Source organism: Haemaphysalis longicornis, unplaced genomic scaffold (genome assembly GCF_048455015.1).
Source record: "Haemaphysalis longicornis isolate Haplotype H1 unplaced genomic scaffold, Haemaphysalis longicornis Haplotype H1 scaffold_4, whole genome shotgun sequence".
NCBI classification, from domain to species: domain Eukaryota; kingdom Metazoa; phylum Arthropoda; class Arachnida; order Ixodida; family Ixodidae; genus Haemaphysalis; species Haemaphysalis longicornis.
Window position 1 is genome coordinate 102,756,801 of NW_027526361.1, and position 72,089 is coordinate 102,828,889.

The 72,089-nt window shown below is 47.8% G+C and overlaps 2 protein-coding genes across 2 annotated transcripts; both read right to left on the reverse strand.

Annotated features, from left to right (window-relative positions):
• Nucleotides 1-6,246: 6,246 nt before the first annotated feature.
• Nucleotides 6,247-6,972, reverse strand: LOC144179202 (uncharacterized). The gene has a single exon (XM_077707464.1). It carries the CDS (start codon nucleotides 6,802-6,804, stop codon nucleotides 6,484-6,486), a length of 321 nt encoding a protein of 106 aa, XP_077563590.1. The 5' UTR covers nucleotides 6,805-6,972; the 3' UTR covers nucleotides 6,247-6,483.
• A 16,037-nt stretch (nucleotides 6,973-23,009) lies between these two features.
• On the reverse strand, nucleotides 23,010-34,357 carry LOC144179901 (uncharacterized). The gene is made up of 3 exons (XM_077708324.1): nucleotides 34,273-34,357; nucleotides 27,828-27,883; nucleotides 23,010-23,462 (listed from the first exon to the last, which is right to left on the reverse strand). Exons 1-3 carry the CDS (start codon nucleotides 34,355-34,357, stop codon nucleotides 23,034-23,036), a joined length of 570 nt encoding a protein of 189 aa, XP_077564450.1. The 3' UTR covers nucleotides 23,010-23,033.
• Between the last annotated feature and the right edge of the window lie 37,732 nt (nucleotides 34,358-72,089).

Genomic DNA, 72,089 nt, shown 5'->3' on the forward strand with positions numbered 1-72,089 from the left:
ACCGGTGAAATCTAGCTCATGAAATTTCACTATCGCGAAGCACAGCTCATTTGCGAAGCCTAAGCAAGACAATGAAATTGAACTTACAGTGGTAATACTCATGTATAATATTTATTATCAAAGACAACGCAGATCCCAATTCGTATTTAATTCACAAAGGTTTTTGTCAAAAACAACTCAGAGCGCTCCAAAATAAAACAGGCGAAGAAAACATATCAGCTTGAAATAACACATTTAACAATGGAATCTCAGCGTAACCGAGAATCAAAATAGAAAAGGTGGCATATTAAATCACATCACGCAGCTAAGCTACAGCTCATAGGCATTCACGTTCAAAAAACGCGATAATTCAGCTTCTTGTATTTGGCGACTTGATCACAATTTGGGCGAATACGCTTGCCCCCCGCATGGACTTGGGACACACGGCTCGACATATGCTCTAACGAAATGCAGCGCGCGACGTCGCGCTGTTTGCGTTTCGCCCTGTGCATAGCTCTCCATGGTGTTAACGTCGTGCGCTATGCACAGCAGTAATATTTACGACTGGCGTAATCTACGAGAAATTAACAAGGAGCTATCGCCCCCTGTCGCAGTCACTGGTGCGATAACGTGGGTAGCACAGACACAGGAGGGGACTAAACGGTACAACGAGAAGCACTTCACGCTCAAGACGAAATGCCCGCACAGGATGACGATGACCGCTTTGTATCACACAGCGTACACAGAATCCAGTACCTGCAGCGGCGGCTATTTCCCGGCAACGCCGGTCGCTCACAAAACAGAAGAAAACACCATAGCGATTGTCGTTACCGAGCATGTTAAGAACACTGCACACAACACGCAAACAAGGAATACGACTGAACGGCACTAAAAATCATTCTCAGAGCCAGACGCCGCCGGTGGATTGACGCGAACGGCGGAGGTGGCCATTTTCGTAGAAGTCAGTAAGCGCGGAAGAACATGCTTTGTGATTTCTTCTGTGAACGCGACGATACCATGACGTCACGTTGATGCGGTGACACCATTGGCTGGAGGGGGGTCCTTTGATGAGGAAAAGCCGCATTTTTCTTGAGTTGTATCCGACTATAGTGAGTTGTACCTTGCTTAAGGTAGGACGAACGTCTCTAGGGTTTCCGAAACAGCACTGTGTTTTTTCATTCCCGCACGAGCTATTACATTGCTTCCGGACTTGGCAGACCATTTATTTTTCCGTGGTTTCAGTAACTCCTTGGTCCATGCTATCAGGCGGGAGTGGGCACATATTTAATGACCCACAGACTGGGAATATACTTAACATGTTCGCGTGGCCTCTATTTCTATAAAAGGCACAAGTTATTGTCAGGTGTTAGGTAATCACCTCCCTGAATGATATTTTTCTACGACGTGTACATTCAGAACAAGGTCGAATTCGTCCGCGCTGCAAAACGAAACCAACCTCTCACTGTGCCAATATCAGGTCTAAACGAGGTGTCAATAGAATTCACTTGTGCCTGAGATATTCGGAGGTGACAGTGGTGATATGCCACTGCCGTCGCCAATGGCCGTAAGAGCGACGAAAAAGCGCGCAGTACCGCGTCCCCGGTTAGCTCTTGTTAGCATTCGAGCACTCTAATCAGGAAGCAGCTGTTTTTTGAAGTGCCTTAAACGTACATCACCATAACAAAATGTTTAGGGCGAGTAAAGGCAAAAGGAAGCGAAAGAGAACCAAAACACTGCATGAGCCGCTATCAGCTGCTTAGTGGACATCCCGTAAGTGCTGCGGAAAAGCGGCGGCAGGCGGCGCAGCGATCACGAAGCTCGAGGCGATAATAATGTGGTTTCTTCATTCCGGCTTGATGACGATGATGATGCTGAGTGGCTTCTCCTTTGTAACGGGGTGGCCAGATATTTGTATTCCGTTCCCCATGGTATTGCTGCTTTTTGAACGAATACCGATTCGTTACGGCCGTTGTCATTAAAAACTAGAACTCCCGACTTTGCTGTGCTAAACTCTAACCCCAGTTCAGTGGCTTCTTCCCTGCAGATATCTGTGAGCTGTTGCAGACACTGTTTGCTATCTGCTAGTAGTACTATGTCATCTGCATATATCAGTCCCAGGATATGTTGTTCCACTTCCTGTCCTTTGCGGCTATAACATAGATTGAAACCTATTTTACTGCCTTCAAGCTTTCTTTCTAGTCTAGCCATTGTCACGTCAATTAGCTGGGCAAACTGGACGCAGAAAAAACGAGACGTTTAATAGGCAACGAAAATAACGCGCGCGACTCCACACATCACAGCGCTCCTCACTGCAGTAGCATAAAACGTTCGGGGCGCAAGCACTATACACAGTTAACTTCCGCTCACTTTCCACTTGATGTCCGTTGCTGGTTGCAGCTGTAGTCACTAGGGTCTGGTAATCGATGAGCACTTGAGAGGCATGCCGGACACGCTGCCAGAGACCAGGGTGCGTAGCCCCGGGTGCCGTGGGGACTTTGTTTCGGGTGCGCAGCCCGAGCGTTCAAGCCAGGTAGCCCCGCTGGTGGTCGTCTCTGAAGCCACCAAGGGTGCGTTGTTGCGCTCAGGATCGTTGCCGCGCTCAGGAGGCCGGCAGGGCGCCTTTCCAGGTTCGGTGCCTAGAGCTTCCGTGCAGGCGTCGCCATTCCTCGCTCTCCTCTGTCCCCGTGCCTCTCTTCTTCCTCTCCTTCCAGTCCCCTCCTTGAGGGGGTTGCCCATGACATTCTCCATGTATCCTTTTTCCTCCTCTTCTTCTACTAGTCTTCTTCGGGAAGTTAGTCTCTTGGGGGGATTGCTCATGACAGCCATGTACAGCATGAAAAGCAATGGCGACAGAGGAAAACCCTGCTTTAAACCTCTATTTGTGACTACCGGTTCCATGCACTTTTGGTACTCCCAGGTAATTTGCACCTCGCTCTCATTGTAAATTTCCTGAAACAGCTGTATAAAGTCTTGGCCTAATCCCTCCCACTCAAGTACGCTCCATAGAAGTTCTCTATCTACGTTGTCATAGGCTATCAAGAAATGCTATCCTGGTCACTCCTGAGCCATTGACACCTCTACGCATTGGGTTAGGACAAATAAATTGTCCTCTAAGTGTCTGTCTCATCTGAAACCATTTTGTAGTTCTCCCAGTATGCTGTTCCCCTCTATGCACGCCTGTAGTTCTGCTTTTAAATGCAGAGCATTTCAGTAACTCACGATGTCACCTGAGTTGACGTCCGCACCGTACCCCTCCCTACTATATAAAAAAAATACTATCCGGCGCCCGGTTTCGATCCCTCGACCCTGCGGGCGGAATGCAATGTACATGGCGCTCTACCCACTGCGCCACAAAGCCGATACAGAATGGGACGCTACGAACGCGCCTTATATCGTTGACTCATTCAAATTACTGCTGATGAGCGCTCTCTCGTCAGCAGTTGCCACAAGTGCAACAACATTAACGTAACGCAAACTACTTAATGTCGTGCGCCCCCGGAAATGCTCTCCATTTGATCGTGCCCCTCGCGAGGGGGATGTTTCACTGCGTCTTCTCTCGGTCGCGGGACCCGTGGCGCCATGTGGCAGAGGCGCGGCACAACTCGTAGCACTTTCTTTGAAAAAGCGCCTCGAATGCGCGGCAAATATGAAATAGGGATGACGCGCTTTCGAGGCAATCCGCCGACGCGGCTGTTCGACGAGCGCTGTCCCGTCACTTCGCTTAGCTTCACAGGGTGATGTCACGCAGATGTCCATTTGCTGAGTGGCGCTCCGCGCGCTGCTCCATCGGTGCGATAAATGAGATCCAATTGAACTATGTTCGTTTTATGGCATGCATTGCCAGCCTGCATGCCACTGAGGTAACTGTAATAGGCCGTTACGAATTGGCATCAGCCCTATCCCTTTTACCTTTATATATCATCTTCATCCTGTTCTTACGCCAATTGTCTGGTACTTGCTTAGTTTTTATCACTTTTTCGATTGCTCCAATCAGTTGTGCCTTGCTTTTTGGACCTAGTAGGTTGACCAGCCGTATAGGAACTTCATCCGTATCTGTTGCCGTATTAGCTGGAACATTTTCTTCGGCTTTTTTCCAGTTTAGATTCTCCAACTTTAGCTCTCTATCTGTACGCACTTGACTTGCCCCACTCCCTGAATGTTGTAGCCTTCTCTCCGTTCTGAACTTCTCTTGTATCATTGAGCATATGTGAAATACCGCTTCTTCTCCTTTTAGTACCTGGCCTTCGCCGTTTATGACGTGACGTTGTACTTCTTCGGTCTTTTTCCTTAGTTCCTTTACATGATTCCAATACTTTCTCGGCGTGCCTTTATCCTTTGCCCATATATTTGAGACCCATCGCTCACTTTCTCGTTTGTTTTTGCTGTACAAGTTTTTGTACTTCCAGCTTCTTAAGGCGGTACCAATTCCACATCAAAGTTATTTCCTCTGTTTGCATTCCCACTCGCTTGGCCTCCCTGTGCTCTCTCGAGGCTTGCTGCCTTTGTGTTAAAGCTTACTTGATTTCCTTGTTCCACCGGTTTCCAGGTTTTCTTTTTCATTTCCAGTAGTTGCGTTCTTTTGCGTTCCTTATCTTTCCTTGAATGAAACCAATCAGTTCGCTGTATTCCCAATCTTTCATAGGTTGTCTCTCGATTTCAGTCTCCAGGCTTTTGGCAATATTAGCCATTTGCTGATCGTTTAATTTCAAGTCGTGTACCGCCGTTTTCTGGTTTTGACCTTCCATTTTTCCAAAAGTCAATGTTATCCGTTTATGGTCACTTCCTAAGCTGTGGGCACCTATTTCATCTATTTCCATTAGAATCAACCTTTCATACTCTCCTTCTGAAAGGAGGCTGTAGTCTATACTGGACTGCTTTTCCCCTCGTTCCCAAGTAACTTGTCCCTCACATGTGGCTTATCATGTCCGTCACATTATAAGCCACACGGGAAACGCACAGAATGCAGGTGTCCAGTGCCATTTAAGACAACCTGTTCCCCAGCAATCCTTAATGTGCCCTTTTTCTGGTGTTGTGTGCACACCCAGGCATGTCAGACATGGGGGCTTGATAGGTACTAAATGTAACAGATCGCACATCCATAAACCAGGATAGTGTGCGACCTCGTGTGAAGTAAGAAAAAAAATTATATAAACTGTTTTAACAGTAGAAGAGGCGGTATCCACCCAGAAACTTATTTTATCAAGAGCACCCCCTTTGGGAGCTGTACTTGATACAACGTAGCAGCTCAGTCTTTTGAAGAAAGTCAGCTGTATTTTGGTAGTTCAATAAAATGACTCTGTGACACAGAGGCTGCAAACATGAAGACATAAAGGTGGAAATTGAATATTTTTGGAGCTTTTACTTGGGAGAGGACAAGTGTCCACAGAAACAATGGCACTGCTTTTGGGAGAAAGCTACCAAGAGCCACTTTGTCTCCCATAAATTTTTTCCGTCAGTAAATCCTGGCAGCTGCCCCCCAAAAACATTGACATCGTTGCTGCAACCATTTGCTCCTCGCCAACACCATTTAAGGAATTTCTCACGTCTTCCGTCCTTAAGAGTAAAATGTGCGTCCACTGATGTTACCGGGTAATAAATTGCACAAAGAATTTTAAGGTTCAAATAAAAGATTCAGTAAATGAAGGAACACACAGATGAACACTGGCGCTAACTGCCCACTGTAGTTTATTCTTGCTATTTAGCAGATATATCAAAGAAATGAACCCAACTATGTCAATAAAGACGCAGCAAAACATGACTATTTTGATATATAATGCCCGTTGTGGGTATCAGCTATCACAAACAAGAAATTACCCTCCTTTCACATTTTCATTGCAGTTTGTGTGCCCTTCTACAGATTTGCCAAATGGTGAGCACAAAGTTGAATGGGTAGCTGGCGAAATTTTGTTTCGTTATCTCACTCTGAGTGTTAGCTACCTGTACAAAAAAACACACGAGACAAGCACTGAATGTGAACTGTTTTTTACCGACGGAACCAAATAGCTCAGAGGGAGATTACATGAGAGACCCACACAGCATGCACATTTGCACACATATCGAGGGCAACACTTAATGACTGCCCTTTCCAATAAAAGTGCACTTTTTCACTTGTGTCAGTCCGCAAAGGTACAGCGCGTGTTCAAATGCACCATCTACGGTGGTCGCTCGACACAAACGCAAAAGGGTACTGTCTGACACTGTTCCCACCCGCAGTTACACTTTCCACACTAGTGTGGAGCAATTGTCACCCAGCTGGTGAGGGCTGGTGAGGCCACATTGCGACGGCAAAATTTTCGCTTGCAGCATGGTCTTGTAGGGAAAATGAGTCCCCCTCTCTTAGCCCCCACCTCTTTCATGCTGCAAAAACCTTCTCTGTAAAAATGTGTTTGCACACACACACACAGCTGGGCCCTTCCCCTCTTGCTGCACTACTGGCGGTCAGTGCACTTCCTCCTCGTGCATCCTCTGTAGGAGACGGTGTGCCAAGACTTGGGGGCAGAAGAGTCAGCGGAGGGAACACCTGGCTGTATGGCTATGCATGTGGCTGACCAGGCTGCTTCTGAAGGCAAAAGTCTTGGGGCACAGGTGGCACTCGTAGGGCCTCTCGCCCGTGTGGATGCGCAGGTGCCTGACCAGGGAGTACCTCTGCACGAAGACCTTGCCACAGTGGCTGCACTGGTGGGGGCGTTCTCCCGTGTGGATGCGCAGGTGCCTGAGAAGGTTGCTTCTCTCAACGAAGGCCTTGCCACAGTGGCTGCACTGGTGGGGGCGCTCGCCCGTGTGTGTGCGTATGTGTTTCTTCAGGTCGCTCGATCTGGGTGCCATGTAGCTGCACTGGTGGCAGTGGAACAGTTGACGACCCGGTGGGGGGTCATGCTGCCTCCTGTGGCCATTAGGGGGAGGGCCTGCAACAGGGAGGACGGGGAAAAAACTAAGATCCCTGTCATCGACAAACAGAGTGACAATGCACCAGCAGCGAGGTTTCAAAAGGGCCATTAAGACAACATTCAAGTTTGTTTTATTCGAATGATCTGATGTTTTACCGTGTTTCCAACAGCAAGCAACACTTTATGACAAATCAAATATTTCAAGCTAAAAGTTTAGCTCTCCAGCTAAGTCATGCATTTTGTCATGTCAGCAATGACACACTAAGGAGAGGTGTCTAAACGAAACCAATTATATTGACGAAAGCTGCTGCAAACGATAAAACATTTTTGTTGCCTTTACCCTCTGCCTTCACAGATTTCATAGCACAGCAATACCTCTCAAGGACTGTTGTCCACACTTGCTTTGTTTCTGACCAGTACCTGGCTTACTTTCGTTACGGTTCTTAACAAGCAGTCGTGAAAAATTGGGTATGCTTGACAAACATAGTTATGCCAGTTGGCCAGCCTCGTGTAAGACAATCCCAACATGCCCGACGGATGTGCAGCGTCAGCAGGCATACTGGGCGCCATAAGCACTGGTGCTTTTATGTTGACATATTCGTCTGCAACTGACATTGTTTACCCCATCATTCTTACTGCGGTACAGAAGATGTGCACTAAATTTAAGCATAAAAAGTTTGTTTGGAAAGCTCATAATCCCTATAATTTCCATGGGATTTTGTCAGCTTCAACCAATCGCAATATACTTCCCATAATATGTCATAAGTGCAGTGCGAAAATAGCTAGGATGTCGCATGCCTATTGTTTTTCTCAGTATATAGCTTACATTAGTGAAGTTCACATTAAAAGTTCAGTCAGTGTTATTTTAACACGGCAACCTTTCGGATGAACCAAACTTCATTTTGTCTTCATGGCCCCTTTAAAGGTGGGAGTCTTTCTTGGACTACTTAAACGGAAATATTTTGGTCTGTCTGTCTGTCGCTTGACTTCTGGCCAGGAGTGGAACCATTCACAAAAGAGAAATAGATGTGAGCAGAAATCTGCTGGCCTAATTTATACATGTTCCCATTATTTATCACAAAGAAGACCTCCGGCACATTTGAGGCAAAATGTAAATACACAACTGGTAGGTCCTATGTTCATTAAGTGAAGCATACGCCTTGGGTTAGTTTTTACGATATCAACGGAAAAAACAGCCCAATAAAAATGATGCAGAAAGACTCCACACAGCCGAGGCAAAAAGCAAGCAGAAAAATAACAGAGCTCATGCTGTTCTAGGCAGAGCAAGAAGCCTGATAAAGAAATGGATGTTCAAGATAAAGAAAGGTAAACAGCAAGATAAAGGAATTTGCACTGTCCGAACAGATGGCCGCGAGCAATATGTAGGGAAGAAATTTAATTCAGTGGACAAACCCCCGTTCAACTCATCCCAAGTGCGGCGAGAGGGCAGTGAATTGCGTGAGGGGTGTAGTGGCAGGTGACAATAGGGGGTCTTTGATGGGGGGAGTAAATAATACAGCAGCAGACAACAATAGTCTTTCGACAACATTCGCAGTGAACCAAGTGGACACTATTTTTTTCGAGACTCTTAAGGAACCTGCCAGAATAAATCCTGCATGATTTGTCTTTACAATAGAACCAGATTATGTTAAATCCATGGCGGTCATGCAAGGAATAAGCGAACACGAAGCTGTTGCCTGCCAAATGAATTTAGACACACTGAAGCAAACTAGTCTAGCTCCTACTTGTAGCTGAATTATGAACTGTGCTCCACTTGAGTAATTGCTTATTGAGCAGACTCCAGACTCACATTATTTTGAGCAGGTGGCAGAACAGAAATTGTTGCACAGTGATTATGGCGACCCTATCAACTATGCCAATCACAGCATACTTGTTTCCATTCTTTGTCAGCCTTCAGAGCCTTAGCTTATTTTGTTGTTTGTTAGTATTAGCAGTAGTCAACTCGGTTGTTCAAAAATCTGGTGTCAGTGTGCTGAACAAATAACACAAAGCATGGCTGATGGATCGTTCCCACATGCACAAAGAAAGACCGGCATCTCAAACAATACAAAATATTTAAGGCAAAAGAATGCCTAAATTGCCGACATGATTCCCAGGAAAGCTCTCATAAACAAAGCACAGCAATTGAATTGAAAAGAAAATTGAGAAAATATGGATTGTATGGGAATCAAACCAAGCCAACCTGAAATGAAAAATAAGCAGGCATCCCCAACACCAGGGTGGCTCAATGGCTCCATCTAAGTAAAGCTACACCCACTGAATGTACAGCGACCTTCAACTTGGAAACAAATGTTAGACACATGTACCAAGGCAAACGTTTGTATTTGGGGCATGCTAATTAGAGAACTACCAATACAGCGAGTAACACTGTGCGTTTCTGCAAAATGCCCACTTTGCTCGGTGTTCAACAGTGCCATCATGCTGCACCTACTAAAACCTGCATCCATACGGTACTGTCCCAACAGATTGTGCATGAAACGTGCGAATATTGGAAAGGAGAAAAGCACACGGTGGAAATGATAATGAGAGGACATGTTTGACAATGGCACATTATTGCATTCGCATTCAAAACATCATAAGGTGTCCTTGTAATTTTGCCCTAGTGCACCTAATGTTACACATGCTGGCAACCTGTCGAATTAAGCCTTCAACCAATTTCAATGGGGTATAGCTACAGATCCAATCAAATCCTACCCCTCCGGGCTTTACCGTGTACCATCATAGCTGACATCAGATGTTTAGCAGGCACGATGGTATGACGAACGCGGCATTTTCGACTGCACTTTGCTCATTAAGAAATGCACGTAAATCCCCCATAAAAGCTATCTTAAACGTTTCAAACAGACAATGTTTGCAACTGGTGTAAGTAATCCTTTAGGCTATTACACATCAACTAGAATAGTAGCCAGATTATGACTAGTTCTGCATTGGCAAGTGCCGGTTGAAACTGCTGCAAGCTTGATGATAAAGTGTCAAATAAATCAAAAAATCATCAAAAAGACACGGCATTCTTCATACGCCTACCAGGCACATCATTAAGCACATCCACTGAGCAGTAGCTGAGCATGTCAGACATCAGTGAGATGACAACAGCAGCAGCCTCGGATGACAACTTGAGGGCACTGAACAAGGATGACCAAATGCGGGAAACAACAGAGCAGTTTGCAATAAATGAGCGACCAGCTCAAGCACTGATGAATGTAGCAGCAATGACACATGCAGCACCTATTGGTGTAACCAAATGTTGCTAGAACCGCAACTCATAACCCAACAGCAATGTTCCAAGCACGGCAATCTCTCAGGGTTGAACAGCTGGCACGTTCCTCTTCAGCAGATGGTACAGCCAGGCTGACGCTTGGTAGGAGTAGGGAAGACCACAGGCATTAGACGATTTGACCGTTCGGTCACACATAATGAACTTGAAAATCATGGCCGCACAGGAAGACTTTCAGTACGAGCTTTTCGTCCCAGCGGGTCAGGAGTTCAAAGGAAAGACCGATGCCTGCAATAATAAAGCACAACATACCAAGCTGCTTCAGTTTTGTGAAGTCACGAAGCTTTTTCTACAAGCTGCTGTGCGAGCCAGGGGTCCTTTCACGATGGCTCGACAATTCAGGTCCTTCAAGTAGTTCGATGTGGATCAGTTTTGTTTTCTACTCTGGTAACTGGACTATCAAATGCATCGAAACACCTAAGGAGACAGTGCACTGTTCTCGAGTGCACAGTAGCTTTTCCTGCTTCTAGCTCAGAAATGACACTGGAGAGACCGCCAGTAATGGGATGCACTGGACTGGCTTCCCTCTTACAAGCAGCTCACTGCAACAATTTAGCTTGCGATGTGGGGTTGAGAAGTGCGTATTTGGCATTGAAGGGGCTAAAATGAAGCACGCTGGAACTTACCTTTTGGTAAATGCTAGCTACAAAGACCGAGTGAGCGAGTCACGGGGTTCGAACGATTATTAGCGGATGTCATCCCTATTGTCTCAGCGCAGCCACCGACATGCAAAATTGACACAGAACACGCGCTCAAGATTTCTCTGAGCTTACCGACACGTTCAGCCGATTTTGCAAGCAGTGCCAAGGGTGTTATGGCTCTGAACGGTTGGCATATACACTGCAAGGAGCAAAATAAGTATACTGGTACGTGCCCAAAACTCGGTTGTATCACTGTGCTAGTTGTCTTGTCGTTCACAGAAAGCCAGTGAAGCTTGAAATAAAACAACCCTGACAGCAGGTAGCCGGGATTGACATCCCGTAATCCTCACTAACTACATGCCTTGCCAGGGCTACGCTGCAGAAAAGCATGGCTTTTTATTTCCTTGGCCATCCAGTCAGCGAACCTAAAACCAGAGTCCTCCAGAATTTTCGAAAGACTGGCGCACGCAAAAAGAAATAGGAATCCACTTGTATCATTGTCAAAACAAGCGGCCATCATTGATGCCATCATGATGCGGCTTTGCAACGCCAGACACCACGGAACAAACCGGGAAGTTGCCGATGCAAATAAGTAACCTCGTTTAAAACATGTCATGCTTTCTACTTAGTCTGCGCTTCTATAAACAGACTCGTTTCCTCAGATTTGTTTCGAATCACTGAAGAGCTCAGGAAATATTCAACAAACTTTCTCGTCACCAGATTCTTACATGGGTGTTATGTCTCTCCACTTATTTGATCAGAAATTCCTTTCCTTAAAGATTCTTTTCAAACATTAAAGAGCTCAGAAAATACCCCTAACCCAACCGTCTCATCCACCAAATTATTATTTATATATCGACCTCCTCTGCCTGAACAGTATAACAGTTTATTTCGACTTAGCACCTGGTAGGACACGAGCAGGTATTTAGTGGGAATTAGCCTGGACACACTGCAGCAAAGGCGAGTTGATATACCACCCATCTACTGGTTCGACATCACGACTGCAGGACTTCTAACACTTCTCTCAGATTCTGGGGATATCTTTGTTAATAAGTGCATGTTTCCAACGCAACTTAAACTCATTAGAATATTCGAATGTGGGAGGAGGAAGAAAAAAAAACTTAATTTAAAGCAATGAGAACACTCCAGGCCAGGTTCACCGTCAGCTGTTCCGTTAGCAGGTCCGAGGTTAGCCAAGTCCACCATGTTGAAACAGGAGGGCGTAGAAAATGTGGCGACTGAATTGGAATGGGGCAGGAGAAAATAGAATGGTCAAAATTAGCGTATGGTTTGGGACGATCTGGGTTGAAATTGGCTCTGCCAGTTACCACAAAGATTCCCAAACCGTCAAATTTCTACCCAAGCTGACACAACTAATTTGTTTACAAGTGCTCAAGTTGCACCCATTATCAAATATCCATCCTTACGAAAGCACAACCAAATCTTCCACGCGTAACTAGTTACTCTTCACGAGGCAAAAACTTCCCACATTTCATGGGCCTTTACTTTATAAGGAGTGGCCTCGCAGGAGCAGCATAATCAAGATGGACGATTATCCCATATCTTATATGGAGAACGAATAGTAAAAAACTTTGTAAAATGTTATTGTCAAACCCACGTCGATCATGCTTTGGAGCAATTTACCAAGGATGAGTGAGGCATCTGCATTCTGCAAGCCTGAGCATTGCCTCAGCTAGTCTTGTTTGGGGAGGAAAAGAGAAGTTTCGTTGAAGGGTAAGCGATGTCTCAGGTGCACAATGAACGTACACCGAGCAAAAGGCTGTTGCCGGAGGATCATGTAAACTATTTGCGCTGGCATACGTGCATCAAGCATGCTCAATCCAATTGAAAGCAATGAATGGGCCTTTTGGTATAAAGGAAGTCCATATCCGTGTACGATGGCATGCGCATAAGGAGACATGCATTCTCCTGCGACCTTTTGGCACCTGGGAAGTTAGCAACAACACAATGTGCTGCTCAAGGGGTACTGACACAAAATTTTGAAGGCGAGATAACTTCGGAGATAGATTGGTGTGAACACACATACATCAGCTGCAAAATATCAGCGGCGAATGCAGCCTAGAACATGTTTAAAATCAATTTTAAAGTGTGCGAAACGCAACCGAGCAGCCAGCAGAGGACCACGTGCAATCGATATCCTGTCGATATTTTGTAAATAACAACATCCAAACATGTCACGAGTTTGCGTTTGCCGCTTCTGCACTGCCGGCGTTTTTCGCTGGCTTGCCTGGCTCGCTGCTCCAATCGGAGGGCGGAGCTTCTGCTCTCGAGAACGAACGACCCGATCGTTGGCGGCGGAGGCGCCGTGATTTCGTTGGCTCATCAGGCAGCTGGCCGCGACCAAAGTTCTACAGAGATTCCAGGCACTGTTTTTATTACTTTTTATTTACATTGGACGTGAAAACGCGCTGGAGACACGAAAAGCCCACTGAGTAAGCCGCACGGTCGCTGTGCAGGCAGCGGCCACGGCTTAGAAGTGGCGCAGGAAAGCGGAGGTAGCTAGTTACCGCTGCACAAACAAAATTGGACCCAAGTCCCAACCACGGCAGCTTATATGAGAAAGGCGAGTTGCATTAAAAATTGTCATCTGCACCGCTTATGAGAGCGGCAATCGAATATCTGCCGCAGTGCTAAGCCGAACACATCTGTAGGCGGACATGTAGGCAGACCGGACGGCTGCTCCCAGCGCGCGCCTTGCCACCCACTGTCTTGAGTGTCGCACGTCGCTCTTCAGCTATGGTAGTATTTGCACTCGCACCGCCTGCATCACGTCCACGGTCACTTTTAATTAAGCGGCTTACGAGATCAGTACGTGGGGGCATTCGCAGAAACTGCCAAAGATGTGGATTGGACAGTACTATGGCAACTCTGCTCTGTGATATCCCTCTGACGGTCACGTGTTCAGCTTTGTTCACTCAAAATCCATCGTTACGCAGCACCCGCTGAAACCGAAACTGTGACTGGCCGCATTGAAAATGCCTCTAATTAAACAACCGTCGCACGGTGAAGCAAATGAGGTTTCTACAGGTGATAAGTAGGTCACTAGCTACTTATAGCAACAAAAAAAATCAAAATGCAAAATTTTTGTGTCAGTGCCCCTTTAAGAGGTATATTTGATGGTGGCAGCAAACAACTGTGACGAAAAAGCATTGCCAGCACTTTCAGGGTAATGAATTGGATTCATTATATTGCTTTCGACACATTCACGTATGCAAATTGTCACTCGACTAAGAGGAATCAGATGCTCTAGCTCCGACTGTGAAGACAATTTCCGGATATAAAAATTGTTCCAAGTGCCACAGAAGTACTGCACATCTGCCAAACAAGACTTATATGATCAGCTGCTTCACCTTCACATCATTCTTGGAGGTAAAACAGTTCATATTGGATTGGCCTAGATATGGACCATAGTGATTGAAAAACTGGAGAGGTCCGACGAAACCGCGCTCTCTTTGCTATGAACTCCCAACTCAATAGTAGCACTGACACAACTACAAAAACTTTTAGCGTACAATTGTCAGCGTTTTGAAGGTCAACAGCAAAATGTGACTAGATCCTTTGATGTTTCCTGGATGTCGAAAACGTAAGATTTTAATATAAAAAACTACTGGAGGACCTCGCAGATGCAAGGTGTTCCACAACACCCAGAAAAACATCATCTTCAGGCTTGCAAGATACGAAGTGGTGCAACCATGGAAATCTAGGATCAAGGGTTCAGACAAGAATGTAAGAATTACAAGCCTTCGGAAGTTCTTTTACCTACTACCGAGCCTGTGAACCATCTGTTTTGACAGTTCACAAAGCATACGGTGCAGAAGTTCGGTTTAATAGAAGGAGGTTCATGCATAAATGAATAAACTTGAATTTGAGGTGTGTAGCAATTCAAAGGCTTCGGAACTTCCTTACGTATTGTCAAAAGAAAAAGAGGCTGTTGATGCTCTTCGCAGTTCAAGCACAGTTGACCTGAACGCTTCCTTGGATGCTGATAGTATCATTCCAGTAGGTGGGTGCTAAGCACAGTGTGAAACTGAGAAAATGCCGACGCGGTCAATAGTATCGACAGAAAATCAATAATTGTCTCTGCTAGTGGCTACAGCCCATGGTAAAGTTCTGCGTCAAGCCGTGAGAGACACGAAGACACAGCTTAAAGAAAAGTACTGGATGTACTGCAACAACTTGGCAGTGAGATAGCTGGTTACCGACTATATCGAAGTGTGTAAGTGCGCTGTTTGACATGATGATGCAAAACAGATGCGAAGAAAAATGGCCACCGATTGCTATGCTCCTTAATACAAAATTTGCGCGCAGCAGAAACTGCCATCTTCTCGGTCACAATGCATAGCTGCTGCATCTCAGGAAGTGATCGCATGATCAGCAAACACGCGGTGGCGCACTCTACTCCGCTGTTATCTCGTAGCGCATCCCCACCGCCAAGCATGCCGTAAATCGTGTTTGAACCTCCCACGCAAATGTGACGTGGTTCGTATGAGCCACGCAATGATGAGGACGCCAAAGGACCACTGCACGTGTATTAAGCAGCACATGATGGATGTCTGTGGCGCGGCCTCAGCATGTTGCCCTCCCGCTTACACTTTCGCCATACTTTCATCGTCCGCTTTCTGCGGGATCATCTTCCGTGGCCTCTTAGTTCACTCGTAGCACGTTGCCGCCAACAACCTCTCGCACGGCCTCTGCATGCCACCCTTACCCTCACATTTTTTTCGCTCTGTCATCAATGTTCCCTTTATTCGCTTGATTACAAGCCCAGCGACGCCGCCAATCCACAGTAACGTTTGCTTAAGTGCTGCACAGCACGACAGAGGAAGTGTAGCTTTTCACTACGTCTATCTCGCAACTTCACGTCAGACTGCACATACACACTTTTATGGAACCACTGATTAGTATCAGTAAGGCGAGTGGTCAATGGCTGCCTCCCACACAAGTGGTTAAGAGTCAGGCACAATGATTCTTTTTCTGATTCCCTTTCAAGCAACTGCCTATCAACAAATACCCTTGCAGTTTTACTGAAGGACGTCTTAGGCCAGCGTATGTCCGTAATTTACAGGTTACAGGCCACAGAATCACTGATAATGTACCTGCAACACACAGATAAGACCATTCTCTTAAATGGCTGATCTCATTTGTACGCATCAACTTCAACATTATACCCATCATATTTTTCGTTGTCACCCCATTCATCTGGCAATGTAATCACGCCATTTTAGTAACATCACCAGAAGTTATTAAAGGTTGTTTTCTCTTTGAGGTTTTTGGAGAGAACTCTGCTAAGCCTCTCTTCATAGTATCACCAAGCGGGGACTGAAAGTGCTACATTGCTCTCTTCAAATGCGCCACATCATCGTTCTCCACTAGGAGCTAGTTTCTTTGATCACATCAGAAGCCTTGCTGACCTTTTGGTGACTTGTTGCCCAGAGAGGTTTACCCCAGGTCTGGCACTCGGACAATGCCAGAACTTTTACAAAAGCCTTGGAAGACTTGAAGCAAGTATGCGAACACCGTCTGACCAAGATATCGCTATGTGTTTGGGCAACAAAGAAGTCAAGTGAAAATTCAGCGTCGCTAATGTTTCGTGGTAGGTGGTTATAGTGAGTGTCTGTTTACAAGTACCATTATACAAGCACTGTAAAAAATATTTGGAAGAGCTTAATCTTGGTTTTAAGACCTGTCTATGATGCCCACGGAGATAAAAACCATAGTGAGCTCCAAGGCTCTTGCTGTCGTCGAATCAGACATTGGCCAGCTGTGCACTCTGACTGCAGCCAATCTCCTCCTTGGTCGCAGGCTCACGCATGTGCCTAGGAAGGGAAGCACTTGGGAAGTGGACCAGCCCCTTTGTGCGCATAGATGCCATACGGCAATATCGATATTGGGAACGTTGGACGGAAAAACCGTGGACAAGCTGGATGAAATGCCTATTGCTGCAGGTTCAGTCTGCACGCTTCCTATGAAGGAAGACAACCACTAAAGCTGGCATATGGGATGCACAAACTTGCTATAGTGAGTCTAGGAGGCCTACAAAAGTGCTGATGGTCTTATCCCTTCTTGTGAGATCAACTTACAGAATGAACTTCGCAACAACCACAGACACACAGCAACATACCCTCTTAAAATGTGGGCCCAACCATCTTGAGACCTGGACGTGACGTGCAGAAATTACCATTGTCATGTTTCTCCGGAGTACATTTCTTACCAATGTGATTCTTACCATCGTCAGAAATGACCAGTGTAATTTTTGTTTGCTTCGTGGCCTGCCCTTCCCGCTGTCGAACACAGAAAAAGCGATCTGGGCAACTTTGAAACAAATGCTTTTCCTCTTTTTGGCGCCTGACCAGCTTCATTTCTCGGTTAGTGTTGGCTGTCGAGCACAGAGAAAGCGATCTGGGCAACATGCAAACAAATGCTTTTCCTCTTTTTGGTGCCTGACCAGCTTCATTTCTCGGTTACTGTTAGGTCTTGGTAAACAGACATAATGTGAACCTAACTACCCACTTGCGCCTTGGAGCAAAAACAAAAAATAGGAAACCACATTGAAAATGGGAGGCATCATTTTGTCTGATACATAAAACAAGTGCTTAGTAGCTGCTACTAAAAAAAATACTGAACCCCCCTCCTTCTCCTTCCTTTTTTGATGACGATTTCCGCTCATCTGTTCACTACATTTGCCAAATGCTGGAAATAAATGTCTGTGGGTAGTTGGCACCTATTTGGCTCCCATGTTTCTCATTTCTTCGAATGTTGGTGGCTGCAACCTAAAATTAACTGAAGAGATATAGAACAAGCACTGCAAATGAACTGTTGTTTACCAACAGAAGCCACAATTGTAGTGGGAAACTACAAGGAAGACAGAGTTTGTTCAAAGCAGGCACTTTGTAAGGTAATGCGCCAGCCTCGTCACAAGCAGCTCGAGACTGCTGCCTGCCACAGGTCCCACCCACAATCACACTTTGCAATCCAGCGAGGGGCAACTGTCACCCAGGTGGTGAGGCCAGGATGTGATCAGGAACGAGGAAATTTTCGCTCGGACCCTGGTTTCATTCATTAATAAAAAGGCCCCTCTTCGTGACCCCCAAACTGCTTGCATGCCCTTGCGTTGTCACAACTACCCCAGAGACTTTGCTCTCCTCCAGTCACACAGAACAAATGTTCACACACACATGACGGCTGTGCTCCTCCTCGTATGCCTTCTTGTGGCAACAGTGTGCGAAGGCCTTGGGGAACAAATAGGTCTCTCATCCGCGTGGGTGCGCACGTGGCTGTCCAAGGTACACTTCTTGACAAAGGCCCCGGGGCATAGGTTGCAGCAATAGGGGCGCTACCATGTGGATGTGCAGGTGGTCAATCAGGTGGACCCTGTGTATGAAGGCCTTACCGCAGTGGCTGCACTGGTAGGGGGCGCTCGCCTGTGTTCTTGCGAATATGGGTGACAAACCTGCCTTTGTGCACAAAGGCCTCGCCGCAGTGGCAAGGGCGGTCGCCCATGCGGATGCACGGTTGAGCGACACGGCTGCCCTTGTGTGCAAAGGCTGTGGTGCAGTGACTGCACTGGCAGGGGCTCTGGCCCTGGTGTGTGTGCACTGGTGGACCTCCAGCTTTCTCGGGGATGGCGCCACATAGCTGCAATGCTGGCAGTGCAGCTGCCGACAACCTAAGGGTGTGCCGCACTCCTTCTGCCACCTGTGGTCACCCACGGAGGGAGGAGAGGGGCAAGGACCTGCATGGGGGAAGGAGAAAACTCAACGCCCGAATTTCTGCACCACACACAGGGCAATCCACCAGCAGAGGCAGAAGGGGGCAAGAATAAGGAACATACAGAACAAACACAACAGAGGAAGGCGCGTCTCTGTTGGTGTGAGGACAGCCACTCAGCACATGCCTGATGTACCTGGCTCTGCCCGCAAAGCAAATGAACAAGGAAACGGTGCAGTTATCAACTTGGAGAAATTCCTGATCGCCCCCACGATACAATCCATAGGAAGTAACATCGAAGTCCAGCACAACACGGCTTTACGTATCGCTGACGACAGTGTCATGCTTTCTGCTCCTACCAGCGTGTTTGTCAAGGTAAAGAATAAATCATTTTATGACTGAGGGAATAGCCAAACGGAACATGAGGTTACTCCTGGATAAGGGTACCTGCATAGCGAAGGGAGTTGTCCAGCTGAAGAATGGGTGCACGTCAGTTTTGCTCACTAGTTTCTGCAATGAGCGTCGACGTTTTGTGAAAAACACCACTAGTGCGTTTATTGAAACCGCCAACGTCATGTGTCTAGCTGCACTGGGAACGGCACCATCTGATGCAGTGACAGCTGAAATTAACCAAAACTTCTCGGCTCCCAAAGGATGATTTAATGAGTCTGGTGCAAGACTTTACTGATCGTTTCCCCAAAACGTCTAAGGTCCACCAGACTTGTATAGCGAAGCACCGCATTATAACCGACGAATCCACCCAGCCTGTTCGTCAGCACCCATACAGGATGCCCCTAAAGAAGCATGAAGCAATTAAAAAACAAATGAAGGAAATGCTGAGCAACATTATTCATCCATCTAAACGTGCATGGGCCTTACCTGACATACTCGTCCGGAAAAAGGACACCACACTCCACATCTGCGTCGATTATACCAGACTGAACACTGTGACAAACCGCAACCATTATCCGCTCCCAAGAATGGATGAAACCTTGGACCGACTGTGCGACGCCAAATTATTTTTCTTGGACTTGAAATCTGGATATTGATGAACGTGACCGTGAGAACGTGACCCATTCGCGACAACAGACGGCCTCTACGAATTCAAGGTAATTCCTTTCGTCCTATGCTCTGCGCCGGCGACGTTCCAGCCCATAATGGATAGCATTCTTGCTGGGCTGAAATGGCAGACGTGTCTGGTATACCTAGGCATGGTTGTCTTCTCTAGCTCGTTTAAAGAACACCTATCACAACTGAGAAGTGTGCCAGAGGCCATCTGCTCTGCAGATTTAACCATCAAGCCCGAGAAGTGTCACCTGGGCTTCAAAGAACTCAAATTTCTTGGCCATGTCGTCAGTAAGACCTGCATTCAACCACACCCCTAGAAGACTACTGCCATCGCTTCATTTTTTCGACCTACCGATAAGAAGGCATAGAAGATGCTTCTTAGGACTTTGTGCCTACTACAGGCGATTTATGGAAGACTTTAGAATTGAAGTACTCCTCATGTGATTTAAAAAGATGACATTTCAGTCCTCTGGAGCAAAGACCAGCAAGGGGCATTTGACAAGCTGTGTAGCCCCATTCAAACTGCGCCAGTTAAGCCCATTTTGATGATGCCACCAATACGGCAATTCATACTAATGCCAGCAATGTTGGAATCGCTGCTATGCTTGAACAGTGGAAAGCTGGCGTGGAAAAAGTTGCAGCTTATGCTAGCCGCCCCTTTCCCAAATGGGAAGAAATTATTCGGCGACCAAGAAGGAATGCATTGCCATAATTTGGGTTAGCAAATTTCTTCCACACTTGCACGACAAGACTCAAAGCAGTAGGCAACCAGCATGTCCTCTGCTGTCTAGCAAAGCTGAAGGACCCATCGGGAAGACTTGGTCATTGCAGTTCAAGACTCCAAGACTACGACGTCACGGTCGTGTACAAGTTCGGAAACAAGCACAGCGATGCTGACTGTCACGGGCATCAGCTCCCACAGGCCCAACTGAGGGGGACGAGGACTTTCTCTTTTTTGGGATAATCCACAACGTTGACATGGCCGACTGCACGCTGCACGACACAGGGCTGCGTCCGCTTATCGATAGAAGGCTAAGAGGTATACCTCATATGCAAGACAGATCAGACTTCGAGTCCCCACATTCGAGAGAACAACAGAGGGACCCACCTGATAAACCTCCTCAAGCAACCGTTGGATCAACTAGGCAGCATGAAAGAGAATTACCACTAGACGTCATGGGATAATGGTAGCAGACACCCTTTGCCCCGTACAAGTCTTGAAGGCTTGTACAAACCAGGGAAGACACAAAGGGGGAATGATGAATATGGCAATGAGAGGATATGTTTGGTCACAGGACACCTGTACTTTCGCATTCATAATGTCAGGTGTCCTCAAAATTTTGTTTCTTCACGCAAACATAGTACATGATCAACACATACTAAATGTTCAAGCAATTTACTAAATTCTGTTGTCATGAACACTGTCAGCATTCGGCGGGCAAGATGATATAAGAATCATGAACAATGTCAGCATTCGGCGGGCAAGATGATATAAGAAAAATGGTACTTTTGAAGATGGTTTTCTTACTGAGAATATCAAAAAGAAAAACTTAAAACATGGCCTAGACATTACAAAACATTACATTTTGGCAGGCTGAGCATTTTGGTTAAATGCTCGCTTATTCTGCATTAGATGTCCACGTCTATTTTCAATATACATCTGTGCATGTTAGACACGGAGGCTTGATGAACTCCAAGCATAACAGATCGCACTGCCATAAACCGGAGCACGGCACCACCTAAGGTTTACTGTTAAAAAATGTAACGAATTGTTTGGATACTAGAAGAAGTAGTATCAACCACAAATTTACAGGAGCTGTACATTTCAGCAACAAGTGATGCAATGTTAGGCATGGATATCTTGTGGCGAAGCAATACCGCTGAATTTTAACGCATTATGGTCTTTGCACACATAACATAGAAGACCTGAAGGCGCAAATAGAAGAGTGGAGGGATCATTTAAATTGGGGGAAGAACTGCTTATACTAACGACAACATTTTGGAAGAAAGCAGCCACTAAGGGCTCCTGTGTCTCCATTGTCTCCTTCACTTTTTTCAGACAACGCATCTCTGAAAAGAGATCAATAAGCAGCCACTTGTTGAATGATTCAGGGAAACCGAATGTTAAGGTTCAATCAACTTTGAACAATAAAAATTGAAGAAGCACATCGACATAGAGCAATGCCATCTGACCATGGAAGTTTACGTAGGACATTTAGCAAATATATCAAAGATATAGAAACACAGCATAGTGGCAAAATATTTTTAGTATCATTATACCAGTGTTCTGTATCTGTCATTGAAATTCACGACACGAACCGTGCTATCGTTTTTTCATTACGATTTGTTCTCATTTGTTACGACAGCGGAAATAAACTTAATCACATAGTTGGCTGCAGTTCATGTTTGTTGTGTTTGCTCCCTCTGAGTATTTTTAGTTGCCCCTTAAAAGTACCTGTACAAGGACAACTGTGGACAAGCACTGGATGCCAACTGCTGTTTACCAACAGAAGGCATCATCACGGTCACATAAGAGACCGTGACGGTGTCTTGCACACCTATACATGGTGATGCATTGTGGCTCCCCCCTTTCACGAGGCGTGCATATTTTTCCTTGCACAAAGCGGCAGTGCTGCTCAAATGAGCACTCAATGGTGGTGGGCCGGCACTCAGCACAAAGCAGATGTGACCACCAGAGGACGCCACTGTCTGCCACAATTCCCACTTGCAATCACACTTCCCGCACTAGAGTAGAGCCATTGCCACCTGGCTGGCGAGGCCAAAGTATAAGGACATAATCTTAGCTTGGAGCCATGTCTCGCCGTAAGACAGAATAAGCTCTTAACGAGTCCTGCATGTGTTGGCGTGCTGCACGACCTTTCTCTGTAACGTCCCGTCATAAGGGCAAGGAGAACTGTGTACAAGCACTGAAGGCCAACTGCTGTTTACCGACAGAAGGCAACATCACGGTTACATAAGAGACCGACACACAGTATATGCACTTGCACACCTATACATGGCGACGCATTGTGGCTCTACCATTTCACAAGTGCATCTTTTCTTGCATCAGTCGGCTAAGCTGCAGTGCCCATTCAAATGAGCACTCCATGGTGGTGGGCCAGCCCTCAGCACAAAGCAGATGTGACCACCAGGGGAGGCCACTGTCTGCCACAAGATTCACCCACATTCTGCCTTCCCACACTAGACTGGAGCAATTGCCACCCGGCTGGTGAGGCCAAAGTGTGAGGACAAAATCTTAGCTTGGAGCCATGTCTCGTCGTAGGACAAAACGGGCTTTCTACCGATCCTGCACCTGTTGGCGTGCTCCTTCACCCTTCTACGTAACATTCCATAATGAGGGGCTCGACCCCCTCCGATTTCGTTGGAGTGAGTGTCTGCACACAAACCTGGCTAGGGCCTTCCCGTCCTGCTGCACTACTGGTGGTGGTTGTGCGCCTTCTGCTCGTGTGCCTTCTTCTGGGGGCGGTGTTTGAAGGCCTCGGGGCAGAAGCGGCAGTGGAAGGGCCTCTCCCCTGTGTGGCTGCGCACGTGGCCGACCAGGGCATTAACCTGAGTGAAGGCGCTGGGGCACAGGTGGCAAAGGAAGGGGCGCTCGCCCGTGTGGACGCGCAGGTGGGTGACGAGGTTGCCCTTCTCGATGAAGGCCTTGCCACAGTGGCTGCACTGGAAGGGGCGCTCGCCTGTGTGTATACGCTGGTGCCTCTTCAGCTTGCTCGGACATTGTGTGGTGTAGCTGCACTGCTGGCAGCACCGCTGCCGACAACCTGGTGGGGAACCTCGCTGCGCCCCGTGGCCGCCTGAGGAGGAGGAAGGGGAGCCTGCAACAGGGATGGTGGGCAAGCACTGAGACCTTCAAGCAGTGGCAGTGCCTCAATGAAATGGAAGGGGAAAGAACGAGCACAAAAGGGGAGGGAATGAGTTCTACAGGTGCCAGGCGAGTTGCTCTCTGCAAGCCCACGGATGAGCCCTCTCCCTTTTTTTCCTGGCTCACCAGTCGTTCGTTCGGGAGGCTTTCAAAATATTTAAATCGTAATCTGTTCGTAACAAGCACATAAAAAATGTGCCCATGTACTATTTCCAGATGGTTAGGCAGCAAAGGTGTGACGCGTTGCTAGTATTTACTTGCGTGAAACTCCTTGTGGTTCACTTGTGGGTACACGCAGGTCGAAAAATCCCCATTTTTGGGAAAATATGTATTTTTTGTTTTTACATAAATCATCTTTGATTATTTCTCTTTCATGGGAAAAACAAAATAACGAGATACAAACGAGAACTAAGCAAAATACGTGTCTGATTGATTCATGGTGACCCAAGAAATCACATAATGAAGCCGAATTTTGGCCATCTTTCAGAGTTTTTGCCACACGGCAGCATGGCAAGCCACCTTTTTGGTCGCTTGAAAGGTAGATCAAGCCTTCTCTCGAGCCACTTGCCAGCTTCGCATCTCCATGTAAAAAATAAAAGAAATACTTCTTCCTGGCCATTTTGAGAGCTCCTACTGGGTATTTAAATCATGTGATGCGAAATGGGGATCGCCACTGCCTGCCGCCACTTGTGAGGCCTGAAATTTTCTCTGTTCTGTGGAGCCGTGCACATCATCTAACTCGCTAGCTTCGCGCATCACATCATATCATTTCTATATCCTTATCGTGAGTGGTAAGAAGCATCACTTTTACCAACGGAAGTCCCACACTTCATGCCCGTATGAGGGAAAGCGCAAGCAGTGCAAGATTGCGACGGCCACGGAGAACGTCGGCACAGCGAGGGCAAACATGACACGCTTCCAAGCACTGCAAGCACACCTCAATAAGGAGGGGCTGATTTTATCAGCGACGTTGTTGTGAACTGGCCAGCTGGGAAGATTACCACTTCAGCTTGGCCAAAATGTCCGCGCTCTTTCCGATTTCGGTTTCAAAATTTTAGATTTTTTTATGTAGGCCTTGCATACGCATATTTCAGCTGTCATTATATGTATCCTGCAGTTTTTTTATGCAGGCTATATAAAAATATGGTTTTCAAGACGTAGAAACTGAGTGGAGTGGGCCTTAAAAGACAGTCTTTCTTAGTTACCTAAGGACCCCATTTTTTTTATCTGTACATCCCTCGACACAGTCTTCCAGCCAAAAGTTGAAACCATTTGTAAAAATAAGATATATATTAGCTGACCCCTTCCACACAACTAAGCCTGCAGGCATAAGTAATATATGCTCTCATTATTTACTGCAAAGGAAACCTCGGGCACCATTTGAGTCACAATGTAAATAAACAGCAGGACCCTTGTTCTTTGAATAAGGAATAGACCCCGGGTTGGTTTTGATATCCAGGAAAAAATCAGACCGTTAGCAATGGGCGAAGGATGACTTTAGCATGTGTGAGATAAAAGCAACCACAAAAAAATAGACCGTGCATTAGTGCTGTTCAAGGCAGGGCAGGAAACAAAAGATAAAGAAAAGGGTGTGCACTGACCCAACAGATAGGGGCAAGCAGTGTGATGGCGGAAAAATTGAATTGCATTGAACAAACTTCTGTTCAACTCTTTGCAACAGGAGCGAGAGGGGACGGAATTGCGTGAGGGGTTGGAGCAAAGAAGGAGCTACGGGGATGGGGTGGCTGACGACAATAGCCTTTAAACCCCCTTTGCAGTGAAGCGACCAGATACAGGGCTATGTTTTTGGCAACTGTTTGGGAGCCTACAAAGAAAAATTGCGTTTAATTCACTTTGAACAAATTAATCAGATTAGTTTCTATCCACGGTAGTCACGTCACGAATTTGCTAACACAAAGTAGTCCGCAAAATGAACTTAGATACAAAAGCAAAATACTGCAGATCCTATTTGTAACACCATTCGATTCAGACGCGATTCCCTCCAATGCCTGAATCGGAGCACGGTGCGCTGCACCAAAGCGCTCGATTCGCTGCTGCAGGAATGGTGCCATGCACCGCATCCCTCGATTGCTCACGGTGCAGCCCCGGTGCAGAGAACTGGTGCACCTGCTACGGAAGGTGCAGCGATTCGGTGCCATGAGCGCGCGCTGTAGTTGGGTGTTGTGGGTTGGCAGGCGGCTACTGGTAGTTGCGGCGACCACATGAAGATGTACGTCAAGCTCAAAGACACGTGGGATGAACTTCGCATTGTACGGTACATCCCAGATGGCCGAAAACATCCACTTGTGGAGGACGACAGGCAAGGATGATTAGCAGACGACAATGCCTGCACCTCGCTCGATTGTAAACCCGCAGGGGCACTGCTGACGGTGCAGCTGTGGTGCACGGCACCGGCACCACAAAAATTTCTCTGCACCGTTGCCATACACTGCTTCTGAATCGAATGGAGCTTGTGGCTACATTATGAAGTGTCTGATGCGCGATTATTTATTTAGTTAGCAAAGTCCAGAGTCTCGGCTTATTTGCAGCACATGGGAGAGCAGAAAACCTCACACACACACCATGGCGACCCCTTATTAGTTTTAAACCTGTTTCCGTGCTGTATCAGCCAAAACTAAGCCTTTTCCTTGTTACAATGGACTGCTTATATAAAGGCACCAGTCAACTTCGTAGGTAAAAAAACCCGGTGTCGCCATGTTGAAAAGATAGCGTGCAACGTGGCTGACAGGTGGTTCACACACACCCCAAAGAAAGGTCGGTATCTCAGGGAATACAAAAAAGTGAATGAATGCTCAAATTGACAGCACACTTTCCAGGATAGCTCCCATAAACAAAGTAGAGCAATTGAGTCGAAAAAAAAATTGAGTAAATGCGAATGTGGGAGGGAGTCAATCCCGGGGCCTCTGAAATTCAAGAGAAGCAGGCATCCCCAACGCCACAGTGGCTCAATAGCTCTAGCTAACCAAAAAGGTGAACCTACTGAATGCATTGTGGCCTTTGACTTGGAAGTGCACATTATAAACATGTACCAAGGCCAAAATTTGTACTTCGGGCATGCTGATTATGAAACTAACAATCAAGCGAGTAACAATGTGCGTTTCTGCGAAATGCCTGCACTCGGTGAACAATAACAGTGCCATCATGCATCATCTACTGAAACCTGAAATCATGTGATACCATCAGATGGTGGCAAGCAGTGCGTATATGGGAAAAGAGAAAGGTGCAAGGGGGAAATGATAATGAATGGGCATATTTGCAATGACACATTAATGCGTTCGCATTCACTACACCATAAGGTGTCCCAGCAGTTTTGCCTTTGTTCGGTGCATGTTAACCATGCTAGCCAGCCTTTAAATTTAGTCCCGAGGTCATGGCATACAGTTGTCATGGACAATACCAGCAATCCAGCAGGCAGGATGGTAGGAGGAAAGAAGCACTTTCAACTGCACTTTGCCCATTAAAAAGGAACGTAAATCACCCATAAAGCCCTAAAAAATGGCTTATAAATTTAAAACGACAATTTTTACAACTGACCGAAGCCTCCCTTAGGGATGGGAAAGAAATTAGACTATCAACCTGATGTCAAATAGGTATGCCGTGGTAAGTACGGGTGTAAAGTGTTAAATCAACTAAAAATTTATCTTTGACACACGGCATTGTTAATACACCACATAAGCACACACTTTGTCAAAATTTTCTAGGCCAATCCTAGGCCTTCTCTACCACAAACAATTCAAAAAAAGCTTTACCTTTAAATGTGACAATAATGTTTTATGTCAGCAAGAAAGAAAGGTGTTTTCTCTAGTTTTCGGGCATAAATCATTTCAGCTTCACTCAGAATGTAAGCTTGAACATTGAATTTTACGCGGCCTGCACGCTTTCAGCTTGATCTAGAAAATTTTAGCAAAAACTGCACATCCACTGAGCAACAGCTGAGCACATCCCATATTCGGAAGATAACAACCACAGCCGCATCAGGTGGCAAATAAGGGGCACTGAACAAGGTCCAAGAATGGGAAATGACACAGCAGTTCATAACAAATGAGCGACAAGCTCAAGCAGTGACGAAGGTGGCAGCAATGATTTGTGCACCATTATCAGTGTAACCAAATGTTGCTAGGACCATCACATGCAACACAAGAAATTTCGAAGCATGGCTCTCTTTCTGGGCTGAACAGCTGGCCTGTTCTTTCTCAACAGAAAATACAGCTAGGCTCAGATGCTTGGTAGGACTAAGGGAGACCGGCAGCAGATGATTTGACTTCTTGGTCACGCAAAATGAACTTGATTATCATGGCCAGGTCAGAATGCAGATGGCGGGCCTTCAGCATGATTTTTTCGTCCCAGTAGCTCCGGTGCTCGCCAAAGGGGTTGATGCCTGCATATGTGGAGCATGAAAAGCATGCTTAAGTTCTGCGAGTCACAAAGCTAAATCTACAAGCCGCTGGACGGACTGAGGTGCTTTCATGCCTGCTCGATAATTCAGAATTCCAACAAGCACTTCCATATGGAAGTGGCGTTTTGTGTACATGAGTCTGTGGGTGCTCGACTGTCGAATGAATTGAGACACCTACTGAGAGAGCATGCTGTTCAGGAGAGCGCAGAGCTTCTTCGTGCTACTAGCTCTGAAATGACACTGGAGAGACCATCGGTAATATGATGCACCAGACACGTTTCGTTATTACCAGCAGTTTGCTGACAGTTTAGTTTGCATTGTGGGTTCTGGAAGTGTGTATTTCGCAAAAAATGCACTAAAATGAATCACGTCCATCGAAACTTACCTTTTGGAACACGCTGGCAACAAATACAGCGCAACTGAGTCATAGCGATTTAAATGATTATGACCGATTTGATGAAGAACCCCAATAGAACCTCGCACAAGACCTTTGGACGGAGTGTGAACAATGGGTACAACACATCACACATGCATATTTCACTCAAGCGAAAATATGGCGAGAATAAAAATAATAAGAGCTGCGAGGGAGAGGGTGCCCTGGAGACAGCAATGGATTGACAAAAACCCACGAGACTTAATTAGCTCTCGTAGACAAGTCTCGTTTTACGGAAAAGTCAAGGCACTGGTCTCAGAGCATTCAATGCAGATCAGCCACCGCGGAGAGATCTTTAGTGCCTGCTGTGGCACCTCGAGTACGCCGCAAGGGCCCACCGCTGACCAATTGAGGATGCATTGTGGTCGCTTAGGGAAGTGCTTCTTTGGTGCGCTGGTATCGTTGGAGACGCCCCACGTCAGGCCTTGGGACCACGGCGAGGTTCTGTGCCTCGACTTGGGCCTGAACCGCGAGCCACCCTGAGGTGACGAACGGAATGGCCACGGCTTCCCGGAATGCGGGAGGTTCGACAAGACACTCGGGAGTCGGCAAGGGTATACATCTGGCATTCAGGACTCTGGAGCCTGGAACACCCCACCGACCTTGACAACATTCCAAAAAGCCCAAGCTCGATTGTGTGGCACATACCCAATCAGGGGATCGACCAAGCATTAGAAGTTGGAGAAGAAAAAAGTTCTTTCTCTAATTACGGGGCACTGTATAAAGATAAATTTACAAGGCTACAAATGATTTTCGATTGATCAATTAGGAAAGAAAGAATGAACAATTCAAAGTGAGAGTAAATTATATAAGTGACAGTAAATTATATAACTGCAAATTGTACAAACAATCGATTACAATTCCCAATAAAGCTCAGGAGGGAAGAGCAAACATCCCGGTGGCTCAGCCCCATCTCAGAAGCCCCCAATGAAAGTAATGCCACCGCTGACATGGCAAACCCAAGGCAGCGCAGCAGCACTTCAAGCTTAGACCAGAAGCTGGTAAATGTTGACACGATCAGGGGTGAGACAGCTGAATCAGATTTGGGAGCAGTTTTTGGAGCAGCGAAATCTCAATTTTGGAGCAGAAGAACCTGGATTTGGAGCAGAAGAATGCCATTTATTATGTCACTAAGGAGCCTAAAAAATCAAACTTTTGGCAACTCGGGGGAGAAAATGCACATTTCAATCGGTTTTGAACGTACATAACACTGGAACAGCCTTTCAATAAAGTATTTTATGCCAGAGTATACGAAGGTACGAACTGCACTATATTTTTAGAAGCCATTTTTAAATTCTTGTGTAGATTTACTAAAGGTTCTATGCATAGATAGCGTGGAGTGCCGTTGTTAATATTGAATTGATAAAGTAAGCAATCATAAGGCATTTTTAGTATCATGTGAATGCCGAAATTATTGTTTTCGTAATCCCAGACTCCGCTTTACGCACGAGTGCAGAGCCACAGCAAAAGCTGCGCAGAGATGTGACAGTTGTCGCACACCACTAGCCCTCCCATTTCAATCCCCAAGGTGCGCGTTGACTACGATAGTTATTTTAATAACGTTGGTATGTCTAGCCACCTCCCTTTTGGCATTAAATTTCACTTCAGATAAATGGCCCATTATTACTAGCTTGCAATAATAGCCCATCCCTCTATCAGACACTGCTTGTATATTTTGCGGCCACGTAGCCAGCGCTGCCACTTCTGAAGTGTCGATCATCCCATTCCGGCCGTTCGCAAGCTCGCTGTCAAAGGCACCAATAACTCAGCGTTTTATAACGCCGCAATAAGTCCGAAATTTCACTTCAAGCACACACCGCTCCTCACACTCAAGGTCGAAACACGACGAATTCGCGAGCACCACATTCTTTTTAATGAACTCCCGTCTTTTAAGTCATGCAACTTCCCGCAACAGATCAAAACGACTAAAAGTAAACCAAGCCAGCTCCATAACCACGGTAAAACTCTGTGAAGAGCACTCTGCCTGAACCTTGAGCAACTGCTTCGCCCGACAACCATGTTTTCCAATCTTCACAACACCAAGATGGCGACGCCCAGTAATGTCGTTCCGGTGATACGGCGCTCCAAACATTGCTGTTTTTCAACTTACACAAGTAGTTTGTCGCCTCAGCGCACAAGTACTTTTTCTACTGGACTTTGCTATGGTTTTCAATGAGAAAATTTTAAAAACGCACAGAATATAACATGTGCAACCCGACATTGCGACTTTCGAAAAAACTATATCGGGAACAATTTTATGCGGGTTTTTTTATTGAATGATCAATCAATTAAACCTTTACAAACAGCATCACCTTGGGGGTGCTGGAAAATTATGCTGTCAGTACGTATTTTTCCCTATTGAAACTGACGGGAGCGTTAAAATCCTTGGTTCTCAGACTGTTTTGGAGTAGTTTGGCACATTTTTTGCAATTTTCAAGCTTTTGGAGCAGCCTGGCGCAGGAAAACAAATTTGTATCAAGTCTGCGGAATATGCGCAGCTGTCTCCCCCTGCACGATAGTACGAAATGGTCTATGGACTCCTCTTCATAGGGACCGGGCAGCTGGACAGGTGGCGCCACCACTCGGCACTCCCCTCGTTACTGGAATGAGCCGGTGCATTGAACTACGCAGCCTCCCATTGTTTTTGCCATGTTTGCTTCGGTGCTTTGAACGTTTTGGTGGTGTTGTGAGCGGATATGTGAGAAGAAACGAAGTCTAGACAGATGTGTTGGGTTCTTAGATGCAATAAAGGCTATGTAAAATTGTCAGACGCTTCTAAAGTTGGGTGTGGGCTAGAATGACCCCAGTGCTTTTTGCAGCAATCTACACTTGGCTCCACCTGTTCTGAGTACTAATAAAACTACTATTGTTAGTATTCGTTTCTGATTAAATATGTAGCAGCATTATCATCATCACCACAGCAGCGCCCATCATCATCACCTATGCTCCGTCATCATCATCATCTACCACGGGTGCTTGCGTGAGCAGTCCGAGCCACGTGCAGAGAATAAAAATCAGGTTCCTGTTGCGGCAAGACGTCTGGTGCCGTCTCTCTCGCCTGATCGGCGCTCAACAATTGGTGACCTGGACGTGATTCGATTACCGTTGCCTGTCACCGGGCAGAAAGTGGAGCCATGGCTGACGGCGACCAGAAAATCGCCACATCTACCGCCACGCCCCTGCTGCCCCCATATTGGGATCAAAATCCTACTACCTGGTTCCTGCAGGTCGAGTGCTGTTTTGAGCTGGCCAAGATTACGTCGCAGTTGAAGTCTGCCACGTCATCACGTCTCTTCCGGCCACTGTGGTGGATGAGGTTGCGGACATTGTAGCTGCGTTTACTGCCGCTCTACTGGCAAGGCCACACGACCAGCTTAAAGCGGCCTAGCTCAAACGGACTGCCCTGTCTGAGCACTCGCGGCAAGTGTTGTCCATGGAAGAGCTCGACGACCGGCGCCCGTGCCAGTTGTTACGACACATACGGCAACTTCTTGGCCCTAGTGCACACACCATGGACGACGCTTTGGTGCACGAGCTGTTTCTTCAGCGCCTTCCAGCTATCGTGCAGATGGTTTTGGCCGCTTCCTCCACAACAGATTTGAATGCGCTTGCTGCCTTGGCTTACAAGATGATGTGGACATTGTGGCGCCACCCCATCAAGTTGCCTCCACTGCCGCGCTCTCATTTGTCAAGTTACGCTACAAACCCACGATACGCTCCATCCGATGTGGACCGGCTGTGCTACCGCCTCGACCAGCTCGTTGTGGCCCGTACGAGCAGGGGTATCTCTACACCGGGCAGGCGCTGACGCCAATCACCTTCGGCCGAGCGTTTCCACCGTAGCTCTCCAGGAACAGGCCTTTGCTATTACCACCCTAACTTTGGCGACTAGGCTCGCCACTGTCGGCTTTCATGCTCCTGGTCGGGGAAACCGCATGGCCGACCACTAACGGCCACCAGTGGAAGGCCTCAGTGAGTGCCGCCTTTTCTATGTAGTTGACCGTACAACTGGACAAAGGTTCCTGGTTGATACGGGAGCCCAGGTCAGTATCCTGCGCGCTACACGGGTGGAGCGCTCGTCCACCTCGGCGATCATGTACCTCCAAGCTGTAAATAGTACCAGGATCCCCGTGTACAAGCAGCGCTCAGTCCCGCTGAACCTGGGACTCCGCAGAGCGTTTCGATGGATTTTCATGGTGGCTAACGTCGGTTGTGCGATCACCGGAGCCGATATTCTCACGCATCATGGCCTCCTTGTCGATGTCAAGCGGCGACATCTCCTCGATACCACCACATTTCTTTCCATACAAGGCATTGCTGCGCCAGCGACTACAGATGTGGCACGTTCTTTCGCCATTGTCGCCGAAGGGCCATTCGCGGCCTTGCTGCAGGAGTTTCCAGAGTTGACATCGCCACCCGACTGGAATAAGCCCGTCAAACATGACGTTCGTCACCACATGCCCACGAAAGGCCCCCCTGTCTTCTCTCGGCCCTGACGGCTTGCCCCCAACAAAGACAAGGTCACCCGTGAAGAGTTTGATCACATGTTGGAGCTCAGTATCATAGGCCCAACCTCAAGCAGCTGGGCCTCGTCATTAATGTGTCATCGTCATCAATGTGGCGAAAAGTGAGTTCGGAGTGTCATCGCTCGAATTCCTTGGCCATCACCTCGACTCCACTGGCATCAGACCTCTTTCTACAAAAGTCGAGGCCATAAGAAATTTCCAAAACTTCGTCAGTTCCTCAGCATGGTGAATTTTCACCGCCATTTTATACCACGCTAACTGTGCCACGCTACACGCGCCATTAGACAACCTCCTTGGTACTAAATCTGGTGATTCTGCACTGCCTTGGGACCAAGCTGCTGAAGAAGCGTTCTTGACCATCAAGAGTGCCTTAGTGGTTGCCGCTCTCTTGCTCCATCCAAAAGCAGATGCCCCGCTCGCGCTGATGACCGACGCATCCAGTATCGCGGTTGGTGCCGTACTTCAGAAATGGCTCAATGACAGCTGGCAACCTCTTGCCTTTTTCTCTAGGTGTCTCACTGCTACACAGACATGCTACAGCGTGTTTGGCCGAAAGCTACTCGCTATCTATCTCGCTGTGCGCCACTTCCGCCATCTCGTCGAAGGCAGGCCCTTTACTATCTTCACGGATCACAAGCCCGACTTATGCCTTGGAGCATAGTCACTCTCTTTATATGCCTCGCGAGGTACAGCAACTTGCGTTTGTGTCTGAGTTCACAACGGACATTCGGCACATCAGCGGCAGCGCCAACATCCCCGCAGACACTCTTAGTCGCATCGACACGGTCGTGTCACCGTCGCCTCATCAGCCACTTGACCTTTCAAGGTTCTCCAGGCTTCAGGCCTAGGACCCAGAGCTGGCCCACTTCCGGGCATCTCCAACAACCCTGAAGCTCAAAGAGGTCACCCTTAAGGGGGGTGACTGTCGTGTACGACCTGTCCACTTCTGTTCCTCGTCCTTTTGTCCTCTTGGATATGCGGAGGCCAATTTTCCACACGCTGCACAACATGGCGCATGCTGGTGTTCGTGCCACTCAACGCATCGTCTCGTCGCGCTTCATATGGCCTCGCAAGAGCGCCAACATTAAGGACTGGGTCCGTGCCTGTGCCTCTCGTCAACGAGCCAATGTCATGCGCTATCCAGTTCCTCCGGGTCAACGCTTCCTCCAACCCAGTGAACATTTTGCGGTGGTCCACATCGACATCATCAGACCGCTGCCAACCTGTCAAGGTTTCTGCTACCTGTTAAAACACGTTGACAGGTACACGCGATGGCCCGAAGCGATGCCAATCCCTGACATCACGGCTACCACAGTTGCCGTAGCGTTCGTCTCCACTTGGGCCTCACGGTTAGGTTGTCCTACAACCACCATCACGGATCATGGCCGGCAATTTGAATCATCCCTCTTTACCGAGCTTCTCCACCTGCTTGGGACGACTCGACTCCACACGGCCGCATATCACCCCCAGAACAACAGGCTGGTGGAATGCTTTCATCGCCACCTCAAGGTAGCTCTTACTGCTCACGAGACGCCATCCGAGTGGGTCCAGCACCTTCCGCTGACTCTTCTGGCTATTCGATGTGCCCTGAAGACAGACTTCTCCTGTTCCAGTGCAGAACTCGTTATTGGTTCGACACTCCGGCTCCCTGGTCATTTCTTCGACTTGCCAGCACAGTCATTGCCTACCAGCGACTATTTGCAAATACGCATGCTATTTCGGCAACTTCAACCTCAGCCTACACTACCTTCCCCGCTGAGAGATGTTTACATCATGTCGGACCTTCGCAATGCCACCCACGTTTATGTGCGCAATGATGCTGTTCGCAGGCCACTCCAACCTCACTACGCCGGCCCTTTCCCGGTACTACAGCGACACTTGTAAACGTACCTCGTGGACATGAACGGCCGCCCTGACACCATTCACCTCGAGAGGCTCAAGCCTGCCTATATGGCTAACGCTGCTCTGGATCCTCCTCAAGAGCCTCTACATACAGGCGTGCCTCAAGCGTCCGAAGTGCATTCCGCAGCCCGCCACGTTCATTGGCATGTGCCGCCCGTCAAAGACCACCACAGACAATTGCGCCGGACATTCCCACGTATTCAACGACCTTCAGCCGCTCCCCTTTGCTATGTTCCGACTTCCTTACCGCGCTTTGCGCTCGGGGGGGACCCTTGTGGCGGCATCATCATCACCACACCAGTACATATCATCGCCTACGCTCCATCATCATCATCTACGTGCTTGCGTGAGCAGTCCGAGCCACGCACCGAGAATAAAAATCAGGTTCCTGTTGCGGCAAGATGTCTGGTGACGTCTCGCTCGCCTGATCAGCGCTCTACAAATACACTAACGGCTATGTAAACTATTTCACGCTCCCAAGTTTCGGAATGGGCTACATTGACATGAGAACTTTTTGCAGCTCTCTGTGCCTGGCTTTGCACGATCTGAGTAGGAATAAAACTATAAATATTAGTATTAATATCTACCACTTCAAATTATCTTCATTGGTTTCAATGGCTACGGTTTCCACGCCAGCCTTAACGGTGGGATACCCCGACACGTGTGCTTTGAAAAGAAAGGTACTTACATACGAGACTGATTACAGTGTGGCCGTGGAAACGACGTGGCAGTTTGCACTTTGTTTCTGTAACCGTGAGCTTTGTGCCTTCAGTTTTGGCGACCGACACTGTGACAGCATGGGAGCCTGAGAGCCGAAGCAGAACTCCCACGTTTGTAGTGGTCATATTATCAAGAGCCAAAGTTATTCAACAACCCAAGAGCCCGAGCTACGAACCATTCCCCCTCCTCTTCCCATTTTACTACCTCCGTGTGGAATAAAGGCTGGCACCGATAGTTAAAAAACGTTACAGTGTTAACGTCAGCCTATTTTTTGCTTAACTGTTATTTTCCGAGTACCTAAATAATCATGTAATACCTTGGGAAGAAACCAAAAATGCGCTAGTAGTTGCCTGCAATAGGGGTGCACCAGTGCAAGTCCTCCAGCACTCTAGACGCATTTCCAACACGCTAGAAGCAGTCAAGATTTGGATAGGGGCACGAGTGTGCAAAATTAAACAGCAAAATCATCCAGCTTTCCTTTCAACGACAACGATGATTGAACACGAAGCTTCTATTGTGCGAAATCAAATGGGAAATAGTCAATGACACTGGGATCAAAAGACCAACCTGAGATCTGGTCAAATTCAAAGGTAAACTAGTCAAAGTTTAAATCCAGAAGGCAACTAAGGAAACCCACCCGACAAAGCTTTACGATGAATCATCATCATTAGACGGAGTACATGATTTTTAAAGCGTAGGTGGCAGCTTGTAAAATGACCACAGCATTCAGTTGTGAAACTGAGGACAGGTTCTTGGCACCCTCCTGTCTCTTGTCCTTCAGCCACGCAGAAATTGTTTTTTAAAAAACCATTAACCAACTTGCCAGCAACCATTGCAATTCTTGTAAACCAATGCTTTTCCACGACAAACAATATTGTTCTACTATCATGCAGCATTTATTCTGTAAACGATTGCAGATAATTGTAGTAAGCCTATTTCTGTAAAATTAAACACATTTCTACCGTAGTTAATCAAGTTATGGAAGCGTCATTCATAGAATTGTTGTTTTGAGGTAAATCTTAGAAGGCACCCCCAACATTTGTCTTTTGCTAGTGCACGACGCCGTATCATCATCAACTGCCAAAGGCCAGCACCGCAGCATTCTTGGATCGGGTGCACTACCGGCTTTCTAGGCGAATTTAGCCATAATAGATTCCTCGATACACCAAACTGCATGCACGCATAAACAATTTGCACGAAGTAAGGGATTTGCACTTCCAGTTTGGTGCAGTCAGCGTCATCTACTATAGTAGAATCTCGATAAACGGAAATCGCTTAAACGAAATTGCCTCTTAAACGGAACAGTAGCCTGTAAGTTGGTTGGTTTTGTATTCAGATAACGTAAAAAAACTCCCGGCAATCGGAACTAAATTTTCGGCGTCACCACATAAACGGAACTAGAAATGGAACTTCTTGTGAAACCCATCGGGACAAGAATCAGCTTTTTACCGTTCCGGCTGTTTCGTTTTTGTTTTTTTTCTTCCTCCATGTTTTTTTGACCTCGTTGACCTCGTAAGCCTCGTCTCGTTAGTGATCAGCCGTGTTAGCGCAACGAATGCAACATCGCAGTTCTCGTTCCAGTCATTTGGTCTCGATTCAAGACGCTGAGGTTATAGGGCTCAGCTCCTTATGCCTTGTTAGTGCCATCGTCGTGCTATTCGCCCTTCATTACCGTGTTGCCGTATTCTACATTCGGTGGCTCGTAATACTCGCGAAGTTGACGCCTCTAACCTCCGTGAAGACGCAGTTACAAGAACTCAAAGATAATTTATGCATTTTGTAGTGCACAGCGAGTAATTGTTGCCAAATCAACTTTGTCAATGCTGTGCCTAAACCTTTTTTTAGTTTTCTTGCTTCCTAAAAACCTATCAGCTACATTCATCTCAGTTCCATGAAATGGTATGAAGAGTGCGTATGCACACAAATGTGCACTTTTACACATCTATCTCAGTAAACGGAACTTCTGTTAAACGGAACTAATTTTTCCAGTCTCTTGAAGTTCCATTTATCGAGAGTCTACTGTATTTGGAATTACTGAGTATGGGCATAAATCACATATGTGGCATGCCTCGTGAAGGTCACCTCCATGCTAAAGATTTACCGATCTAAAAAAAGTTCTTGTGGTTATCTACGCTTTGCAAGCCGCACCGCAGTAGAGCGACAAAAAGCCATGGAAACAACGCTGCGATTACCGCCAACTGAATTCCACTGATGAGAAGCATGCGACGGGCGGTGCTGTTCGCTGCGGCGACGCTGGGGCCATAGAATGGTCGCCCGGTCCCTACTGCAGTAACGACGCTGAGATATTACAACCATAGTTTCATACAATATTAGCTAGAAGGGAAACTGTCGCTAGTGTCAACGCAAACACCGAGGCGGCGCTTGCGCTTTGATGGGAATGGCGGGTAGTTCTGGAACGGGATTGCGTTGGATCAAAACAGGCCTATGGCTGCGCAAATAGTATTTTTTGACAAAAAAAACTCTTATTGCCCTGTTTGCCGTTTACAACTTACATGGCAAACAAGAGTCAGTGACAAAAAACTGGTTTTGTATGCAATAAAACGGCGCGTTTAAATAAAAAGCAGACACACAGTCAAGGAGGCTTGTGGAGTAGGTTTGCCATTTGCGGCTAACTACAGCGAGATGTGAACTTCTTTGAAAACTATTTCTAGAAGTTTAGGCGCTTGTAGTTTTATATCTAAAAAAAATTTTGTGCTCCTAAGAAAAAGAAACCGATTACCTTTGGAAAAGTTATTCTAGCCTGAATTTGCGACATTCAGCAAGCTGCGTTCACAGCTTGCTGAAGCACAGGTCAGCAGAATGCCTCTCGGCAGGTCGGCAGAATGACTCTCACCGCATGCACGACCCCGGGAAGACTATTTGCATGCCTTGACCAAAACGCCAACAGCTGTGCCCCTGAAGAGGCCAGGGAGGGAGAGGCTCTACCTGATAAATGAGTGGCCATACTTTAATCTCAGTTGGGCATGTGATCCCAACAAATGTAGCTGTGACAGACTCTGCTGGTACCCTCTTTTTCTCTACAGCACACCTGCAGCGATACACTGAGGTCACTCCTGCAGCCAAAAACTGCTCAAGTACCTCCCGAGGTGTAATAAGGATGTCAACACCTCGAATGATGCCCTTCACGTAAGCAAGGTGAGAACGGATAAATGCACTCATCTGACGAGAGGCAAAACTTGTGCATTTCAGGAGGTCAGCGACACAGGTCTCATCTGACGATCGACACCAGACGTCACATTTGCCAAACGGTTGAACCTATGTAATCTGCTCAAACCTCACAGTAGTTCTGCCTGCACAGCCCGCGGGTCCTTCAGCGGAATGAAGCCACCACCCACTGGCACCAGGGCTACGGGGATGCTGCCTAATCCACCAAGCCTAGGGCTTCCAGTGGAACATCCTGTGAACGAATGGAGGCCGCCCAGAGGGAACCCAGGCATCCAGGCGTAATTAACAGCAGCCTGGAACAAAAAAAAAGTCACGAGAACGGCCACAAATAACCGCTAATTCGTCTGAAGGTTGGCCAATCACCTGAAACCACTAAAACCGAAAATCAAGCCGCTTGAAGCAAGCGATCACGCTGGCACACATCTTGTACGCATTCGCGTGGTCAATCCTATAACGCCACACAGGATCACAGCTAAAGTGACCAGACGTCCCGATTTAGGCGGGACAAGTTTTGTGGCTGTGGTCCCGCTGTCCTGCAGCCTGCCTGTGGGACAGTGTTTTGTCCAGCTTTAGGCCAGAAAATTTCAAAAACTGTATCAAGGACAGTGTCACTAATGAAAATCTGGAGGAACGAAATAGCCAAAATAAACTGTTTGAGGAACTTCATGAAAAGAGCGCACACGACAGGACTAAGCAAGAAACTGTTGTCTTTCTTGCTTATAGTCCGTATGTCTGAATTGTTTTCTTGAGATTACAGTGTAGTCATGGACAATTCAAATATGAACCACGGAGCGCACGGCCGACGATACCGGTGCCGTCATCTGGCAGCGGCCGTGGAAAACGTACAGACAGGCGCAGTTGAGATGTCGGGAGTGAGGCTGTGTGTCCCACTGCGATATGTCGCCCTCTCCTCTTTCGCATGCTTGCCATGCGCTCCGCGGTTCGTATTTGAATTGTCCGTGACTGCACCAACAAACCGTTCAGTACACCCTCCTGCGTTTGACGCACGGTGGGTGGACGTGCTTCTGTACTTATTTACTTATTCAGCAAATAACGCATCGTTGCTCGTCGAAGAAAGGCCGAGAGAACTACGAAACGAATGATCATTCTTTCAGTTAAAACAACATTGCATTGAGCCCTAGTGTCCCTTCAGGCTATGTGCCACGTTCTTCCTTACCTCCCCCCCCCGTCCGTCCCGCTTTGGGGCCAGAGGAATGCGGTCACTTTATTCACAGCACACCACCAGAAGAGTATATAGGCGCTATTTTCCTAGCGTAACCACCAACATGCAGAATAAATAACACGGAACGTGCAGTAGTAAATTGTCCGAGATTAAGGACACCTCGAGCCAGAACTGCGCGGATCAGAGCGTTACGGCTGTCACTTGCGTGTTACCGAACACACCGGACTGTCGTTACATACACTGCCGGGAGCGGAAACAACTGGTACGCGTCAGGAACTCGACTATAATACTGTCCGCAATGTTCATTGTCTCCTTGTTTACAGTAAGTCAGTGAAAGCTGGAATAAAACAAGCGTTTGGGCAGGCGGCCAGCACTGACATAACTTCGAACTGCACGCCCCACCAGAGGTAGGCTGCGCAAGCACGCCACTTACCATTTCCGTCGGTGTCCGGCCAGCGAACGTGACACCTGGGGCAGTCAATAATTTTGAAGACTTTGCCGCACGCAAAAAACAAAAGGAAATCTGGGGCTCGCTTCTCTAAAGCGACGAACGTCCTTATGATTCCACGCGCCGTTGGGTTGGGTTGGAGCGGCGGGAAACTACAGAACACACGGCGTGCTACCCCAACACAAGGATACATGCATTCGCACGCTAACACAGCGTCACTTCAAAGCGATGCCCGTCGCATTAGAGAAGTGAGCCGCTGAAATAAGTTGTCAAACACAAAACCACGGAGAAAAACATGGTCAAAACTGGTCAAAACAAAGGGTTGGGCGCCGCCTTCATTGATGCCATCTCGATACGACTGCTCGCCTATGAGGAGCATCAGCTAGCAGACGACCAGAGCAGGGGCCCTAGGGCCCTATTCTCGACTGCACAAATTGCCGGCATTTCGCCCATGTTTTTTTGCGTAAGCACGACGTAAGCAATCAGTGACGCGCTGCACCTATAGCTATGACGACATGCAGTGTAATTTGACGAGTCACTCATAACGATCGCTACCAAGGTATCAAATATTGTGCAAGAAAGATATAAAAACACTTGGCATGTACTATAAAAATTAAGACGGTAGCTGAGGCTGACAAGAAAAACACATTTCTGGAGGTCAGACTTGGCGCCAACACCACAAGGCGATCGAGTAACGTTGATCCAAAAGCGAGCGAAAGGCGGATGTCGAGCTAAAGAACATCACACAATTTTTTTACCGTATCTATTTATTTCTTTCAATCGCTTTTATTAACATAGCTGGGCTCTCTGCTTCAATGCAAGCTTTGTTGCGTTATCACCTTCCCTGCCGCCACCGCCGCCACGCCATCGTCTGCTGCTATGTTACAAGTTTATGGCGTGATCACAGAAAAAGACGGCCGCGACTATCGCTTCTATGACACATAAGAGCAGCGAAGCGCTACGCCTGATAACCGCGGAGCACACCGATGTCACCGATTCACTCATTCGTCAAGCTCGACTGCAATCAGCGCTGTAATGAACTAAATAGTCACTTTTCATTGTTATTTTTCTCTTGAGTTCGATCATGTGACCCAACAGCTTACTAGGACAAGTATGGACAAATGCCATGCATTGGGTTCTCTTTGTCATGGAGAGGCTTGTACTGCCCTCTTATGTTGCGGTTACGCCAAACAAATATTTTTTATTTCATTGCCAAACATAAAAGCAAAATACTGCATGTTATTTGTATGTCGCATGATCGCTGACTTGGAAGCAGTTGAAACTATAATTTGTTTCGGTAGGAAACATGCTTTAAACAGCGCGCATGCGAAACTGCGCCTGCTGCAAATTGCCGCACATTTCGCGGCGCCGTAAGCCGGGGCAATATTGTGCCCTATTTTGCTTGTATTTTGCGACAAAAACAACCGCCATTTTCATGCTGTTACGCAGCATTACGTCACTTTTACGCAGGCTGAAGTTGCCAATGCATGACGTAATCGTTCCCGCCAACTGTTTAAATTACGTCACGCCTTCTCAGCCAATCACAGAGGGGGTGTGTATTACAAGCAGTATTGTTGTTGAATAGCAAAGACAGGCTTACGTTGTCATGTCCGCCGCATTTTGTCTGGTTTTTCATTGCCGGCCAAGAATTATGCGCCTTTAGTAACGAGAAATAAGGCAAACTTTAGAACTGGTGTCCGTTGACGACATGAAACGTCAAAATGACGACACCACACACAACCGCTTTGTCAGCCGGAAGCACGTGACCAAAATTGAAAGCCAATCAGAAAAGACTTCCGGAAAATTGCCTAAATTGCCGGCAATTTGTGCAGTTGAGAATAGGGCCCCCATTCTCGACTGCACAAATTGCCGGCATTTCGCCCATGTTGTTTTGCGTAAGCACGACGTAAGCAATCAGTGACGTGCTGCACCTATAGCTATGACGACATGCTGTGTAATTTGACGAGTCACTCATAAAGATCGCTACCAAGGTATCAAACACTGTGCAAGAAAGATATAAAAACACTTGGCATGTACTATAAAAATTAACACGGTAGCTGAGGCTGACAAGAAAAACACATTTCTGTAGGTCAAATTTGGCGTCAACACCACAAGGCGATGGAGTAACGTTGATCCAAAAGCGAGCGAAAGGCGGATGTCGAGCTAAAGAACATCACACAAGTTTTTTTACCGTATCTATTTATCACTTTCAATCGCTTTTAGTAACATAGCTGGGCTCTCTGCTTCAATGCAAGCTTTGTTGCGTTATCACCTTCCCTGCCGCCACCGCCGCCACGCCATCGTCTGCTGCTATGTTACAAGTTCATGGCGTGATCACAGAAAAAGACGGCCGCGACCAGCGCTTCTATGACACATAAGAGCAGCGAAGCGCTACGCCTGATAACCGCGGAGCGCACCGATGTCGCCGATTCACTCATTCGTCAAGCTCAACTGCAATCAGCGCTGTAATGAACTAAATAGTCACTTTTCATTGTTATTTTTCTCTTGAGTTCGATCATGTGACCCAACAGCTTACTAGGACAAGCCCAGTGGACCACAGACGTCCATCGAACATCCGTTGGACATCCGGTGTCGGACATTTGGACGTCCGTCAGACATCCGCAGAAAGCCAGCGGACGTTTTACAGACGTCCGTGGGATGGTCCGATGCAAAGGAATTGGTCATCCTACGAACGTCCGACAGACGTCCCAGCCGGATTTTCCGACATCCGGCGGATGTTCAAAATTGGACATTTCCAAACCGAAATGTACAGGGGACGTCCAGGGGATAACAAAATGCGGATATTGGATGTCCACCGGACGTCCGCTTCTAGTCCTAAATTTTTCGAATCAGAGAGAACCTGTACTCGCTGTAAACCTCAGTGCTTTGTTGATAACATGCCTTGAAGCACTACTCCAGCTTTACGAATACTTGATACAAAAGCCTCTTCTGTAGCTTGTTTTGGCACAGCCCTAATTATAAATGCTTGCCCCATGCACTCTGTGGTCAGACAACTCCACAACCTATTCATATTTCTCTTGCCAAGAGTGCAAACAGTGATGTTACAGAAGCATAATACAATGGAACGTTGCAAGCTTATCGTCATGACTTTTCAATAGTGATGTTACAGAAGCATAATACAGTGGAACGTTGCAAGCTTATCGTCATGACTTTTCAATAAGGACTATGCATACACTGCGGGCTGTTGTGTCAACACATAAATATAAATAAGTTGTAGTAGGCAGTTACCACCTCGGTGAACAGGATGCTTCAACATGACAGCCCGCAGTGTACACATGGTTCCGTATTGAAAAGCGGTTACGATAATAAGCTCGCAACTTTCCACGGTATTATGCTCCTGCAAGCATCACTGCTCCCACTCTTGCCAAGAAAAATATGAATAGGGTGTGGAGTTGTGAGTCCACACATTGTGTGGTACAAGCATTTATAATAAGGGTTTTGCCAAAACAAGCTACAGAAGGGGCTTTTGAATTGGGTATTCTTAAAGCTGGAGTAGTACTTCAAGGCATTTTATCAATAAAGCACTGAAATTTACAGCAAGTACAGGTTCTCAAGTTTACTAGAAAACTGAAACCTACACTATTAAGCTTTATGAATCTATACCGAGTATGTTTGGGATATTTCCATTAAACTGCTAAAGACAACTTCCAGCAATGCACGCTAAAGAACAAGTTAGCTTGAAAAGGTGAAGTATTGAACACTTAAGAAGGCTGCTGAAAACTAATATACTGAATGAAATAGATTACATGTTGCAAAATATGGCATGCAAAACAGATGAGACATTGTCGCAAAGCTTGAAAATTTTTTATTTAACGCTTTATAACCTCTAATGTAAGTACAACCTTTCATGTGCCCATCACGCTTCATGCCAGGAACATCTCGGCTCAAACTTTCCCCAACTCTTCGGTCAGCACCTGCAAAACCAAAAGCAACAATTACAGGTTTCTTTTTGGAGCCACCCGACAGAAGAAGTCAAATACATGTAAATTCAAACTTCATGGTTTATTTAGTCCTATATATGGCTACATAATTAGACACACAAAAAGAATTTTAGCCTGCTTTTGAACTATTTTGGTTGGCGCGAATCTACAGCTAATGCAGATTCGAGCAATTTTCGTCAAACCAACAAGAAAAGAAATCAGCACCACTTTTGTTGCTCCTGTCGCAAGTGTGAATGGCCCTTATACACAATACATTCACACGGTGACTGGCAGCTGCGGAGGGACGTAACTTTGCGCACCGAAAGCCTGATTGGCCAGGCTAAATGCCTCCCCCTCCCCCCACCCCTCATATTTCAATATTTTTAATCACCAAGTAGCCCAACTCCAAGCTTCGCAGAGTCAGTGAGGTGCGTTTCGATACGATGCATGCTTTTCACCTACGCGCTTTGACGGCGTCTATCAATATGAGGTGTGCGCGCCGTAGTGGAAGGCGCCGGATGAATTTTGACCACCTGATTATCTTTAACGTGCGGCTAAATGTCGTACATACGGGCGTTTTCTCTTTTCGCCTCCATCAGAAAAGCGGCCGCCGCGGCCGAAAATTGAACCCCCGTGTCCTTGGGCGCGGCAGCACTACGGCTTAGCCACTGAGACACCGCGGCGGGTATTGATACGTGCGTCTACAAGTGCATAAGCAAGCACGGCATATATATTAGTACACGCTCCATGCTCGCGTCGGCAAAATGCGTTTACTTCACCGCGTTCGCCGGCATGAGCCACACTAAAGGGCACCTCGGCGTAAACACTATACGGCCGCGTCCCCTCTGGGGTCGTGAAATCACCCCCATACCTAAAACTCACCGTACGGCTTCGCACACGTTTCGTGACGCGTGCCTACATTTCACCTCAAGGCCAATGCATAACGCATCTCCGCAACGAGCTCACACAGTAAAAATTGTTACAACCCTTTCCGTAGACCTGAGTGAACGTAAAATCCCACTGCGCACACCCCATCGTAGGTAGCGCCGGGCTGTATGCGAACGCGGGCATGCTCAACGACTTTCTTTCAACGAGAGTACGTGCACGTACTGTTGATAGCTTTAAGGGCCTATGTTTGCGAAGAAAAGGTGATTCCCTGGGCGCGTTTTTACACTGTCATTCAAAACGCTCTAATCCAGTCATGCCTAACTTCAACGTACGGCTGGTACGGCGTTTGCAGTACACGGAAAGCTAAACGCGATTTCCTCGCCCTCTCCCCACTCACCGGCACTTATAAAAATGTCTTACCTTTCGTTGAGGACGCAAAAAGATGTCTAGAAGAAAGCAGCAGGGTTTCTTTCTGTAAGATAATCGAAGTTCGTTGGCGCTTCCCGACTCGCACACGACGGATTGTCGCCGCACGAAAGCGAATGGCTATGGCTGTACGGCTTGACGTGTCTTGACCAGTGTTGGCTTTGCATCGCAAAAGAGGAAAAAAAACTAGTCGCACAAAAAATACTTTTTTAGCCTAATTAGCAGCAAATCAAACAATACAACATTGTATATCAACCCAACCGTTTTTATAAAACTTACGAGATCTGCTGTCGTTCTTTTTTTGAATTCGTTCAGCCCGCAACGAGTTACTTGTGCGCGAGCCAGAAAGGCGCGAGGGTTACCGCTTTGCAATTGTTTCTGAGCTTACGAATTGTTTGCCCCTCGCTGCAGGCAGCAAGAATATAGATAACATAATTAACGCGATGCTAATTACGATAAGTCACAAACATGATCGAGGAATATTGCTTCAACCATACAGACGTACGATGGGCGTCCAGTGGACGGTATTGATGGGACCATAGTAAACGTCCATGCACAAACGTAGCTCGGACGTCTGTCGCACCAAATTGAACGGACGTTCACGTTTCCCAGAAAAATACATCCGAAGTACGTCCACCAGACGTCGAGCGTGGGACTTGGACGTTCGGCTGTAAAACGGACGTCCTACGGATATCTGTGGTCCAATGGGAGTATGGACAAATGCGATGCATTGGGTTCTCTTTGGCATGGGGAGGCTTGTACTGCCCTCTTATGTTGCGGTTACGCCAAACAAATCATTTTTATTTCATTGCCAAACATAAAAGCAAAATACTGCATGTTATTTGTATGTTCCATGATCGCTGACTTGGAAGCAGTTGAAGCTATAATTTGTTTCGGTAGGAAACATGCCTTAAACAGCGCGCATGCGAAACTGCGCCTGCTGCAAATTGCCGCACATTTCGCGGCGCCGTAAGCCGGGGCAATATTGTGCCCTATTTTGCTTGTATTTTGCGACAAAAACAGCCGCCATTTTTAAGCTGTTACGTAACATTACGTCACTTTTACGCAGGCTGAAGTTGCCAATACATGACGTAATCGTTCCCGCCAACTGTTTAAATTGCGTCACGCCTTCTCAGCCAATCACAGAGGGGGTGTTTTACAAGCAGTATTGTTGTTGAATAGCAAAGACAGGCTTACGTTGTCATGTCCGCCGCATTTTGTCTGGTTTTTCATTGCGGGCCAAGAATTATGCGCCTTTAGTAACGAGAAATAAGGCAAACTTTAGAACTAGTGTCCGTTGACGACATGAAACGTCAAAATGACGACACCACACACAACCGCTTTGTCAGCCGGAAGCACGTGACCAAAATTGAAAGCCAATCAGAAAAGACTTCCGGAAAATTGCCTAAATTGCCGGCAATTTGTGCAGTCGAGAATAGGGCCCCAAGTGCGAAAAACCGCTCCCCCCGGCCGTATTGTCCAACGTTTATAGAACCAAGACCTTTATAGGCATGATGATGATGATGATGATTAAAGGCCTCCCCTTTGAATCGGGGTGATGGCGTGCGCCATCTAGCCTGTCTTAGTAGTTTGAATTTAAATTTAGTCCCTCAACTCGGATTTCTTTTTACTTCTGCCCTGCCGCTACCCCTGGCTGCGATGTTATTTTATCGACTTCCCTGCTTTTTTTCCACCAATACTCTAGCCGCTGCTTAGTAATACCTACTGCTGACCAGTTAATGTTTCCATCTATTGCGAAGCCCAGTGCCTCAGGAAGTAGGACTTTTCCCCCAATTCTATCCGGCTGAATCTTTTGGCATCCTATTACTATGTGGTCGATTGTTTCTTTATCCCTGCCACATACAACACATGTCTCATCCTGGGACGAATATTTGCTCATGTAAGTTCGAGTTCTCAAGCAGCCAGCCCGCGCCTCAAAGAGCAACGCACTACCTTTATTGTTGTCATAAAAGTTCTTTCCGGATCTCTTTTTTGCTTGCTTTGTAGATTCCCAGCGATCCCTTCTTTTCCATCCTCTCTTTCCACATGAGCGTCTCTGTTTCCTTCACTCGCTTTTTAACTGCCCCCCCTTGTTTATTTGCCGCGGTCAAGGTATATTTAGTCGCCAGCTTTCGCGTCCTCTTCCGCCATTGGGTGTCCACACTTTTAAGGTACACGTACCTGTGCACTCTGGCTGCCCAGTTCTTCTCATCTAAATGTCTAAGCCGCTCCTCAAAACGTATCTTACTTTGCGCTTCCCTCGCCTCAAATGAAGCCCAACCCATATCGCCTTGTACCGCCTCATTTGTAGTCTTACTGTGAGCTCCCAGTGCTAATCTGCCGACTGCCTTTTGGTTAACCTCCAGTCCCGACAGGATATCGGACTTTAGGCATAATACGGCATTAGAGAACGTGAGCGCCGGCACCATTACCCCTTTTGAGATGCCTCACACTACCTCGTACTTATTGTAACCCCAAAGTGCTCTATGTTTCATTACTGCTGCATTTCGTCTCCCTTTCAGTTTGAGGTGTTATTCATGGGCATTCAGGTAGCTTTTTCCGTCATTAAGCCAGATCCAAGCCAAGTATTTGTACTTATTTACTAATGGTATGGCCTCCTGTTGAATTCTTATTGGTGCTGTATGATCTTCCTCGTTGAACACCATGACTGCAGATTTCTGTGGGTTAAAATGTAGGTCTAGGTACGTTGCCTCATCACCACAAATGTCGGCCAGTTTTTGAAGGTCTTCCGCATTATCTGCCAGCAACACTATATCGTCCGCGTACATCAATCCCGGAATCCGTTGCTCCACCAACTCTCCATTGCTTCGGTATGACAAGTCAAAGCCTAATCCACTCTCCTCTAATCGTCTTTCCATTCCTCTAATGTACAGTGTGAACAGCAATGGCGAAAGGGGGCACCCCTGCTTTAAACTTCTTCTAATGTATACGGGCTCTGTGCCTGTACGCCCTTCCCATGTAATATGCGCCTTGTTATCCTCATATATTGCCCTTAGCAGCCCCACAAAATCTGACCCAATCCCCTCTTCTTCCAGTATATGCCACAGCAATCCCCTATCTACGTTGTCATAGGCTCCCTTTATGTCCAGAAACAGTAGCCATGTTGGTCTGCCCTGTGCTGCCGAAATTTCGATGGTCTGGGTTATTATGAAAATATTGTCTTCTAAGCGTCGACCCGGCCTAAATCCATTTTGCAGTTCCCCTAAAATACCGTTACTTTCTACCCACTTCAACAACTCGACTTTGATGGCTTGTATAGCTAATCTATAGAGCACTGACGTCACTGTAATCGGCCTGTAAGAGCTCGCCTTGTCCTTCTCTCCCTTGCCTTTATAAATCAAACTCATTCTGCTTTCGCGCCATTGCGTGGGAATCCTCTCGGATTTTATAGCGCGCTCGATGGCTCTATACAAGTGCGTCTTTCCCGCTGGTCCCAAATGGTTGATAATCTCTATTGGGATACCATCCGGTCCTGTTGCCGTACTTTTGGGAACACTGTGTTCTGCCTTTTTCCAGTCCAAAAATTCGATATTAAATTCTTTATCTGTCGCTCTTCTATTGGCCACATGTGTCCGGGTAGCCGATATCTCGCGTGTTTGGCCGAAAGTATTTGCTATGACTCCATGTAGGTATTTTAAAGCGCTGTCCCCCAAAAGAACGTTACCGTCCCCGTCCTGTATCTGAGTCTGCACCTCTTTAGTCGTTGTTCCCAATGCTTTTAAATGATTCCAGAATTTTTGGGGGGCGCTCTTATCCTTCTTACGTATACCTGATACCCATTTCTCACTCGCAGTTTTAATCTTTGCTTGTACTAGTTTTTGCACCTCAAATTTCTTTTCTCGGTACCGGCTCCACCGTAACTGCACCTCTTCATCCTGATATCCCATTTGTTTTGCCTTTCTGTGCAATCTAGAAGCCCGTTGTCGCTCTTCAATAGCCAGTTTAATTTCCTTGTCCCACCAGCTTTGTGGTTTCCTTTTACCCCTCCAGCGGTTTTGTTTCCTTACGTTATATATTTCCTTCTGTATACAACTCACAACCTCGTCATATTCCCACACCTTCGTGGGCTCGGCCTCTAATTCTCTTTCGATGCTATTGACAATGTCTGCTACCTGCTTTTCGCTCAATTTCGGGAGCCCAACCTCCGGTGTTTCCTGCCTAGCCCCTCCACTGTCAAATTTCAGGATTATACGCCTGTGGTCGCTGCCCAGGCTGTTTTCTCCATCTTCATCTATCGTCATTTGGTTTAACCGCTCGTACGTGTGCTCCGAGACCAGGCCGTAGTCTATGCAAGACCGTCTATTGCCGCTTTGCCACGTTATCTGCCCGTCGCATTTATGCTCCCGGTTAACTATTACTAGTTGCTGTTCTTCACACATATCTAGAACCATCGAGCCGTTATAGTCCGTATATCCATCTAGATCCTCAATGTGGGCATTTAAGTCGCCTACTAATATCACCTCGCCGGATTCTTTAAATTTCTTTATGTCCTTCCTGAGGCAGTCCACCAACTCTTTATTTTGTTCTCTGGCGTCATTCCCTGTCCACAGATAGGCCACTCCCAACCGTGTCTTTCTTCCACCCACCGTTCCACAAACCCATAAGTGCTCCTTACAGCACTGATTCTCCCTTTGCCAATTCCCTCCTCGCCTAATCAACATGCCCACGCCCCCACCTTTCCTCTCTCCCGCTGCCCTGTTGCACCCCACCCATACGTAGTCATCCATCACTGGTGGCTCCTCCATATCTCTCAGGTGGGTTTCAGTCAGGGCGTACACGTCAATTTCTTCTTTCTCGAGTTGGGTTTGTATCTCAATCCATTTTTCCCGCTTGCGGCCGCCTTGCATGTTTATATAACTAATTTTAGTCCCACGGTTTCTTTTCCTTTTCTTTGCTTTACGTTTCCGCCGCCATGCATCAGTGCCCCCTCCCTCCTGTCCTTCGCTACCGCCTCCACTCAGTCCGCCTTCTTCTTGAACGTTCGGGGCCCCCCTAAAAAAGCCACTGCGCGGGCTGCCAGTCGGTGCCCTACAGGCTCAGCTAGACGGCCACTGAAGTGTATGCCGTCGAACACAAACGCCCCGTTGCGGCCCGCACGGACCAGGTCCAGGTTCAGGTTGACCACCTCAAACTTCATCCTTTTACCCAGGGTCCAAAGCTCCCTGTTTGCCGCAACCACCGCCCTTTCTACGTGGACCCCTCGTTTCTGCACCTCCGGCACCGTGCAAACCGCAATCTGCACATCCTCTGAGACCGCCCTCAGCTCGGTGACCCCCTTCGCAATCTGCTTTGCGAACCCTCCCCCGCGTCCCTGCAACACATCGTTCACACCCCCCATTATCACTACCAAGCTGCGGTCCTCCATTCTATCCCACAGTTGCCCCTTTGCCTGTTGTATTACTTCCCCGACTCTTTTTCCGGGAAGCTTACTCACCTTCACGCGTTCGTCGTCTCCCACCCTCCCCTTAATCACCTCTCCCACCCTGGCCATGTTGGAGTCGCCGACAACTATGACTTGGCGCCTCCTCTCGCCTTTAACCGGCCCCTTTGCAGGTGTTCGGGGGCTACTGTGGTTGACCACGGCAGCAAACGACCTGGCTGGCGATCCACCACTTTCCGGCGAAGCCTCGGTGCTTTCTTTGCGACCCGAGTCCGCTCGGCGTTGACGGACACCGCTCTTGCGAGCAGCATCAGTCGCTCCCTGTGGCTCTGCTTTCTTGCCGGCGTGCCGCTCATCGTGCTGATGCCGCGCACTCACGTCATCTCCTACCGCCGGAGTGACGAGCTCTTCCACCCGCTTTTCCAACTGGGCCTGCCTTTCTCGCGCTTCGCCCAGCTCGGCCATCGTGCGCACCAACTGGGCGGTCTTCGCCTGCCCCGCCTTGTCAAGCTCGGTCACTCGCGCCTCGAGAGCCCCCCGCGCTTCCCTTTCTTCCCTGAGGTACCCCTCCAGCTCCTTCACCCTCGCATTCAGCTGCTTCTCGAGGCGTTCGAAGCAGTGTCTTGCCCGCTCGCAAGGCCTACATTCGAAGGGCGCCTTCTTAGCGTCGGCCACACGCTCAAACTCGGTCTCTCCCAAGTAGCACCAGCGAAGGCACTCTTGGCACTGCACCTGGTCCTCGTCCCCAGTGCCCTTTCTCGTCCTCGGGGCCATCGTTCGGCCAACCCCTAGGCCTAAGTCGCCTCGTCACTCAAACAAAGCCCGCTTAGAATTGTTTTTTTTTTCACTCGAACACCAAAAAGCCTGTCGCGTCGCCCCTGTGTTGTCACCCACGTTGCTCCTAATACTCAAAACATCCCTCTCGCTGCGCCAAAACACAACCAGAAAAAAAGCACTAACTGCTACCACGTGGCTTTACTACTCGTTACATTTATATTCCTGTTAACTCACGCTAACAGCTCTTTTACCTGCTAACCTCTATTACTTAAGTCGCGTCCTACTTCTGCAACATTATCACAAACAAATAAACGAAAAAAAATCAAAAACTTAGCGTTTTCGTCTTCCGCGCCGTCACCTCCGCTGCCGCTGCCGATCCGCTGCCGAACTAGGGGCGACAGGCAGCGCCCCTAGCGGCCAACGGCTCTGGGTAGTACAAAAGCAGACGACCCTCGCCGCCCTCCATGTGTTTTCAATTACAAGCCAGAGTGAAAGTTGGTTGTGGCGCTTTGTGGCGAGTTTAAATGACTGCATATTGTATGAAATAGCCCTTAAAGTAGTTGCAGAGGCTAAACAAAATAATATCCGCTAAAAGAAGCCGATTTGTCGGCTTTCTTTTTGCAAGCTTTCGCGATGGTCGCGGCGTGGGACAGTATCGCCAGGTCGGGTGGTTTAGCTGTTTGACGACAGTTAGTTTTTTCTTATTGCGTGCGGTCGACAAAGGAAAGTTCACGAGTAGCATAAACACGGAACGCTGCTCATCCTATATCCTGAGGTAACTGCAAAATGTTGCTTCAGCGGGAGCATGCAAGCGAACGCAAGAATTGCGCAGCCGACTCAGCTGACACTGCTGGCCTGGCACCTCCTTTGAAACGAGTGGAAATTTTGTTTCGTATTTTCGCAAACTAAATGATTCTTGCGTAACGTTTTACGCCGCACGATTCACGAACGGGAGGGTACATGTATACTAGCGAGTAGGTGGGGCAATAGCGCCAAATAAACAAATTAAGCGCTACTAAAGGACGCAAAACATGCACCTAATCACACGCCCGCTGCCTGCAGAGATGTGTACTTCTATAACACCACATAACACAGCCGCATACACGGCGCGGGGCCCCGAATATTTACATACGATCACCACTGACTGTGCCCAGTAAACGCAAAACGTCCTGAGGACGTCCTCAAATGGTCTAAATGTCCTGGATTCTTTACTGGGCGTCCAGGGGACATCCACAGGGTTAGATATTGAAAATGATCCCTCAATGGTCCATCCTAGAGCTTATTTTGGACCACATGGGATTGCGAATGATCCCTAAATGATCCGTTGTATTACTTCTTTTGGATCACAATCCGTATGGACGTCTGACGCTGCCGTTACCATGGAGGAAAGGCTATTACACTCGTGTCCCTAGTAAAAATTCTGATGGAAACTTGTATTAGTCTTATACATTTTGTATTGGGTGTATAAGACGTGTATTAGTCTTATACAAACTTGTATCAGTTTAAATCTCCGGAAATCTCTAAAGAAATTGTTATGCAAAATCGCTCAACATTTTTTTTTTCACTTTCGCTCCTAAAAAATGCGCTGCTATCAGACATATGAAGAGAGCTGATGGGAGCTAAGAGCGAGGCCTGTGAGGCCGCAAGATGCGGCAAGAAGAGCAAGAAATCTAACCCGGAAAGACTGCAACGAAGTCAAGCCAAGCCATGCCACGGTCTTCGTTGGGTAGCCAATATGGCGACAAACATCAAAGTGCGGTTGGCGTGTGTGAACGTTCAGGAAGAAGACAGCTAGAAGCAAACAGCTTGTAGCATTATTTCACATCAGACGCGTGTGCATCGCGTCATCGAGAAGTGTTGGAGATGTGTCTAACGCTCGCATAACTTTGGCAAGTATGAACCAGGCCGCCGCGCAACCCATCTTGGACACGTCACCTCGCCGCTTCGAACATCTTTGCTCCTTCTGCTATGCTGTGTAACGAATGCCTGACATGGAAGAAAGCGTGCGCATCACGTCATCGAGAAGTGTTGGAGATGTGTAGCGCCCGCCTAACAATTACAAATACAATCCCGGCCGCCACCCGACCCATCTTTCACCCATCACCTCGCCGCTGCGGACATTTTTGTTGATTCTCAAGGGAATGCCTCACGACGAAGAGATTCCATTCTAATCACGTGTTGCGGAAGGGTGAATGCCGTTTTGAAGTTGCATCACAATGGGAATGGTGTTCAATCGGCCATTAATGCACTCGATGCGTGCCTATGGCTAGACCGTGCAGGTTTGACTTGTGCTTTTTTGATTGCATGCTGCAGCTATTTTGTGGATTCCCATTGCAATTTATTCGTTCGTTCTTAATGCATCGTTCGTTCTTAAAGTATGCATCGTTAAATTATTCAGCCAGATTTCTGTCAGCCAGAGGAATTTGCCTGTGTACAGGGGGGATTAAAAGAAATACGAACGGAGCACACAGCCTCCGACGCATGCCACACCGTCTGGCTGCGCTGTCAGTAAACGGCGCGCATGCGTAATTCTTTCAGAGTGTTTGAGAGTGTGGCCTACTGTTAGTGGAAATGCTTGATGAAGAAGGGACGCCGGCCATTTATTTTGGGGCGTCGTCTTATGCTCTGTCGCCACTGAGCATATTCTTATCTACTACATTCGGGAGCCAAGCTCGCAGCAGGCTGATTGCAGCTAGCATGATGCCCTTGAACGATCACCCTACTCAGTGGCGACGCAGCGTGAAAAGACGCCTCTCAATAAACGATTGGGGTCGCGTCTTGATCAAGCATTTCCCATAAATATAGGCCACACTCTCAAATTCTCTCAAAGAAATGCGCATGCGCGCAGTTTACTGACTTTTCAGCCAGACGGTGCAGCATGCATCGGAAGCTGTGTGCTCCGCTGTTCGCATTTCTTTTAATCCCCCCTGTACCCTGATAATAAAACGTGTTGCCATGTTTCATTGCTTTGTTTGAACTTGCCACTGGTTCTGATAGAACTAGTACACTCTGGTAGACCTACCAGACTAATACACACTGATAGATCTAATAGACGAATACAGACTGATGGACCTAATAGACTAATACAGACTTATAGGTATATTAGCGGCAATAAGTATGTACGTGTATTAGAATTTGTATCAGAATTTCGCCAATAAAAGAAAAACAGTTAAAAAGTTTATCAGAAGTTTTTTTTTTTTTTTTTTCAAAATTAGCCAAGTCCACTTTGGGTGGAATCGAGAAAAACGTCGTTTTTTGCTCCCAAAATAACGGTGGCAACTGCTGAAATAATTTTTCGCTATGATGTAGAAGCAAGGAAAGGATGAAGTTGAACAGCGCAGGGACGGGACTAAGGGCAGAGGCGACAAACACGGGCGCCTCTGCTCTTAGTCCCATCGCTGCGCTGTTCAACTTCATGCAATGAACCAACTAGCCCAGTTAGAAACCCTCCTAAAGGAAATGATCTTATTTGAGCACTGAAATAGAAATGTGGCTGCATTACTTCCCTCAGTGGTAAGTACTTGTAAAGTTCGGATCTGGCACACATTGATGTGACATGCAGGATTTGACCCATTTTGGATGAAAAGTTGTTAATTGCACAGGTCTTTGTGAGTGAATAATGGCTGGAAACATATCACTTAAGGGCTTTTTAAAGTAACCTGCACAAAAGTAGTAATATGACTCATTTTTCAGTGGCAATGCCTTGCTGCTCTGGAACTGCGGTCACTGGGTGTCGAGAGCACGATTGATGCGGACAGAAGAAGTGTCTTCTTTGCAACATCCGCACTCTTCCTGTTCAACAGCTGCCATTTCTTTGTCTTGGAATATCCTCAAAAAGTCGGAAAAGTACTTCAACTCTTCATGCAGCTGCCATGATTCTTTAAAGCTAGAGAAGTCCCGTGACGCCTTCCACCTTCAGGGGACTTACGTTGTGCTCGTACAAGCCACGCCTCTCTGGGGCACCTGAAAGATTCTTCCCTTTGCCTGAAACTGAAACAAAATTTGACACCGAGAACTTGTAATGTGGTTCTGCTTGAACTTCCAGGGTTCGTCTGTTGGGGTTCAGCTAGCCTATATACTCCGCTTTAGTTTTCTTGGGTTACCCGTGCTGTCTTTTCGGATGCAGTGTTTTTGCCTCCCTGCCAGGCACGGCTTCCCCAGGTTCTACTGTAATCATTTAGGACGTGCCCGATATCTGTAGTGAGGCCTGTTGCATTAGCTTGTGAAAAAAAGACCGAGAAAAAAGAACATTAGTTTGTATCCTGGAAGTGTACGAAAATTGTCCAGCGGCATCATTTTGACGACGTTCTGAGGATGTACGCTGGACGGACAAACGGACCCCGATTGGACTGGCTGAGGATAAGATATGGACAACCTGAGGATGCTGAAATGTCCAGACCCGGACATCCTGAGGATTTACCCAGGTTTATTTTGCGTTATCTGGGTGTTGGTTTTCTAGTGCAGGGGTCATCGAATCTGAACGCCGACACGCCAGTTTTGACTTCAAATGGAGTTAGACAGCGAGGCAAGAACAGAGAATTGGCGTCCTCCAGTTGAATTGCACCCCCATCTTCACACTTCGCCAGATTATTGTCAAATATTAGAAATTCGCTGAATTTTTTCTCTTTGCATTCAAAGCCCCCCTCCTCACCCCCCCCCCCTCTTTCCGATTTGCCGTCCAGCCCTCCGCCGCGTCGGCTGCATGGAACTCGGCCGTTGCTGACCCTCATTCTAGGCTATTAAGTGCGAACTGGGAATGTATACTGCAGGAGCGTAATTAAGTAAAGCGAGAGCAAACAATTAAGGAAAGCGAGCGGCCTATAGTTCACCCGACCACTTTGTTTTACGGCCACTAATTTCGGAATCGCAAAACAGATTTCACGCTTCTGACGGTCGCGGCAATTTGTCACTGAGACACGCAACAAAACGGCAAGCTAACGCTGCACCGTGTATTCGTAACGGCGACGCAAACGAGCACTGTTTAATGAAAGTGCACGCATAGTGTGCAGGTACGCAAAAGAGCGGCGCACCGCAACAGGCGAGCCTGCGGTCTGCCGGACTCGCTGGCTTTTTAAAGCGCGATCATCACCAATTGCGTCACTTTTCTTGGCTGTTTTTGAGAAGTCTCTGTCACCTAGAGTATAAGTTTAAACTAGAAATTTCACTTAAAATTTCACTTCGTACGACCATCGATCGGTGAACCTGCGAGTAGCAGACGCCGTCACGGTCCCGGCACTTTCGTCGGCGCTGTAAACGTGTTAAGCGCTGCAAAGCTTTTTCCCCTAATGCTAAGTTGATCGCTGAAATAGATCGGACGCGTCGGGGATGAACTGGTGACCACGTCGCAAAATAATCGGGAGCGTCGAGCTCATTTTGCTTCTGTCAACACGGGATCCTATGGGACCCGCGCAGCTTTGTACTACCCGGAAGTACTGCCCGAAAGCCGCTTGCGCAGCGCCCCCTGGGCAGCGCAGGAGGCCTATTAACGTTGGTATTGTCGGCGGCCAGGAAACGCTGCTGCTGTACGCGTGGAGCGCTTGAAGCTTGTTCCGAGGGACGTCCGACTGTTTAAATATACTGTAGATGCAGTGGAGTGTGGGTAGCGAAATCAGAAATAAAGGCTGCGGCGCATTTTTCGTTAATTTTGCCCTTTCCGATCGACAACAACAACAACAAAAAAATTGGGCCCATCTCCCCACGAGGGGGGACTCGAGTAAATGCGTCGCGTAGGGGGTGGGTGTATTGCGTTAACGTTAGTGTTTGGGGGGTGGTGGTGGGGTGGTAGTGAATGTGTTAACTAATATTGCTTATTACTATTAATTATTATTATTTATTTCATATATTAATTATTACTTTCGTGATTTTGCGACTCGAATCCCCCTCGTGGAGAGATGGGTTTTTCTCTTTTTTGTGACGCAAGAAGTGAAGGCAAGGAGTAGGTTGTTGTAAGTCGTTATTTATTTATTTGTTGCTGTTGTCGTTGTATTGGACGCTGAGAACGACGGCTTCGTGGTCGCTAAAGTGTACTGTTAAGGGGTCTTTAAAGGGACACTAAAGTGATATGTAAACATTGCGGGATTACTTGCGCAAATTGTAGTCCGGAGTCCCCAGGCCATGTTTCGACCACCCTGGGCGCGTTTACGCGATTTTATTTAGTAGAAAAATTAATTCGAAAATGCTGTCCTCCTCTCTTTACGCTCGCCCATTTTCTGCGGTGTTTTCGTGTGACGTCGCGAGGAGCCGAGCTCGCAATTGGCTGCGCTACTGCAGGGCTCCCCGGCCTTCAGACAGAGTCAGTCGGCCCAGCGTTTCGTCCGCCGGCCGCCGACGGGTCGTCGCAGTTCGTTCGCTCAGTTGAAACGAAGCCAGGACACGTTTGTGAATGGAAGAATCTGCCTTTCTTTACTTGGTTAGTTTGTACACTGTATCTAGCTCCAAGTCAAGGTCGCTTCGCACAAGCGCTGCACAAGCGCACATGCGACGCTTCGCTGACTGGCACGCCAGTAGGAAAATATAAGCCCTCTTGAAGGAGAAGAGTCAGCGAAGTCAATATAGGTACTAAGGAAATAAAATCAACTGATATTTTTACCGTACAGTGTAAACCTAGGGTGCGGGAAGCACGTTTTTGCGCTGGGCGAACAAGCACAGCGGTCAGCAGCACGACTACGCATCTGCGAACGCTTTTCCGTCTACGAAATGCAATTGCTAGACGTGAGCTATTGTGAAAACTCGGGGTACGCTTACTGTACGAGCGCAATACAACAAATAGTCACCTAAGCTGCTTAAAATACTAAAACTAAATAAACGTGTAAACTGGTGATACAATATATACCTTATATTTGAACCGTCAGTGAGGCCCCCGCGCGCGGCCTAGCCGTCTAGAGTGCTAGGTATGTCAGCGCAAGTGTTTTGCCAGTCGCAAGTTCGAATCCTCGCGGGCACGTGCTTTTTTTTTTATATAAGTTAACTTTTTCGTTTTCCGCCGATGTTTTCTATATTGAGTTCACCTTTTTTTGGGCCGCAACGTTCATGGCTCCACGAACTAGTTCACAAAACGCGCGCAGGCTGGCACTGGCGCGCTAGCGAGTTCTCGTTGGCGTGCTGTTGCCATAAGCACCGACTGCTTGCAGGCAGTGGGCACAGGCCAGAATGAACAGACCCTTGGCCTGGTGCGAACACGTTTTTTACAATACAGGCATGAGGGAGGCAAGCTCCGAATATGGGGGAAAAGCCCATGACATTTGGGCGTCTGCGGGTACGCGGAGGGCGTTCATGCACTGCGTAGGTCTCGGTTAGTGAATGCTACGATTCCAAGCCGTCCTGGGAGGCTTATCTTTATGCATTTTTACAGCTGACAAGGTGGCAGAAGCGCGGTATACGATGATTACTGAGTTATTGGGAATGCCCATCCAACAACGAGACCGGTTGTGTTTTATAGAACCGAAACCGAAACCGAAACTTGTTTGGTTGCTCACCTTGGGTATCGTCCAATCACGGTGCCCGCTCCTCCCAACGTCACAGCTTTAGTTGGTGCGGCCGCCGCAAACCGCGCATGGTAGTTTTTCTTCTTTCGCGCTTTGTAAAATAATTACCGATTTGTCAACCGGATAAACGATGAAAAGTGTACTAATTTGAGCAAGTCTACGCAGTGCAAGCAAAAACGGGAGCTTGACAAATTCACTTCAGTGTCCCTTTAAGCAGTGGTCGTGCGTTGCAGCAACTGGTGAAGACGAGATCGATGCAACTGCTGCCGTGTATCAGCAGCTTCTTTACGTAGTTTGAATGAGTGAAGGATATAAGGCGCGTTCGTACCCTTTCCTTCTTTGTCGCTTTTGTGGCCCAGTGGGAAGAGCACCATGTACTTCGCGTTCCGCCCACAGGGTCGTGGGATCGAAACCAGGCGCCGAAAACTATTTTTTTATATATATAGTGTAGGGGGAGGGGTGCGGACCTGTTGTTGAGAGCGAGTAGGGTAGCGTGATGCGGGAGAGGAGGAGTGGGGGAGAGGGCGCACTTGCGCGCTGAGCTGTTGCGGACGGACGGCGGACACTACATGTGAGTTAAAGAAATGCTCTGCATTTAAAAATTACGGTTTTATCGATCCTTTGGTGCAGTATTCGTAGCGGATTGTAAATTAAGTAATTTCAGCGACATTTTCGCTATTACAAATTCCCCAATAAAAATTTTTGCGTGGAACGGCCTAATATGAACGAGTTCATGATTACTTTACGATCCTGTCCTTGTTATGCTGCTGGATGGACATAATTCGTTCGCACAAAAAAAAAAAGAAAAAAATATGAGGCCTGGAATGATGGCTTTTCAGAAGATTTTTTTATTGCGGTATAATTTACGTGAGCGGTTTTTATAGCCGTGAGCAGTGGTCCACTTGTAATAATTAAGGATCAGCGTGGTGTTAATGCACGCTGTCGCCTGACCCAGCAGAAAATGACACACGCAAGCGAAAAATTGTTTTAACTTAAGGATTATCTTAGCTGTTAGCCCAGTTGTCCCCGAAACCTTGTTTTTTTGCAACTATTCTCCCAACATTCAGCGATTTATTGATTGATTGATTGATTGATTGATTGGGGGGTTAACGCGCCGAAGCTGCACAGAAGATGAGCCGGGCTGTAGTGGAGAGCTCCAGGTTAATTTTTTCGACCACCTGAAGATCTTTAACTTGCTCCGAAATATCGAGCAAAAGGGGGTTCTGCTTTTCTCCTCCATCAGAAAAGCGGCTGCTGCAGCCCGGAATCGAAGCCGCGTCCTTGAGCTCAACAGCGTAATTCAGCTAATAAAAGTCGAATCAAAGAAACAGAAATTTTATTCACAAGTATACTGAGAGAACAACTACACGCACATAAATCCAAAGCAAGACATAGATAAGATCATTAACAAATACATTCATCGCGACAAAAATAAAATATAACGCGGGAAACTATACACAGTCTATTATAAAAGAAAGTTAAAAGTTCAAATAAACGGAACTGGTAAGAAATACACATTTCTATTGCATTTTCGATGGCAACGAAAATGAAATGTAACGCAAATAATCATACACAAAATCTATTCAACAAAGTACAGTACAGCAAAAGTACAGGAACGCTAGCATAGAGATTTACCTGGGACAAAAATAGTTTGCTTACATTTTGGGGCAAATGCATTTTCAGAACTTCGCATGTAATCACAGGACTTGTTTAGACATTTTATATAGAAAGGCATCCGTGTCACGACGTAGAACCCAACCAAGTTTGCAGTCAAGGTCTCACTGTGCTGTCTGCAACCAATACCGGTGAAGGGGAAAACTTTCCCGATACCGAACATGAAAGATTAACTCGTTTTTGGAATCTCGAAATACCTGTCAAATCAAAACTTTTTTCTCTCCGTGCATAATTACCTCCCATAGGCGGTACGCAATTGCCCCCATTTCTCTCGAAACGTTTTTTTCCCTAGGACCACGGATGTCTTGAAAAATCTTGACAGAGAGGACACAAGGCAAAGTTAGCACAGGCAGCTGATAATTTCCCTGTTTGAACGCTTAGCTCCCACTACTACGCGCCACACGCGGTCGTGAATGGCAAATTTACGCGAAGTACGCGCTGTGGAAAACCGACCTCCCCGTTACCGGAATGCTGTCTGTCGCTTACATCGTTTTGAGATAGCTACATGTGGACAACGCAGCTGATCATGCGGACGACGAGGAGCCTCCAGAAGTGCCTACAACAGAAGAAACACCAAACATGCAACGTCTGCTTCACAACAAGATAGAAAGTAGCGTTGGCGACCAACATCCGGTGTGATGCATTGAGCAGCTTGAGAACGCTTTTTTGGGATGCAGATGCGAACGCAAAAAAGGCAGGGATCATATAAGTTCTTTCTTTTGCAATATTAAAAATTATTTTCCCCGCGATTATTTTCCTTTTATTGGGAAAGCACGGATTTGCAGTGGAGCTATAAGGAGCACCAGCTGTTATTTCAGCGACCTGGCCACAAATTTTTGGCATTCCACGTATCCTAAAATTTTCAGACAATTTTATGACTTTGAGTTAACGGGAGCTGTATATCAAGAGCGTTTTCAGAATACGCATCAGGAAATGTGAAAGTATCGTTAGTGGTAAGGCGTCGATAATTTGATGTTGGGTCGTACTAGTTTAAAATTTTCACAAGCGGAATTACAACGTACGGCGTTTACTCTCTAAATTAGCTGCCCAAAGGCGTGGATTCGATTTCCTGCCACGGCGGCCGCTTGTCTTATGGAAAAGAAAAGCTAGAAACGGCGGTGTGTTCAAGCTTTCGGCGCAGGCTAGAGATTCCCAGGTGGTCAGAATTAATCCTTAACCCTCCACAACGGCGCCCCTCATCGCCTGTGTAGCGTCGGCGCGTTAAACTTCATAATCAATCAATGAATCAGCTGCCCAGGCGCCAAACACCGTAGCGAGCAGCGTAAATCTTGCAGCGCGCAGGCTAGGAGCTGGGGCCGGGAAGCGGCGGCTTTCAGTGGTTGAGGACAGCAGCGCTGCCGCTATATCGGTTTATTTTCGGCGCGAAAGTCGACCCGGCGGAGCAATTGGAGAGGCCACCGCTCGGGCCACTCTAAAACTTCTAGAATGGGTACCGCGGCTGCCGCGGCGGAGCACGTTTTGCCAACGTTGCCGTTGCCGCTTTCCACCTCGCGTCGCGCCGGGATCACGGTGGCCGGGATGTACAGGTCACGTGACTAAAGCGCTGGGAAGGCTACAGATTGGGGGAGAGTGGCTGGAGTAGAAGGAGAGGGCTTGGTTGGCCGGTACGGGCTGATGCGTTTGGCATCGTAAACATACAGGAGGCGATAGTTCAGTGGACCGTTCTCAGGTGGCGCACTGCTTGGCGGCCGAGGGGGCCACCACCGCCATCTCTTCAGCAGGCCATAGCCACCACCGTGAAGCCCCCAACCAAACAGACCAGATACATCCCGCAGAGGGAGAGAGCACCTCCTACTGACCCCCGGAAAAGTGCCCAACAAAAAAGGAAGCGTTCCTGTCGACACCGCACAAAGTGGGCAGGAACGGTAAACATCGGCTTCCTAAACCTGCACGGGGCAAGGAAAGCTTCAAAGTGGGAAGAGCTGTATGCAACTCTTGACCGGGAGGCCATTGCAATCTATGCAGTAACTGAGACGCACCTTCGGGGCTCTGAGGAACCTCCGATACATGGAAATTGGCATTGGGTGGGTTGCAACGGGGAAGCTGGCTGCAGAGGTGGTGGGGTTGGCGTGCTGTGGCGACACGGTGATGCATGGGCGAGATTGGAAGGATCGTGCCGGGAACATCTATGGATCACCGGAAACATCTTTGGTAAGCCCACGATCATCGGTGTTGTGTACCTAGCTGTCACCCAAGGGCCACACGACGGCAACTGCAGCATACTGCAATGCATAGAACAGGATGTGTCACGGTGGGGAACCAACAAACAAGTGCTCCTGATGGGAGACTTCAATGGGCACATTCAGGCCATCGATGGGTTCCAGGACTATAATGGTAACCTTATGGTTGGCCTGACTGAGAAGCTCTCTCTCGAGATAGCCAACCTGCGAGGAGACTGTGAAGGTGACTTTACGTGGTGTGCTCGCAACAGTCGTAGCTGCATTGACCACGCACTGATATCGTCCTCACTGGCAGCACACATCAGACAGGTCCACATCGACGAAGGTGGCCTTTTCAGCCTGGGGAGTGACCACAATCGCATCAAGCTGTCGCTCTCATCGCCCCACCAAACACATGTGCGACAGCCTCGAAAACCTACAAAGCGCTATCTGCCGGCACCTGCATACAAAACAGTTGCCAGCGAATTCGAGTGCAGCCCCATCCACGCAAGGAAGGCAACGTACTCGGAGTTTGTCGATGAGCTCAAGAGAATCATGCGCAAGCATGAGGTTCGCACAGGCTCTCGTGGAGGCCCTCGGCGAAAGCGGTGGTGGGACAGGGAAATCAAAGAGGCCCTTGAAAAGCGGCGTGCGGCGAACCGGGCACACAGGCATGCAGTGAAAAATCTCACAGCCAGTGAATGCCTCCTAGCCTGGGAAGAGTATCTGCGCTGCAAACGAGCAGTGCAACAGCTGGTCCAATGCAAAATCGCAGAAAACGACCAAAGGCAACTGGAGGAGATCACTGCAGCAGGCCGCAGCAGCACCCGGAAGTTTTGGACCTATGTTTCCTCACTCGACCGCAAATCGCCACTGCCAAAGCTCCGAGATGAAATGACGGGTGACACAGTGCTGGATATACGTCGGCACCTCACATCGTATCTTGAGAGAATCTTTCAACATACACCCAACCAAGATGACGTCCAGCACAAAGCCAGCCCGGTAGGAGAGCCGCCAGTGAACAGGACTCGTACATGGCTGACTGCCAACGGGAAGTGACACCGCTGGCTCTCAAACGTGCTCTTGCTCGCGTTGGGGCTCACACGGCAAGCGGACTCGATGGCATCCCTGCGGAACTGGTCAAGTGTCTGGGGGAAGTGGCGCAAGCACACCTTGCAGCAATCCTCACCGGCATTATCCACGGCGACCCCATCCCAGAGGCATGGCTATTGGGAAAAGTGTCATTAATACCAAAGAAAGGCGGTGACAGCAGCCTTCTCAGGGATCACAGGCCACTCACAGTCACCAGCGTACTGTATAGGCTTTTTGCCCAAGTGCTTAAGGCCTGGATGAGCGCATGGGCGGAGCAAAGTGGTCACCTGACGGAGCTGCAAAATGGATTTAGACGGGGTCGTCGGGTGGAGGACAACCTGTTTGTGCTCTCCCAGTGCATAGGAATTGCACGGAAAGAATCCCGCGGCCTGGTGACATGCTTTCTCGACGTCACTAAGGCATATGACAATGTCCCACACGGCCGTATGCTGCAGCACATGAGCGAGCTGGCTATGCCATCCAAATGGATTGACCTTCTGCGGCGCTTATACACCAGCAACAAGGCAGTGGCATGCTTCGGAGAGGTCCACACGGAGCCAGTGGCAATACACCGGGGACTGAAGCAGGGGTGCCCGCTCTCCCCGCTGCTATACATGCTGTATGTAGCGGGGCTAGAGAAAGCCCTTATTGCGTCGGGACTTGGTTTCACGCTGCCCTATTCTGAAGATGGACTCCCGCAAATGTGGACACTACCGGGGCTGGTCTTCGCCGATGACCTTGTCCTGCTCGCTGGAAGTGTGGCTGAGCTACAGGGACTTGTCACCGCCTCGGCTGAGCATCTGTCAACACTGGGACTGGCCTTCAACACGCGCAAGTCAGCGGTCCTGTGCTTCTCCGACCCAGAGGACAAAGCTCGCATTGTGCTGCTGCCTGGCGGTGAAGAGGTTCCACCGATGGACGACTATTGTTACCTTGGCATCACTTTCAACACCACTGGCGACAAGTATGCTACACACGAGGCTTTACTGAAAGAAAAGTCGAGACGCGCCAGCTGTATCCTGCGCAGACGGTGCTTATGGGGGTGCAACCGATACCTGTTGGTCCGTGACCTGTGGAAGTCGGTGCACGTCCCATGTCTCACCTTTGCGAACGCTGTGGTGTGTGTGTCGGCGCCAACACGGGGGTGGCTCGAGCGTGGTCAGCGAGAGGTGGGCCGCCTTGCCTTGGGCTGACATGGCCGAGTGGCTGTGGAGGCCATACAGGGTGACTTGGGATGGTCAACGTTTGAGGCTCGCGAGGCCACCAGCAAAATTGCATTCGAAGAGCGACTCCGAGTCATGAACGACGAACGCTGGGCGCGGCGATTGTTCCGCTACATGGCATTCAAGGGTGTACGCACACAGTGGTGCAACCGCCTGTACAACCTCCGTCGAAAATTCGGCTTCACTGCCTACCCGATCGAGGTTGGCCCGCCGCACAAGATCACGGAGAAGGTGCGCGCTCCAGGGTGAAAGAAGAGGAACGCGCTCACTGGCAGACCGCAATGCACCAAAAGTCTACCTTGGAACTGTACCGCAACCACAGGCAAGATATAGGCCGGATGCGTGTCTACGACAACAGCAGCGGCAGCACACTCCTCTTCGAGGTCCGTGCGGGGGCACTGCGCACGCTGCTGTACTGCCGGCACTACGACATCACACCAGAGGTTCAGCAGCAAAGTGCAGGGCATGCGGGGACCACGAGGAAAGCATGGAGCACCTGGTGCTGCACTGCCACAAGCTGCGCCCACCCGCCAGAGTCAACGCCACTATACGCCTCGAGATTCGCGATCGCTGCGCCGCCTGCCGGCGCTTCTCCGCGGCGTTTGCGGGATTAGCGCTGCGTGGCTGATAGGTGGTCATGCAGTGTTTTGGTTCCTTTCGATTCCCTTTGCCTTTCTGCGCTCTAAACAACTTGTTTTGGTGACGTCTGTAAGCTAAGTCAACGTTTAGGGCACTTAAAAAAAAACAGCTGCGTCTTGGAAGAGCGCTCCAGCGCCAACAAGAGCTACCCGGGGAGGCGTTTCTGCGCGCTTCTTGGCCGCTCTTGCGGGCGTCGGCGATGGCAGCAGCATATCACCGCTGTCACCTTCGAACCCGTCAGCACAAGTGAATTCTATTTATTGTCGCCTCGTTTAGACCTGATATTCTCACTGTAAGAGGTTGGTTCGTTTTGCAGGGCAGACAACAAATGCGGCTTTGCTTCGAATATGTACGTCGTAGAAAAATATGTTTCGGGGACGTGATAACCCAATAGCTGACAAAAACTTGTGCCTTTTATGGGAATATAAGCCACGCGAAAATGTTAAGTACACTCAAAGGCTGTGCATTGTCAGATATGTGCCCACTCATGCCTTATAATAAGAACCAAGGTATATGTTAATGAAACCACGGGAAAATGAATGGTCTGCAAGTAAGGAATAAATAGAATAGTCGTACGGGAATGAAAAAAAAAACCGAGTGCAGCTTCTGAAATGCTAAAGACGTTTGTTTGAGCAAGGTAGTATTCACCAGACCAACTAGATGCGAAAGGCACTGGTATTTCGCAAGATATGGGGGGGGGGGGGGATGAGGAGGAGGACGCTCAACTATCGTTGTTTACTAATGCGGAGCGAAATCAACGCATGAACGTTTTAGTAATCACACACACAAGCTGCGTGTTCACTTTTCTTTTGTTTTTCGCCTTGAAAAACGGCTGATCACTCGGCGGACTCATTTTTTGAAGAATACAGGCTAGGCAGTTCACAAGCGATACGAGGTGTCGTTGGAAGAGTTGATTAATTTAATTGATTGCAGGGTTTAACGCGCCGACGCAACGGAGACGATGAGGCACGCCGTAGTGGAGGGCTCCGGATTAATTTTGACCACCTGGAGATCCTTAACGTGCGCCGAAATCTCGTACACACGGGCTCGTTGGAAGAGTGTCGTATCTGATAAGGGTCTCTGATTTCGATTTATGCTAGATTCTGCAGTCTCCCTGTGTCATGACTCATATGACGATGTTTCGAAGAAGAGTTTGGTCACGGACGCGGATTACTCTATAAGCCCATCTTCGCGCTTCTCGTGGAGGATAAATGTAACACGTGAATCTTTGCGAGCGCTCACCTCGGGACAAGACGACCCAGCATTAAATTTGTCATCGCGTGCTGACTCCGAAGTGTAATTTTGCATTATCCATCGTACTTCTTTGGTACGATGTTTGTGAAATTTATGCCGCATTGGCTTGTCATGGTACTGATCAATATCTGATATGCGATATTGGCAGGCGTAACTTGCGTGCTGTCAGGTATGAGTGCTCCGCTGGATTTTGTAAGTGCACAAAGTCGATTTACATCATAGTGTGTGTGGCCGCAACATGACCATCGGAGGAAACACTGCTTACGGAGACACTGCCACTAAATTACAGGGCAGCGGAATTACAATCAGCTGCATGCAAATGCTGGCTTCAGGACGCCGGCCTGGGACGCACGCCCGGCGCTCATATAGATCTCACTAAGATCGCGTCATAAACGTTTATACTCTCGTGAACATGCCACGCTTGCAAACAGAGTGCCTGCTCCACGTTATTCGGTATTTCGAACGCCGACAAACGGTAAATCGCTGTCTTGAACGAGCCCCAAAAGCAACGGCGACAGGCGGGAGCGGGCCGGGGACTCCCGCGCCTGCTTTCGAAACGGGCCGCTAGGGGGATTTCAGTGGCGCCCCTACAGGCCGCGCTCGAGGCGTATACAACAGGCGCTAGGGTTCGAGGACGGCGTCGACAGTGCCATGGACGTACACACGACGAAAGAGCGACTGTAACTCTGGCAGCGATCGGTTCGGCTGGGTGCGGCTGTGGTGACGGTGCAGTGAACGCACGAGTGAACTGCAGTGAATGGTGACAGTGCAGTGGACGTACATACGCATGCAGTGTACCATATGCACAGAACTGCAGGAAAACTGCTACCTTTAGTTTTCTCGCTGGTGGGGACGGTGCAATGACCTTAGGCATTCAGCCGGTTTTTTTTTTCCTTTTTATATGTGTTTTGTTAACTTTTTCACCTGGCTTGGACATTTCGGTGTCCGCCCGATACAAAGGGTTTCTGGCCACAACGATCATCATCATCATCGAGGCTTTTCACTTCGTCTGCGTCGGTGGTAGCATCCTCCCTGTTCTGTGGTGGTAGGTTGGCTCCTGAGCGCACTGGTCAAAAGCAGCTCAAAGTTGCTTTGATCAGCCACGAAGCAGCTCTTGAACCGGAAGGTACGTGGTGGGTCCCATGAAGAAGCAGCTCAAAGCTGCTGTGAGCTGCCAGCGATCCGCCGCGGCAGGTGCACTGTGGAGCTAGGTGAAGACTTGCTGTTTGTTCGTGTCGGCACCTCGCGCAGGCAGGCGCTCCACAACGCGACGTTCGAGCCCGGGTAATTATTATTTGGTGAGAAATCATTACAAGAAATAGTTTTTGAAAATGGCTGTCAAAGTAACTACAAAATTTCTCTGTTGCGTCAAGAGCCGTTGTCGGCGCAACCAAACGTGCCGTTTCGGCGTGTACGGGACGCTGTTTTCATGCATGTTCCGTTTGCGGCTGAGCACATTTCGTGAGGTGAGCACTGGCGGGTCGAAATTAACTCTTTACCTCACACAGCCGGAGCACTACCTGCGATTTTGGGTATAGGCTCCGGACAGCGAAGTTTGCCGCGCGAGCGCACCGCCAGCCGCGACATACGCGCACAACTCTGGGTCGGTCCCGCCGCGCCGACCGCCTTCAGCGCCAGTGAACGCAACTTAGCAAAAAACGTTTGTTACAACGTTATTTGCGCGTATATGTACTACATAGTGCAACAAAGTCATGCAAAGTGTTATACAGTCGGGGGAAGCTTCCAAATAAAACGGGGCACTGATAAAATGTTGTCGCCTCGCTGCCGAGCCGTGGGCTAGCACAACTGGGAAGCATGTGTTCAAGCCTTTGCATTCTCCCGCGGATTTTTCTTCTCTGTTTTTTTTCCCGCAGATACCGAGCATGCATGGTTACTGAATCTTGAAAGGCCCACATTAAGCGAGAGGATTACATGCTGCCGTGGTGTACAATCAGCTTGTTAGTAGGCTGGTTATAGGCGGCCAATACACATAACTGCGCTCTGAATTTGGTAACAAAGAGGGCCCCAAGCACAGTTATAGCATTGTAGCTTGATCCCCCAGCGGTTCTACTCTGCTTCATCTAATATTCCACGTGCTTATACCGCCGAATTAAATACATATAACCACATATGGGGCGCGGACACTTATAGGCGTTAATGTTCCCAAATGTTTTGCGAACATTTGGATAGCATAAAATCACCGCCTCTTCTTGCAAAAGAAACAATGAGATTGTTGTCTAAGTCACTGAAAAGCAAAGAAAAATTGAGCTAAGACGTGCCGTAATCAAAGTTGGAACAATTTGTACACGGGAAAAAAAAATTTTCGCGTTCGGGGAGGAGGAGGAGGAGGACAAACTTTATTTATCCCATCCGTTGTGATTGCGGTCACTCCGGACCAGTGAGGGGTGTACTCAGGGAACTAAATTTTTTCTCCCGTGACTTTTGTTGCAAAAGTGTTGACGGTAATAAAAGCGCTACTATTCCTTCCTAACGGAGGTCTCCGGCCGAACCCGTTGTCGTGGAGAGAAAAAAAAAAAAAAAAACCCGAATATGAATATTCCGTAATTTATTCCGATACGCCTATTAGATGTTCTGCTTACCCCTCCCCCTCCCATCCCTGCCCAAAGGAATTTCTTGTGATAGCCTTCTCGTGATGAGTTTCTTTTTGGGGGGCATGTTTACTTATATGCAACTAACGTACTGGGCTACAACTGGAAGCCCAAAAGTTTCTCGGCGAAGCGGGCACTTATTAACGTCCGCACTTTCGCTATACCCCAAAAAACGTGAATTTCATACTGTTACATGTATGGAGCATCACATTCGGATCAAAGACCTATATGTAAATCCCGTGTGGTCCAGTTGGTAGTTATGCAGTCGCATGCAAGTGCACTCACATGGATGGAATACCCCGCGCGGAAACATCGCGCAACGTCTTATATATTTGCAGACAAAGCCTCCTCTTTTGTGGAGCCAACAATATTAATTACGTTTTCTTTTGAAGCGAAACATGCTGAGCTTGAGAAAGGTTTGCCCCGCAGGCAGGCTGTACAAGCGTTTCTCTTCTGAGAATTACGCCTATGCGGCTTTATATGCCTTCTCATACGCGAGTTCAACCGAATAAATCCTTCTCCATTCACATGCACTATGTGGCAGGATTACTTTACAATCTCTTTTAAGCTAAAAAGGGGCGACTAATATGCTTAATCCGCGCTGCAAAAAGAAGAGCGCCCACGAGCCAGCAGCGTACCGGCTTGCGGGGACCGACCCAGTGTTGCGCATACTGCCGAAGGGGGCGCTGGGTGTCGCGGGCTCCGTGTCGCCCTCTGGGAGCTGTCCGGAGCCTATACTCGAATCCTATGGTGACTGCGACGAAACGGTAGCGTACCTCGAGGCAAACCGACGCAAAATCCCATCGCATTTGCTTCACCGAGCGGTCACACAAACATTCAATGACATTGTTCAAACGTTGCCATTTCCCATTTTCCCATTTCCCACTTTCCAGCAAAGGTGGCGCCACCGCGCGCCTTTTTTCCGAAGCTGTTTGTTGATCGGCGTCCCGTGCGAAGGCAGCCGGAGCATTTGGAAACGTGGGGATTCAGAACGCAAAACCAAAAACCAATGGAATGTGCTGTGTACTGCAGTGTAGAAGTCATTCACGTTCATACCTTTCCCAGTGATAAAAAAGCCCGAAAGGTTCGCATAACTATGCTCCGCATTGTAAAAGGTGTCAGCAACACAATGAGGTTTGCAGTAGTCACTTCACGAAAGCTGACTTCTTCTGGAGCAATATTCGTAAGTTTAGTTCGCTCTCTCGTTATTGATGGTGTGTTTTTCGTGCAAGTTGAGTGTGTCGTTTATGAATACATGGTCTGCAGCCACTGAAACCGCGGTAGAAGAAAGGCGCTGTGCCGCCATTTACATTCCTATGCGCACGCATGAGCAGAAATTGAAGCTAAGAAAACCATCAGGAGAACTTCATCGTTCTGTTGTTAAAGGGACACTGAAGTGATATGTAAACATTGCGGGATTACTTGCGCAAATTGTAGTCCGGAGTCCCCAGACCATGTTTCGACCACCCTGGGCGCGTTTACGCGATTTTATTTAGTAGAAAAATTAATTCGAAAATGCTGTCCTCCTCTCTTTACGCTCGCCCATTTTCTGCGGCGTTTTCGTGTGACGTCGAGAGGAGCCGAGTTCGCAATTGGCTGCGCTATGCACGGCTCCCCTGCCTTCAGACAGTCAGTCGGCCCAGCGTTTCGTCCGCCGGCCGCCGACGGGTCGTCGCAATTCGTTCGCTCAGTTGAAACGAAGCCAGGACACGTTTGTGAATGGAAGAATGTGCGTTCCTTTAGTTTATTAGTTTGTACACTGTATCTAGCTCCGAGTCCGGGTCGCTCCACACAAGCGCTGCACAAGTGCACATGCGACGCTTCGCTGACTGGTACGGTAGTAGGAAAATCTAAGGCCACTTGAAGGCGGCAGAAGAGTCAGCGAAGTCAATATAGGTACTAAGGAAATAAAATCAACTGATATTTTTACCGTACAGCGTAAAACTAGGGTGCGGGAAGCACTTTTTTGCGCTGGGCGAACAAGCACAGCGGTCAGCAGCACGACTACGCATCTGCGAACGCTTTTCCGTCTACGAAATGCAATTGCTAGACGTGAGCTATTGTGGAAACTCGGGCGACGCTTACTGCACGAGCGCAATACAACAAATAGTCACTTAAGCTGCTTGAAATGCCAAAACTAAATAAAAATGTAAACTGGTTGTACAATATATACCCTATACAGTCGAACACGGATATATCGAA

Coding starts and splice junctions, on each gene's coding strand:
- LOC144179901 (XM_077708324.1), bottom strand. CDS start 34,357: ATGAAAGCATTCCACCAGCCTGTTGTTCTGGGGGTGATATGCGGCCGT. Junction 27,884..34,272: donor CAAGCAGGTGGAGAAGCTCG/GTAAAGAGGGAT, acceptor CCACATATGCAG/GCATCAACCCCTTTGGCGAG. Junction 23,463..27,827: donor ACGAAAAAATCATGCTGAAG/GCCCGCCATCTG, acceptor TGAAGGTCTCAG/TGCTTGCCCACCATCCCTGT.
- LOC144179202 (XM_077707464.1), bottom strand. CDS start 6,804: ATGGCACCCAGATCGAGCGACCTGAAGAAACACATACGCACACACACG.